Source organism: Notechis scutatus, chromosome 3 (assembly GCF_049901735.1).
Source record: "Notechis scutatus isolate UNSWTSFEM ecotype Mainland chromosome 3, rNotScu1.2, whole genome shotgun sequence".
Lineage (NCBI taxonomy): Eukaryota > Metazoa > Chordata > Lepidosauria > Squamata > Elapidae > Notechis > Notechis scutatus.
Genome location: NC_142011.1, coordinates 181,783,645 through 181,837,803, shown reverse-complemented (window position 1 = coordinate 181,837,803; position 54,159 = coordinate 181,783,645). Strand labels below are relative to the sequence as shown.

At 37.2% G+C, this 54,159-nt stretch overlaps 2 protein-coding genes across 7 annotated transcripts; both read right to left on the bottom strand.

Moving 5' to 3' along the window:
• Positions 1–2,814: 2,814 nt before the first annotated feature.
• On the bottom strand, positions 2,815–13,192 carry OSGIN2 (oxidative stress induced growth inhibitor family member 2). The gene is made up of 6 exons (XM_026691084.2): positions 13,037–13,192; positions 11,976–12,130; positions 8,683–8,819; positions 6,105–6,296; positions 5,267–5,358; positions 2,815–5,000 (listed from the first exon to the last, which is right to left on the bottom strand). Exons 1-6 carry the CDS (start codon positions 13,078–13,080, stop codon positions 3,986–3,988), a joined length of 1,635 nt encoding a protein of 544 aa, XP_026546869.2. The 5' UTR covers positions 13,081–13,192; the 3' UTR covers positions 2,815–3,985.
• Positions 13,193–21,518: 8,326 nt separating this feature from the next.
• Positions 21,519–45,180, bottom strand: LOC113428537 (Y+L amino acid transporter 2-like). Of its 6 annotated transcripts, none has more exons than XM_026691117.2 (10): positions 45,056–45,180; positions 33,700–34,221; positions 31,878–32,003; positions 30,766–30,910; positions 30,421–30,544; positions 27,294–27,397; positions 25,212–25,308; positions 24,294–24,443; positions 23,584–23,767; positions 21,519–22,543 (listed from the first exon to the last, which is right to left on the bottom strand). In XM_026691117.2, exons 2-10 carry the CDS (start codon positions 34,202–34,204, stop codon positions 22,452–22,454), a joined length of 1,527 nt encoding a protein of 508 aa, XP_026546902.2. In that variant the 5' UTR covers positions 34,205–34,221; positions 45,056–45,180; the 3' UTR covers positions 21,519–22,451. The 6 variants fall into 6 exon arrangements, with proteins under 6 accessions (XP_026546902.2, XP_026546881.2, XP_026546895.2 ...); XM_026691096.2 differs by lacking the exon at positions 45,056–45,180 and adding an exon at positions 39,351–39,619; XM_026691110.2 differs by lacking the exon at positions 45,056–45,180 and adding an exon at positions 39,397–39,562.
• Between the last annotated feature and the right edge of the window lie 8,979 nt (positions 45,181–54,159).

The following is a 54,159-nucleotide window of genomic DNA, read 5'->3' as shown; positions in this document are numbered from 1 at the left end:
ACTTTTCAAAATTCAGAAGCAGGCAACTTTGTCTGCAATACCAAAATATTGCTGTCATTGCTCTTTTTAGCACTATGAGTTTATGATCAGTAAAAAAAGTAGTATAGTGGTTTTGTACTCTGATGGTTTAGATGCATGGAAATCTGGATTATGAAGAAAGTCCACCACTGAACTGAGATGCAAATCTTGCACACACCTTTCTGAACACTTATTGTGTCAGAGGACACTTAGATATTGCACCTTGTTGTTAAGGTGATGATGGAAAACAATTTCTGTATCAGAAAGGGGAGGTGCCTGTCAAAAGTTATGGCTTCTAATTTTTCCACAAAGGGCATTCCTGGAAATTGAGTCAAAAGCATCTCTGGAGATTCTCAGTCATCCAGGTCATGGTTGTCCCAAAGAAGACCTGAAGAAGCTTCTTGGATGAGAAGCACAACATCTTCAAGGAGAGTCAAAGGCATGTTAAAATCCAGAAAGGCCGTGAAGAGGGAGGAGTGTATTTTTGTGCAAGATAGTGGAGCACCAAAATGCAATCCAGGTTAGGAGGGTTTGGAGGATGATAAGGCACTGCCTGAAAATCCAGTTCTTTTCAGTTGGATTGACCCCTCTAATTTTAACAGACAATTTTTCTTCTTCCTGAAAAAAGCTGAAGAGCAGACTTTGGCGTTATAAGGCTTTCTATACGATTCCTAATTTCTTTAGGATATGACCAAGGCAAACAACTGCTGAGAATAAGGAATGTGAAGTTTCAGACTAAGTTAATAGGATGTTCCAACATTGCAGAAGTTGGGTTGGATTAATAAGGGCATTTGGGAACCAGTAAGCTATTTCCAAAATCTAACTTCCTGAGCTGTGAATAGCATTTTTCAAAGTTATCAACAAAAACGTCTTACCAAGGCAGATATTCCCAAACTCCATTAACTGAGCAAACCTACCCGTTGACCATGCGACAAGGGATCAAAATAATTTCACATGCATTGTTATAAATTCTACAGGGAAATCAGATCTGCTTATATTCTGCTTCTGGTACATAAATTTCCAGGAAGGCCAGACAATTTCTAAACCCTTTATCACTTGTTCAGTAGATATGCTAGCTGTTTTAGGTGTGTGTATGTGTGTGTGTGTATACACATACACTTCATGGATTGTAGTATCTTAGATTTACACATGCACATGCAATCAATACACCATTGTAGTAACGTACAGTATGTTACGTATTTATCTGTTTTATCTTTGTTATCCTAGTATTTTATCAAATTTGGCTAGTCATTTACCAAATAAACAGCATTGCTTTCTTTGATTTGCTAGTATATATGATTGTGAGAGGAGGGTTTATATATCTTTCAGATTCATGTAACTGGCTCTCTCAATAATGTGACCATGGGCAGTGTACAACAAAACAAAACAATTATATCAATAATTAAATAATCATTAAAAAAATTAAACCAATAAAAAATAATTGCATGTAAATACCATATAAAAAAGATCATTGGAGAATGCTCCAAAGTCTCACATACAATACAGCCATTTCGCAGCTTCCGTTTCCATGGGATCCCTAAGCCTATCATAAATATAACACCTAATATTGCAGTATATGATTTTGATACTTTGGCTCTAAGTTTCCAGTTAACAATATGACTTCCAATAGTACCAAACCCCATGGGGGAAAAAGCCACAAATACTGTGATTCTTTTTCTGATTTTACTGGAAGAAAATCATAGATTTTCTGCATTAATCTTAATGTTATTATAAGAGTATTAAGAAATAAACTTAGATCCCTTGCATGGCTAGTTTTTAATTCTTCCATATCCTTGAATTCTATTCTGGCTTTTCCAGTATACCAAGTTGGCATAGTCTGTAAATACAAAAAATAATTTGAACTCCCCCACCCCTTTATCTAGGGATAATACTAGATTAATTGATAACCTCAAGGTAAGTGAATTGGAAATTAATTCCAATGCTTTCCATTAAATATCAGATTTGCTTCTGTTGATCCCAAGTTTTTTTGTAGTAAGTTGAGGACAGTACACTAAAAGGCATGAAATAGATGTCTTAAGTACCTGCAAGGATTAAGACACACACACAAATAAATAAATAAATATAGGACCAAAAAATCTTATCCCCCCATCTTGGGCATGGGGAGGATTTGCATAAAAAGGATATTTCCCTTATATGTCAAATTGCATGAAAACATTGGAAAAAGAGTTTTGGCATGCAAGCGTTTCTATGAGTTAAGTGCTATTCTGGTTTATGATCATTTCATAATAATCCAGTAACAACCATTAATTTAGGGAGGGCCTTCATAATGAAAATACCAAAAATGGTTTGTAAATGGTATTCCAACGAAGCAACCCAACCACATTCAAATTCATTTGTTGCTTCCAACCAAATTGATTTTCTATTATATTGAAAGGTTCTCCACTAAAATATTTAGGAAAGATAATAATTAGAAAACTACAAGAATGTAGTGATTTAGAGTCAAATTTGGACAGGTAGTATTCTTTAAGTCTTTGTAGGAATTGGGTTGCTAAAAGATTAGTTTGTTACCCTGATTTGCTATGTAAATGATACAGACTTAAAAAGTCAACAACTGATTTGAAGGGACCCTCTTTAAAAATATTAATAGTTTAACAAATCTAGACACAGTGTCTTTATTGGGTGTTTTACAATGAATTTAAGTTGTCCGTCTCCAACACTGAGGCTATTAATCTGAGTTTACAACAGTTCTGATTCAAATTGACAGAGACAAAGTGTAAAAGACAGAGGATGAGTTTTTAAAAAGTTTATGTAAGAGAGAGAAAAGACAAATATTTTGAATGCCATGCTTTTATTTAAAATTATTGGCAACCCTGAACTTTATCCCTACAATGAAAAATAGGCAGTCTTTAAATATTGGACATTCATTTAATCCTATACGCAATTTAATTCAGAATTACTGTTACATACTCCATAATATACACAAGGATAAAGTCAATTAAAAGTAAATGCCTTTTATTCTTGCTAATTTTTATATTTAGATATAATTGGTTACCAATTCCAGTTCCACATATTTTATATATTAGCATAAATTACATTTCATTTTTCCTCTTTATCTTACCAAATAGTAAAAATACCCCAGGTTTAAATGGGCAGGAGCATAACTGACAAAAAAATTGGAGATTAAGAGACTAATTTGCTACACATGCATTTTGATGTCTATAGGGATTGCTGCCAATGAACATAATCAAAGTTTAGGAGTCTAAAAAATAAAACAGTCATAATTTATAAAAAATGAAATATAAATAGAACCACTAGTTACCCTTGTGGTTTCTATAGCAATAATTCCCATAATTAACAGGCTATTTTGCCTCAGATATATTGTGGATGTATTATAATGGAAACTACATAAAATATGGGCAAATTCTCCCATCTCCACATGCTTTTCTAGAACATGACTTCTGTGTAAATGTCAGATTTAGCTGGATTGTACTGCATGTTTTAGATTAATGATTGGTGCCTTCATCAGACTCAAGCCCTAAATCTGATTTAGATGTAAGAGATTAGGCACATCTCAAATTTGTAGCTCATTTGAGATTCAGAATATGCAACATTCTCAGGTTGCCTTTATAAAATCTTTGCTGCAAGTAACTGGCTGAAAATTTGCCTTAATCTGTGTTAAGGAGAAAATTCTATTCTTGAATACTCATCTAGTTTTGTATAGCAAAACAATTAGCTTATGAGTAAAAACTTTTTATTGTATATATCTTTCTAAGCTTTGAAACCAAAGCAAATTAGCATGCATTGTTATCCATTACAGAAAAACTGCCAATTTTTTTTTGCATTTTGCAAGGCTGCAATACTGTTGTAGCATCTTCCTCTATGAGGCAATGCAAGCACAAAAAACTGGTATGTATAACAAAACCAAGACTAATCACTTAGTTATTAATGGTCAGATCAGTTATTACCATGTCTGCAGCTCCTCAGGGTATGTCTTTGTCTATTTGCTTTAGGGGACTCCATCTGCACCTCTTTCAACTATAAATTGATGTTTCTTCTGTTTTGCAACTAAATGCCGTGTAATTCCCAATGCTCCTCCTTTTAAAAAGCGTACAAAATTGTCTCCAACCAATGGACCAAGTGCAAAAAGATTGGGTTCTTTTATACACTCATACGTATATGGATCAATTTCAATAGGGTTGCCCTTGCAAGTAACTGGTTCATTTGGATTATGGCATATGCTCTGGCCTTGATCCTTTAGGAAACATAAGTTAGGATGTGAACCTATTAAGACTACTGCTAAAGAGAATTTTAAGATCTTCTTTAATCCCGAAGAACTCTGTAAGATACACTTCATATCGGGCTGAAAAGAAAGAACTTGGTGTTCAGGTAAACTGGTATAAGCAGGATGCACATTGTAATCCAGAATAACTGACTGAGTACACATCATATGGTAGACTTTATGATATTCTGGATAAAGTTTTTTTGGTAGCTGTTTGAAAATTAAACTTGGGTCAGTGACCCTCCTACGGAATGCATGAATAATAGGCACACTGTTATTATAAGCGTATAGAACTGCATCTGCTGCTGTGAGTCCACCACCTATAATTAAAACTGGATCTGTTTTCCCATGCAATATTCCTTTATCTATGGCAGCTCCAAAATCAGATATGGTATGGAGCACAAAAGGAAAGTCTTCTCCTTCAACTTGCAATCGGCCAGGAGCGTCAAAAGTTCCAGTGGCAAGAGCCACATTTTCAGCAAACAAACAGAACGGCATATGAGAGCCATCTGCTGATCTCTGATAACCTCTAATTTCCCAGTTTCTTTTGATCAGTGTAGTCTGCCCATCTTCTTCTATCTGCAAAGGGCTTTCGCTTTCACAATCCTGATCACGATAAAACTTTGACACAGATGTTATGTATGCATTTTCTCTGAAGTTTTTCTGTAAGCCCATGATTTTAACATAGTGCTTGTAATAATTTGCAACTTCCTCTGGCAGAACTCTGTCACACTTCATATTTCTGAAAGAAGATCAGATCAGAAAATTATTTATTTTTAATTGATATATTTGAAGCATACAATCACAACAGAAACACTTCTCAACTCTAAATATGATTGTACTATTCCTTTAAAAAAAAAGAGGGGGGAAATTGTTTTATTTTAAGTACATTTATTTTTTACTATCTTAAAATTTTCCACTAGGTGGAAACCTACAATATAATCTCTACATCCAAGCGTCAGTTCTTTCTTTCTACAACAATCAGTATAAAAATGTTACCAAGCTCACCTTCGTTTAGTAGCAGCCCAATCTTTAAATGCATATCCAGGTAATTCCATCCAGTTTCCGAAACTGATAGTGAGCATAGAACCTTCCATTGACTATGGAAAAATAAAATAATCTTTATCCAAAATATAATATTACCTTTCTATAAAAATAGCATTACATTTTGAAGATTAATTTTAAAAAACACTGAAATATATTACGTACCAAGACCAATTAATTTATTATATTATTTGTTTGGTACTTTTCCACAGTGACTCTTACTGAAAGCATACTAATTGAGTCAAATAACAAAAATTAGGATTAGGATAAAAAAAATAAACAACCTTCCACATTCTAAACCTGTGAAAATGAGAACAGAAAATCTGCTTAACAAACTGCTAAGCGATCAGATTTAATGTTATTTTTATGGATCATTAAAAATATTGGGTTATTCATGGGATGCTGGGAGCACAATGGTTAGAACAATCTGCCAACCCACGTTCGGGACCTGAGTGCTGTTATTTGGCAGGGTGAACTCTCATAATTTGCTCCATCTCCTGCTGATCTAGCAGTTTGAAAGTGTGCAAACGTGAGTAGATAAATAGCTACCACTTTGGTGGGCTCATTAATTGAGACATGAAAGAAGCCTCCAATGGATGTCTCCTGGGCAACAGTGATATCACCAGTTAATCCTTTCAACCCAGAAGTGTCTCAGGGCTTCCAACATGAATACGATGATAGGATACTATATATGACAGAACTCAAAAAATATAAATGAGCATTTGCTATAGAAGCCACAACCAATCAGAAGTTTTATATGGTAAGTGCACTTAGCTGTTAAGGAAGTAAAAGTTCTTCTTACATGCCAAGCACCACCAGGTGGTCCTTTGCCAAGTACTATATGAGGAATGTATTGATGTGGTTCAAATTTCCATTGAAGAACCGGTGGGTACTTAAATCCAAAATCAGCTTCAGGATGAAGCAAAGTGTCAAACAGAATTGCAACGGGATTTGAAGAGCGTCCTTCCAGGCCTTCAGCCAAGTACTCTAATTCCTGATTTGAAAAAATAAGATTTAAATGGTCATTCAACTTTTCCTCAGAGTACAACATAATAGGTAGTGAAAAAACCCTTTTGCTTTCCTTACACATCAGTTATATGCATCTTACAAATTATATTTAATTTGTAAATATAATTTATTTCCTGCCTGCAAATTTTTATCAAGACTGATTTATCCTTTGTTTTTAATTAACTTGGGAGGTTTTTGGGGGGTGGGTGGGGGGGAGAGAATAACCCCAGAATATCTAGAGGGCATGACATTGGAAAAGTCTCTCCTAAATGGTATAGAATTGACTAATTTGCATTGGGAGTACATTAGAGTCAAGATTTAGCTGTATATATAGCTAAATATGGAGAATGTCATTTTAATGACATTGTGATGTCTATGACACACCACAAAATAGTTTGCTGAGTCCTACTATTTAGTTCACATTACATTAATGGGTCACAGGTTTATTAATAGACACTAGTCATGATATCTAAAATGTACCACCTTTTAGAAATAAGTATTTAGGAAGCTTCCAAAAGCCATAGATATACTAGTGTGGTAATACAGCGAAAACCTAGTTTGATCTTTGGGAAATATTTATGTATTTATTGCATGATACATGTCTGGTATCTTGTATTTCAAGTGTACTTTATATTAACAGCAATAGTAAGAAAGAATAAAAACTATTAGCAGCTTACAACACAAATAGAATCAGTATTTTTGAGGCTGGATATATAATATGCAATTAAATATGACATAAAATTAAATGCATGTTTCATAGTTAAAATACATTGCTCAAAAAAATAAATGGAAAATAAGACATCCTAGATCTGAATGAATGAAATATTCTTATATACTTTGTTCATTACATAGTTGAATGTGCTGACAACAAAATCACACAAAAATTATCAATGGAAATCAAATTTAGCAACCCATGGAAGTCTGGATTTGGAGTTACACTCAAAAGTAAAGTGGAAAAAAACACTACAGGCTGATCCAACTTTGATGTAATGTCCTTAAAACAAGTCAAAATGAGGCTCAGTAGTGTGTGTGGCCTCCACGAGCCTGTATGACCTCCCTACAACACCTGGGCATGCTCCTGATGAGGTGGCGAATGGTCTCCTGAGGGATCCCCTCCCACACCTGGACTAAAGCATCCCCCAACTCCTGGACAGTCTGTGGTGCAATGTGGCATTGGTGAATGGAGCAAGACATGATGTCCCAGATGTGCTCAATTGGACTCAATTGGAATGGGTGGGCCAGTCGATAGCATCAATGCCTTCGTCTTGCAGGAACTGCTGACACACTCCAGCCACATGAGGTCTAGCACTGTCTTGCATTAGGAGGAACCCAGGGCCAACCACACCAGCATATGGTCTCACAAGGGGTCTGAGGATCTCATCCCGGTACCTAATGGCAGTCAGGCTACCTCTGGCGAGCACATGGAGGGCTGTGCAGCCCCCTAAAGAAATGCCACCCCACACCATTACTGACCCACTGCCAAACCGGTCATGCTGGATGTTGCAGGCAGGAGAACGTTCTCCACGGTGTCTTCAGACCCTGTCACGTCTGTCACATGTGCTCAGTGTGAACCTGCTTTCATCTGTGAAGAGTATCGGGCGCCAGTGGTGAATTTGTCAATCTTGGTGTTCTCTGGCAAATGCCGAACGTCCTGCACGGTGTTGGGCTGTAAGCACAACCCCCACCTGTGGACGTCGGGCCCTCATACCACTCTCATGGAGTCCGTTTCTGACCGTTTGAGCAGCCACATGCACATTTGTGGCCCGCTGGAGGTCATTTTGCAGGGCTCTGGCAGTGCTCCTTGCACAAAGGTGGAGGTAGCAGTCCTGATGCTGGGTTGTTCCCTCCTACGGCCTCCTCCACGTCTCCTGATGTACTGGTCTGTCTCCTGGTAGCGCCTCCATGCTGTGGACACTACGCTGACAGACACAGCAAACCTTCTTGCCACAGCTCGCATTGATGTGCCATCCTGGATGAGCTGCACTACCTGAGCCGCTTGTGTGGGTTGTAGACTCTGTCTCATGCTACCACTGGAGCGACAGTACCACCAGCATTCAAAAGTGACCAAACCATCAGCCAGAAAGCATAGGAACTGAGAAGTGGTCTGTGGTCACCACCTGCAGAACCACTCCTTTATTGGGGATGTCTTGCTAACTTCCTATGCTTTCCACCTGTTGTCTATTCCATTTGCACAACAGCATGTGAAATTGATTGTCAATCAGTGTTGCTACCTATGTGGACAGTTTGATTTCACAGAAGTGTGATTGACTTGGAGTTACATTGTGTTGTTTAAGTGTTTCCTTTATTTTTTTGAGCAGTGTATATGTTTTTGATTAATAAGCATATAAACATAAGATTAGTATTTACTGTACCTGATCAACAATAGAAAGATGAATAGCTTCTTTTAACTTATTGTACAAAATAAGATTTGGATGTTCAGCTTCGGGGGATAAATATGGTCTATATCCAGATAACATGTAAGAGAGGCATATTCCGGAAGGTCCATTGCCTGTTTGTTTTTGAAAAAAAGTAAAAATAGATTTATTAAATTAAAAGAAAGTCCATATTACATCAAAATTAAACATTTTTAAATCTACTGATTTAGAAGTAAATGCTTTTCATTTACAATTCCTTCCATAGAAATTTGGATAAAAACCTGGAATTTTCAAAATCTTAGACTTATCACTAGACTGATATTCAACTTTCACATTTTAGACATTGTTTTAATAATTTTTAAATTATGAAAATATGTAAGTGAAGTGCCATTTTATAACAAATTATGTTTATTATTTTGTACTAAACAATAATTGGAACTAATTAGTAATCCAACTAGATTTCATTTTATAGATGATCTTGAAAAGCTAAGAAAGAGCACATCAGCTTAATTCAAATCAGCAAGAAATACAGAAAGTGTAAAGATTGAAAATTGAAAAATCAAAACAAAAGAGATGTAATGAAAAACAGCTTCCACGAAAATTACATTGTGTCACCAGGAATCAAATTTTATCTGTATTTTATTAGTATTCTAGACAAATGTAATTACTCCTTATCCCTTAGGGGTATTTTTTGACTTATGACCATAATGAAGCCTGCCCATCATTGTCCTAAGTTATGACAGTTGTAAAACAGGGTCATTCATTTGATCCACCCAATTTTACAACTTTTCGATGATCGTTAAGTGAATGTGTTAAGGAAACCAATGGTTCACTATACTGCGTTTTTTCTGGAAAAAAAAGTAAATGCTGGTTTTCTGCAAAGCTGTCATATGGCCACATGACTAAGGACACTGCAAACAACCATAAATGCTGAGTGCCTGAAGCTCAGTTACATGACCATGGAGGGGAGAGAACTTCGAGTGTGGGTCGAAATTACCCAGATAAGTTTGTCATAACTTTGACCAACCACTAAATGTCAAGAGCTACCTATATAACTATACAAAGAGGTATTTCAAACTATTTCAAACTTGTCATTCTGAAGGTCTCTTTAAGATGGGTTAACAAACAATTTCAAAAAGTGATTAGAAAGTGAGGCTTATGAATTTAGTATCCTTTAAAAAGCTCTACCATGATTGCAAGCAAGATGGCTAATCTCCTATTCTTTTGGTGCCTCAGCCCACAGGATATCTCTACCATTATTCTCTTCACAAGAAACAACTATTAATAGCACATGTGGACAATCTTCTGTCTTCTTCTTAATCAGAGAGGTTCTGAAGAACGCGTTTACTTACCAGTACTTTGGTCTTTGTCACAATTATCAGCTCTGCTTTCATGGAGATGTCTTCAGTTCACTATACCTTCCCCAGAAGTCCCACCCGGTATCAAGTTTTATGACCTCAACTTCACTAATCAATAATGGTATTTGACATTCCTCAAATTATTGACAATTCAAATAACTTTTGCTTCCATATTAATGGAGATATACTAAATTTTCTTAAGCATCATTTGCAAGAAGGATCTTGGAAGTATTGTTCAGATATACAACTTCTCATGAAAGAAGGCAACTAAAAACAAATACAAAAACCCAAAGAGTTGACCATTACAATCAATTAGTACATGTCCTGTGTCTGACCCATTTCTTTTTAAAAAATTTCTCCTCTCACAGAGTGAAGAGATTGTTTAAATAAGCAATCCCTTCTGTATCTGACCCTTTTTCTCCTCCTCTCCTTGTAGAATGGAGAGATTGGAGAGGAAGAAATCACAAGAGACCAATGAGGCACATAGCTGGCACTAGTACATTCCTTTGTGTATTCTTCATTGCTTGCCTACTTACTCTCTAGTAATCCCTTCTTCTTGAATGTAAATGCAAACATTAATTCCCTTTCTGCTAATTACCCCAAGGATGAGGTGAACATTCCAAAGGGCAGGGGAATGGGAGGGAAAAGGAAGCAGAAATAAATTGTAAACCCAGTTACAATCATGTGACTTTCCCCTTAGCAACTGTGTCATTTAAAAATAAATAACTGGTCCCAACACTGGTCACTAAATGAGGATTACTAGTATCTAAAGCCAGGAGGGCAGAAAGTGGGTATGGAGGGATGATCTGAAATGAAGAAGTATTGAACAGAGAAAATACTTCTTACATCCATTCCAAATTCTGCACTATAAAGCAATTTTTAAAATCTAAAAAGGGAATTAATTGGCTGAGTTCAACTACATGGATAAAAATGTTTTTGTGGTTAATTCTTAAAATCTGCTCTGGAATCCTTGAAGATGTTTAAAAAAGTATTACATATCAACACTACCCATAATCTTAGTATCTTGCAGATACAGTTCAAAAGGAAATGGGGCTAAGGGGTAGAATATAGAATAATAGGCTGGAAGGGACCTCAAAAGTCTTCTAGCCCAACTCCTTGCTCAAGGCAAAATAATTTATATCATCCCAGTTAAATAGTTGTCCAGTCTCTTTTAAAAATCTCTTTTAAAACCAATGCTGGAACATCCACAACTCAAGCTATTCCACTGATTAATTATTCTCATTATCAGAAAAATTCTCATTTTTTCTAGTTTGAATGTCGATGGAGATTCTTAATCATGCAGGACATGATTTCCCCAAAGGTGTTTCTCAAAGGGACTTTCTTTGTTTTTCCTTGAAGAAGTTCCAAGAAGCCTTTTCAGTTCTTCAACAGTTCTTGCCTTTGGAAAAAACAGCTCTAAATTCTAGGTTGAATCTCTCCGTAACAAGCTTCCATCCATTACTTCTTATCCTGGCCGCTGGTGCTTTGGAAAAGAAGTCAATCCCCTCTTCTCTGTGACAGAAAATAATCATCATATTCCCCCAATCCTTTTCTTTGAAAGTTCCCTCAAAGGCAAAGGCAATGTTGGGTCCACAGGTAGTGTACTTTCATCATAAGATTTAGCTTTCAGATCCTTTATCATCTTTGTTGCTCTTCTCTGCACACTTTCCAGGGCCTCAGTATCTTTTCTGTATTATGATCACAAGAACTATTTGTGGTATACTTTGTATACGAAGTATATATGCTGGCAAAAAATTATTTCAGCTACAAAATCTTTTTCAATATCATCTGATAATTATATGTCAGATTAGGTTTATGAGCTAACAAGGATACACATAAGTCAAATTGATTAAGGCAGCAATTGTTTCTATATAATTTAATAATGGAAATCCATTATGAGCTAAGCATGAAACGTATTTGAGAATAACTCACCGATTATTACTATAGGCAAAGTCAATGTTGGGTCCACAGGTAGCGTACTTTCTTGTAGTAGTGGCATAGTTTTAGTGTTGGTCCCAAGATTGTCACCAAAATACTGCACTAAGGAATCCAAAAAACATCCTTCAGTTTCTGGACTACTGTAATTTCTATTTAAAAGGAAATGAAACAAATCATTATTATAAAACATCCTTCACTGTAAATACTTATTTAACTCAAGCTGTTTGTAAATATAGTATTTTAGCCACATGTAAGTTATTTTTTTCTTCAAGAAAACATATGAACAGTAAGGGTGACAGATTGTTGAGATTTTAACCTTGAACAGGTTGGTGAATGGTCATTTTTAAAATTAGTGAATACCAAACTATACATCTAAATATCTATCAACGTAAACCTTGCTTAAAGGATTCTTTCGGTTTTTTAAATAAATAACATACCTTCAGCCTAGATCCACAAACAAAGAGAAGGGAGGGGAGTGGGGGCGATTTCACCAATTCAATCTGGACCTGTTTCTTCCCTCTCCCTTCCCATTTGAGGGGCAAGTATAATAGAAATGTCATTTTAAAAAAAAAAAAGGGCACTTGAATGTATAGCTTCGAAGCATAAATTTTTAAACGGATATGTTACACACATGCGCGTGCCGAAAAGAGGGAAGTGACAGAATGAAATACGATTTATACGATTTGTCTTATGCCTTTTCAACCGATAGACAAAACGCAAACACAACACAACGCAACACACAACACACGTTTCCGAGCGCGTGCAGCCGAGGCCGCCGCTTCTCTGCCTCAGCCCCCCATCCCCACCACCTCGTGTGCGGCCGGCCTCCGCCAGGATGCTCCGGGGCGCCTCGCCTCCTCTCGCCTCCCATCTCTCGGCGGCACATCTCTCGGCTTATTATCGCCGGCCAGCTTCGCCGGGTCTCCTAACGCCGGCCTAACGGGCCGGATCCTGGATGCCCCTCGGTTGCCAGGGCGGGAAGAGTGGGAAGCCGGTGTGTAGCCGGGGCGCCACGCTCGGTAGCCGAGAACCCGACTGCGGCTCGAATCGCTTACCTGAAGCGGCTGGTTAAGGAGCAGCGGCAGCACCACACTGTCATGAGGGACTGAGGAAAAAGGACGTCGAGAGATGGAGATGCGGCGGCGGCCGCTGCGGTGCCCGCCGCCTCCGCCTCCTTCCTTTCTTCTGCCGCTGCGCTGGGGGCCTCTGTCGGTTGTGGCTGCCTCCTCCCACTCGCATCTCGCCTCGCGAGCGGCGCTGTGCCAGAGGAGCTGGGGGGAGGGAGGGGGCGGAGCTTCGTTTGGACCAGGCCCGGCGGGAGTGGGGGTGGAAAGCTGTGCCGGATGGAGTGGGGGGCACGTAAGACGACGCTTATGGGGAACAGCCTGGCGTCGCTCTTCCCGCGAGCATCTATCTGCGAAAGGCGGTGGAAAGCAGTGAGGCCACACAGCGAGGGTTGGCAGGGCAGCGAGCGGTCGGGCTTCTCTAAGCCAAGTGCCTCAGCGGTACTGCCCGGGTTCTTCTTGGGGGCGAGCTACAGGTCTGGGTGTCCCAGTTCTGTACCAAATGTGCCTTTAAAGATATCATCAGCCTCAGCATCCTCTCTCGGGATGTTCTTTCTACTACAGTGCGCCCAGTGACGAAAGAAAAAGAAATGGAAGGAGAGAAACGAAGTTGCCCCAGGATGCCTGTTTCCTCTACTCAGCCCTCCCCAAAACAAAAACAAAAAAACGTGGGCTTGATCAGACAGCCGCTGCAACGGTGGAGCTTCCTTTCTCTCTTTGCAGCGCAGTTTTTGAATCAGAATTTAGAATTACCAAAGCTGTTGATAAAGCAGTTAGGAAAATACCATACTATATTTTGGGCTTTTTGATTAGGTTCAAGTGTTGATCTATTTAAAAAGGACATTTAGTAAAGTTGTTTCGATTAAAACAAGGTATTCCATCTTCTTATTCCACTTTCCTGTCTCCATAATATTTTTCAGCTGTCTCTCAAAGGATTCAAAACTTTTTCCAATAATAATTTAAGAATCTTACATACTAATGAAAAATAGCATGATATAATAAATATTAGCCTTTAACTGCAACAAAGTTCAGATTTGATATTTCTGCTCCAAATTGCATAGTTTAAAAAATGTTTTTTCTGCATTTCTCAAAATAGTGATATCTCAAGTATATAATTTTTTTAAGGAAATGGGGGATAAAATTTCCTTTCTATCCAAACATGAATGGCAGATTTTACTGCAGGAAATACAATTGCCTTGAGGGCAAATCAAAGTCTAGACAATTCCAAAATGCTGGAATCAACCCACATTACAGTACACTTCAATTTCATGCTTATGGCAGGGCATTGTTTCAAATTATACACTTGAAATGGTTCCAGACTGAATGTTTTGCATACCCTATACAAGATTATATACACTGCTCAAAAAAATAGAGGGAACATAAAAATAAGACATCCTAGATATGAATGAATGAAATATTCTTATTAAATACTTTGTTCATTACATAGCTGAATGTGCTGACAACAAAATCACACAAAAATTATCAATGGAAATCAAATTTAGCAACCCATGGAGGTCTGGATTTGGAGTTACACTCAAAAGTAAAGTGGAAAAAAAGACTACAGGCTGATCCAACTTTGATGTAATGTCCTTAAAATAAGTCAAAATGAGGCTCAGTAGTGTGTGTGGCCTCCACGAGCCTGTATGACCTCCCTACAACGCCTGGGCATGCTCCTGATGAGGTGACGGATGGTCTGAGGGATCTCCCACACCTGGACTAAAGCATCCCCCAACTCCTGGACAGTCTCTGGTGCAACGTGGCATTGGTGAATGGAGCGAGACATGATGTCCCAGATGGGCTCAATTGGATTCAGGTCTGGGGAACGGGCGGGCCAGTCCATAGCATCAATGCCTTCGTCTTGCAGGAACTGCTGACACACTCCAGCCACATGAGGTCTAGCATTGTCTTGCATTAGGAGGAACCCAGGGCCAACCGCACCAGCATATGGTCTCACAAGGGGTCTGAGGATCTCATCTCGGTACCTAATGGCAGTCAGGCTACCTCTGGCGAGCACATGGAGGGCTGTGCGGCACTCCACACCATTATTGACCCACTGCCAAACCGGTCATGCTGGAGGATGTTGCAAGCAGCAGAAAGTTCTCCATGGCATCTCCAGACCCTGTCACGTCTGTCACATGTGCTCAGTGTGAACCTGCTTTCATCTGTGAAGAGCACAGGACACCAGTAGCGAATTTGCCAATCTTGGTGTTCTCTGGCAAATGCCAAACATCCTGCACGGTGTTGGGCTGTAAGCACAACCCCCACCTGTGGACATCGGGCCTTCCTACCACCCTCATGGAGTCTGTTTCTGACCATTTGAGCAGCCACATGCACATTTGTGGCCCGTTGGAGGTCATTTTGCAGGGCTCTGGCAGTGTTCCTCCTGTCCCTCCTTGTACAAAGGCGGAGGTAGCGGTCCTGATGCTGGGTTGTTGCCCTCCTACGGCCTCCTCCATGTCTCCTGATGTACTGGTCTGTCTCCTGGTAGCGCCTCCATGCTGTGGACATTACGCTAACAGACACAGCAAACCTTCTTGCCACAGCTCGCATTGATGTGCCATCCTGGATGAGCTGCACTACCTGAGCCGCTTGTGTGGGTTGTAGACTCTGTCTCATGCTACCACTAGAGCGACAGTACCGCCAGCATTCAAAAGTGACCAAACCATCAGCCAGAAAGCATAAGAACTGAGAAGTGGTCTGTGGTCACCACCTGCAGAACCACTCCTTTATTGGGGATGTCTTGCTAACTTCCTATGCTTTCCACCTGTTGTCTATTCCATTTGCACAACAGCATGTGAAATTGATTGTCAATCAGTGTTGCTACCTATGTGGACAGTTTGATTTCACAGAAGTGTGATTGACTTGGAGTTACATTGTGTTGTTTAAGTGTTCCCTTTAATTTTTTGAGCAGTGTATTATATTTCATTGAATGTAAGCTAATTGTTTTAAATACTGAAACTTTGGATGGTGTTAGTTTTGACATTGTTTATGTTAGCACAAAATAGGCTGTGCTTACTGCAAGAATTATTCAACGTTTCATTAACAAAGATGGTTGGGTTGTAGGTTTATTTAATCCAATATAAGAAATGATTGAGCTTTTAGCTGTCCTTGAGGTTGTGGCCCTTCCATATGTTGTTAAATCGTAATTCAATTTAACACATGCATTATGAATATAGTAGTTTGGATCTGTTGATATATTTTTCCATTCTAGATGGATTTTGCCTTAAAGTATTGTATTCTTGAGAAGTGTCAGAGTTAAAATTTTAAATTGTTAAGTTTTGTTTACTGAGTTTGGACATTTGAAAATTTTCATCTTGTATGTGATGATTTTGGGAAATTAAGTATCCAATAGCTAATACGTTGTGCCTATATGTCTACTTTTATCAGACTATATTTAGAATGATAACATAAAATAATATTTATATATAAATAAAATAATATTTATATATATTTAGAATGATAAAATAAAATAAGTCATGCGAATTTAAGTCCTCGTCTAGTGACAAAATGTTCCACTATACATTATAATATGGCTTATCTTTTCTTCTAAAAATCTCTTCTGTATTTAATTTCCTGGCACATGTGCAAAAGGATTATTAGCTTTAGAATCTGATTGTGTCTTTCCTAATGCTTTAAACAAACAGCAACATTTTAGTTTGCCATGCAAATTCCTGTCAGTTATGCTGTGTTCAGTAAATTCCTCTGTGTTAATGTTTATATCTCAATGAATGTAAAAGACAAAGCAATAGGAGTTTTATTAATTAAGTATTAATGTTTATGGAAACATTTCAAAAGTATATAAAAAACTTGAAACTGATCTACTGTTAGTGTTCAATTAAATATACAATCCATTCTTACTAGCGTAATGTTCTTTAAAAACTAAATCTATTAACTGTAAGCAGCCCAGAATCATGGTCTTGTAAAATGGGAGCCATACAAATACAATAGCTTAAAAAAATAAAAACACAAAAAACTATTGTTCTTGAAATTATTATTTTTTAAAAAAATTAAAGAGATTTATTTTAATTCACAACATGCACTATTTGTTTGAAAAGAGCAGAATTTCAATGAAAGCACCATAAAAATTGCTTATTTTCCTGTTGTTTTCTATTGCAATATAAAGTGAATTGGATTTCTTTTAAGTTTCATATATCACTTGCTGCATCTTCTGCAACAGAAAACTACATTATAGAATACTCATATACAGCTGGCAAAGCTCCATTTCAAAATACTCTCCTGATTATTATGTTACTTTCAAGGTCATGAACCAAAGTTTTTTTGTCTGTGAATGCCATCGTGATGGTGGTGATGATGATGATGATGATTTTAAAAACTTTTTTCCTTGCAAATCTACTAGAAATACCCTTCATATATGTGGATGGGATTCTTTTGGCATTTGGAGAATAAGTTCTCTCTTAACAGAGAGGTGTCCAAGAAGGAATGTTTTAATAACATCACTGCATCTATGAGATTCATCAAATGAATATCTGAATAACCTAAAAAAGCTTTGTTTTTATTTAGGTGTTTGTGATAGTGTGGCCATTTCTTTTTTTTACAGCCTTGCCCCTTACTTGGAGGCTGTCAAGGGACATTTCTCTGTTAGAAAGTGTCTTCTCAAGAAGCATCTTCTCTTTTCCACTCTACATGTTATTGAAGGACTGTAAAGGAGAAGAAAAGAGGGTGAAGTTGCTTATCAGTAGTGAACCCCTGAACAGCAAGCACATTGATTTATCTTCCCTATTTTGATGAGATCTATTGAATATCTATATTATACAATATTTGTTCCTACATATCGTGCCCTCTTTTGTGGCCAGGCATCTCTGCTTTTTGGGGCGCTTCCATGTATATCCTGCACTAATTCATGGGTTGGAATGGGAATTGTTAATAGACTTAGGGAACTGGGATCAATGGTCAGAAAATGTCCAATCTTCCTTATTAACTATACAGCTGGGACATTAGAATAATTACTATATAATGATATTTTGACAGACTTTTCTAATTTACCATTTTGAATTGAAGATCAGCCTTCAGGCTAAAGATTACATTTGGACTATTTTGTCAATGATAAAAGCTCAGTAAGACAAATGCTATCAAAGGGAAGGTGGGTCATGTCCCATAAGATATGGCATATTTATGTCTTATGGCAAAATTGTTTCATTGAAGGGTTATTATTGTTTAAAAAGCAGCTGAACAAATCACCCTTTACATGAAACAGTCTGAGCTGATGTAGAATTGAGCACCCTCATTCTATAAACAAATTCCTTCCACCACAGATGAGACATTTTCTAGCTTCATCCATGGCTGCCTTCATTCAATAACTGTAGAAAGATCAAACAATTGTTGGGATTATTTGGATTGGAGCAGTTGGGGAAGGAGGTTTTAACACTTTGTCATTGTTCCAGTTCCCTGACAATTGATCTCTGATTAACTGTTCACTCTACATAACTGTGCAAAGCTCTTTTTGTCCTGTTGAGAAGCAAAATTATGGATATAGCTAAACTACCAATCTTGCAACCCAGCTGGTTCCTGCACACCACAGTTGAAATCTAGGTGCTAATTTTGCGCTTTCTGTCTCTTTCTTTACACACACAAACACACACTTACAGAATAAAAGATAAAATAAAAATTGAAAATAATAATAATAATTAATAATAATAATAATAATAATAATAATAATAATAATAATAATAATAATAATAATAATAATAATAATAGAGTAGTTATTTGAGCCTCTTGTTTCTCTGCAAAACCTGAAAGTCTTTAGTGTAGTCAGAAGACAAATCAAAATCTGTAAGCAAGGTAAAATATACTTACACATTTTGGAGGTCCTTGATGCTCTCTGAGCTTGGCTATTTTCTTGCAGACATTTCATTACAACTAGGTAACATAATCAGTGCTAAAAGGGAGTGGGGTTTGCTCTCATATACTAGGGAATCTGCCCCACTGAGTTGGATGTGGACATGCTCCCGATTCTTTCCCTTAAACATCCCTATCTAATGGGACCTAGGAAGTGCATCTTCTCTACAGCTGCCCCTGCCCTGGGGAAAGACAACATTCAAGCTATTCTTAATTTTACCCTTCTGGCAATATTCCTCTGGGGTTGACATAGCCCAACATTACCAAATATAAATTTTAATCTGGATCTTCTTAGTCATATCCAACACTAGCACAAAACAACCCCAAGGGGATACATTTCCATTTTTGAATATAATACATGAATCACTATTACTGCTAAAGAGGAATCAGGAATCAGATTTATACAGATATACCTATGCACAAAAACAATGATCTATCAAAGTAGAAATATACAATCGGAGTTATATTACTGTGCAAATACATATAGACATTTGTACATAATCATTTTCTGAAATTCCTTTCTTGCAGTAAAATAACTTTTCTGTTCCATCATATAATGTGTGACAAATTTGTTATCATAGGACCATTCTGTATATGCTTTTATCTGCCAATTTTGGTCTTTCATTTCTTTCCAGAAGGCTACTTTTCCTTTATTACAAAGAAAACATTACACCCATTTCTCAAAAGTTACTCAGTGTTCTCATAACCTTAATAGGAATCTGGCAACAAATGAACTTTTCAACAGTATTATTAATGATAAGACTTCTCCCACTGTATAATATTTTGTGTTTGATAAAGAACTCATTATTTATCTAGATACAACATATAGTATTCTATGTTTGAGGATTTAGAACCAATGATTCTGGGTCAATTTCACTCTTCCTTTCTTCCTTTCTCTTTCAGTCCAACTGTGCAGCTGAGTGAACAAAGAACACCTTCAAGGACTAAAAACAGACAGGATGGACTAAAAGATATTCCATAGTTAAGTACAATACTGATATATAGTTTGGCTATAATAGGGGTGTCAAACATCATATGATGTATCACAACTTTTTCCCCTTCGCTTAAACTGGGCATGGGCGTGGCCAGCGCATGACAGCCCTGGGCTATAAGATCATTTAACTACTTTGCAATAAGACTGGTTGCACATCTTACCTATTTAAAAAAGAAATACTAATCCATAGAAGAGAAAAGAATAGATCAGAAAAAAGAGGAATGTCAGAAATATACTTTCAAGAGTGAAAATGAATGCCTTTAAGTTTGGTTGAATGACTAGATTGTTTTAGCATTACCTACCATTGTTCATTTCTGTCCCAATCACTGTGAGAAACATCCTTTAAAACATTTTTTAAAAGCCCAATCAAATTGTGAGATTAGTAGGAAGAAATATTTAGTATTTAGTATTTATTTGATTTGTCAATGGCTTACAAGATACAGGCATAAGAATAAACATAGTTTTGAATACATGAGATAGATAGTTATAAGAAGAAGAAAAAGAAACAATAGGACAGGGACAGTAGGCACGATTGTTGCACTTATGCACACCCCTTACAGGCCTCTTAGGAAGGGGGTGAGGTCAATAGTACACAGTCTAAGGTTAAAGTTTTTGGGGTTTGGAGAAGAAACCACAGTCAGGTAGAGTATTCCAAACATTGACCACTCTGTTGCTGAAGTCGTATTTTCTGCAGTCAAGTTTGGTGCAGTTAACCTTGAGTTTGTATCTATTGTTTGCTCTTGTGTTGTTATGGTTGAAGCTGAAGTATTCATTGACAGCTAGGACATTACAATGTATGATTTTACATACTATATTTAGATCAGACCAGAGGCGGCGTAGTTCTAGGTTTTCTAGGCCTAGAGTTTCAAGTCTGGTGGCATAAGCTATTCTGCAATGAGTAGAGGAGCGGAGAACTCTTCTTGTGAAATATTTCTGGACTTTTTCAATTGTGTTAATATCAGATACATGATATGGGCTCCAGACTGATGAGCTGTATTCAAGTATAGGTCTAGCAAATGTTTTGTATGCTTCAGTTACTAGTGTGATATTACCAGAGAAGAAGCTACGTAGGATTAGATTAACAACTTTTAATGCCTTTTTGGCTATGTAGTTACAGTGGGCTCTAGCACTTACATCATCAGAGATGAGTACTCCAAGGTCCTTGACAGAGTTTGGATCCTCAGCAAGGTCATGACTATTTAGCTTGTATTTTATTTTCTGATTTTTTAATACCTAAATACCTAAATGGAACTCCACAGATTCTTTTATTCTCCAGAAAAAGATTTTGCATTGAAGTATAGCATTTTACAAATTGGTGTAAAACTATCATAGTATCATTTTTTTTTCATGAGTTTATCTAAAAAGTGAATTAAGGTAACATCACTCTATTTTAGTGGTCTAGAGGAAATAAGAATAAAGCATATTTTAAGTCCAGCAGAATGTGATATTTTATAAATTTGCATATGTTGAACAAACATCCCTGTATAAATTTCAGATACAGAATTTTATAGGGAATCTTTTGAATTAAATTCATTTTAGTTCTGTTCCAGAAAAAGCTTTACACACTCACAAATTCTGGGAATTTTGATTCTTCAGTTATGTGTACAATGGCACATAAAGCAGTTATTTAAAACTCAGGTTTATTCAAAACTGAAGTAAGTTTGACAGTCATCTATCAATAGAGCATGCATTTTTTAAAAATATATAAAACATTTGGACTGAATGAAAATAAAAATGTTGATTGAGGCGTGCACATACAGTATTTTACAATATTGCAGAAAATTGAAGATTTAGAAGAAAATATGATAGTGTGGCATACATAGTTCTCACTGATAGCCTGGTACTGGTGTCATAACTGTTATTTACAGAATCACTACTAGAACTCCTGATATGTCAACAGCTCTCATTCCTCTTCTGAAGATGCTGCTAACAGCAAGGTTCTTTACTAATTATATTTTTTTCATAATATATTAATCTTGCAGGGGAAAAGGCACACTGTGGTATAACAGTGACAGTAACACTTGATGTTTCAATATTGTGTCTAAACATTAGGCACCAGTACAAAGACATACAGTGTCTCCACTGGTACCCTTCATGGATTTGACTCAGTGGCACAAGATGAACTCCACTGATGCAGACTAATTATATTCATCCACCAAATAAATTGGACACCTTCCATCTGTAAAAGAGAATGCCTTAGAATTTTCAAGGATGAACCTGAAAGTTGATGTCTTTAAGTTTGACTTCCTGCCATTATTTTAACTTTTCCTTTCTATTTTGTTGCTATCTATGTCATTTTTCTGGGAAACTCTAAATCCCTAGCATTTGCTTTGATACAATGGACTGCTTATTTTAAAAACAATCCATAGGGATATAAAAAAAATCTCTTAAATTGATAACAACATAGAAAAGGTGGATAAAGTAAAATAGTCTGGGGGGAAAAAATCCAGCAAAATGTTGCACAGTACAGCCATACATTTCTTGGTTTGTTCTACAGCACAAAGGAGTATTTCCAGCTGTCTGGATGTGTAAAGTCTAGGGATTGTCCAAATTAGTCTACTTTGCTTTGCTTTCCAGTGTCTCTGTTTCAGGGTCCATGTCTGTCAGACAGCAACAGAATAACTTCTGAACATACTGTGTAGTGGTAGCTGCAAGATAAAATAAAGTCACCATATTATAAAAATAGGAATTACGTCAGCATTATTGGAATTTCTTATGATGTAAAAGTGTTCATTAACATGACAAGCCTGCTTTTTATAACAAACTGGTTACTGATATTTGATATGAGATAGGGATACAATTTTTTTTGGAAGTTAAAGGAGAGAGAGAATGAGGAGGACTGCATTATTAAAACAAAAAACAAAACAGGGCAAAGTGAAAACAAAAGATAAAGACCAAAATTTAATTTTATTCAATCTAACTTACATTAAATTTTAACTACAGTTAAATTAACCAAATATGGTTTAAAAAAAATATTCCCAGCTTTCATTTTTTCCCTTCATTAAAAGTTATGATTTAATGGAACTATTCTGAGGAACTGTGTGCAAAGTTTTGTTAGGAAGGATGTATATGTGTTCTAGGACCTTGGACGGTTGATTCCCTCATGGAGGGGTATCTGGCTGGAGGTGTCAAAAAGTAAAGCTATTGGAAAAGAGTAATGTACTTAAATGAGATGTTTTATTTGTTTTGTTAAGCAGTTTTTAGAAAAGATGTTTTATGTTCTTATGTTTTATGTTTTTTTTGTCTGTGTATTGTCTTTGAAAATTAATAAAATTTGTTATTAAAAAAAAAAAAAAAGTAAAGCTATTGTGTTCAAAACTGAAGTAGATTCTTGGATGAGAAATGAAATCTTTTCAATGAAAAGACTAAGAAGTTCAGTTGCCTTTTGAAAAGCACTTTTGGGAGAACCACGACCTGGATGATTGAGAATCTCCATAGACATAAGTTATTGTGATAGACAGTCAAAGCATGTGGATTTCAACTGCATGTTGAGGTTGCCATTCTGTCTATTTTGCTCTCTAAAGGAGATACCAATATCATTATATGGATAAGAGTTAAAGTAAATACAAATTAATAGCTCGTGATTTCATCCATGTTAAGATTACTCCATCCATCCCTTTTAATCTTTAATATAACATATGGACAATATACATTTGCAAAATTGTAAATAAATGATGTAGTTTCTTACCAGAAAGCCAATGAAGATACCGAGGTCTCTTTTCTATTGGTAAATAAACTCCCAAAAAGTAAGCAGGAATTCCAGAGAGTGCAATGCCAATTCCAATAACAGAATTGATTGTATCACTATACAGAGGTACTATAACAAGGAAAACTGTGCATATGCAATATACAATGGGAAAGAAGAGACTGAGCTAAAAATAAAAAAGAGAATTCTAAGTTAAAGTGCTTCTGAAAAATGTTCTGATTACTATAACTCTCACAATTTCAAGTAAGCTTTTCTATAATTGTGTTTCATATCCCAGAAAAAATATTTATACCCACGGCAAAGAATATTTCTTAGTGCATGATTTGAAACAACAGTAACAAGAACAACCTGATCTCCACTTTGATCCAGAAGCCAATTTAACAGATAAAAAGTAGATATCAGAAATATTTTGTTTGCGTCTCAAATAATGGGCTCCTAAACGGGTTACCACATCAGAATTGCAAAGATCTAGGCATGACTACCTAACACTGAAAACATTTAGAAAATGCTAGTTCTTTGTTGCCACCCAGTGAATATATACATTTTTGCAGCCTGGTTGTTTTTTTTTTTTTGCCCTATAAGCAAAACGTTTGTGGTTTCATAAATGGAATTGTTCACAGAGGCTTAATATAAAAACTAGAACTATATAATAATGGTTACAATTTTAAGCTTTAATTCCCTTATGCACTTACTTTAATGGGCCTTGGTCTATCTGGCTGGATATGCCTTAAATATATTAATCCTGCAATGGATAGTCCGACAAAGAACCAATAGCTGAAACAGTAGTAATTTATCAGGAGAAAGACATCTTCCACAAGGAGATAAACCAAAGTCATTAAACCCTATCAGGAGATAAAAGAGAAAGAATGAAGTGTAAAGATAGGAGGGGGGGAATAAATATGCTCTGAATCAGTGTTTTCAACTTTCAACAACCAAGTTCACAACTTTAAGATATATGGACTTCAACTTCCAGAATTCCCCAGCCTGCTCTAAATGATACTTAATCACTGATTTGTCTCAACTGATGCCTTACAGTTTCCCAATTTAGTCTCTCCATTGCTAGCAACTTTGACTAGATAAAGTGCATCAATTCAAGGCTTCTTTTTGTGCTAGTTGCCCTTGAACTTGACAATGAAAGAAAATATGTGGTCCCAATCCCCAGCCAGATGCTATAGAGCAGGGCTGTCAAACTTGCAGCCCATGGGCCAGATGGGTCACGTGCTGGCCACGCCCACACCCAGTTTAGCGAAGGGGAAAAAAGTCCCAATTTGTCATGTGATGCTGCCATGCTGACACAAGTTTGACACCCCTGCTATAGAGTTACATTTGGGAAGTTTCTTTATGTATGTTGTTGCTGACGGTTCTTGCTCTTATTTTTTTTATAAAATGGCCTGAGAATAATTTGACTAGAAGTCTTATACACAACTTCAAAGACATACCACTAAATCCAACCAGTCTTCAAAACAGACATGAACTGGGTACTATTGTGACTGCATGAATAATGCCTATATATTAAGTTTGTGAAAATAAGTTGCTTGGCTCAGTTATAAATATATGAATCTAGATTTGAAAATAAGCACTTTCTTCTCGTATGCTTTATCATTACTTACATTAAAAACAAGAGCAGGAACAGGGGTGAAACATTTAATATGAATTAAGCTCAGGCTATCAGGGAGATGTCCTTCTCTAGCTCCAACATAAAAAAGTCTATCAAAAGTGAGAAAAAAGTATGAGTATATAATTCTATACATTCACAATAATATTTATGTAAATCATAGCGTAACAGATACTTCCTCTTCCTCCTCCCCATTTAAAATAATTTATAATTTTAATTTTGTTCTTCTTCAGAGAATTCAGAATCGAACATCATTACTGTTAAGTATGGTCGGTGGGTCCCATAAGAACGAGGCGCGAGTAGTGAACAACAGCTCTTTATTTAACAGGAAATATACTCAGACGAAAACCCTAGCGCGCGGCAGCTCTTTTTATAGAGCTGGCCGTGGCTAGGCAGCCAATGACAGTTCTTTGAGTTTGCCGTGCTTGGTTTTAACCAATCGCGGCAAACCCTATACGAGCCAATTGGGAGTGTTTACAACGTCCAATCCCAGTCCGGCTTTTCTGGGCCAATAGGAATGCAGGTCTTCAATCCTGCTAATATGGAACAATTACAATATTCTTTGTTTAAATAAAATATGAAATCGCCACTATCAAAACTAGTAGATTGGAACTTCTTTGGGAAGCTGACATGCCATTGCTTTAAAAATCTCTATCTTGTAACCCCCTATTGAATCTCAGGGTAAATATAAATGACTATAAGAAATGCATTCTTATAGTCAAGATAGTTATACAGTACGTAGAAGAGTGAGATTCTTCTTGAAACATTACTTCCTTTTCTAATCATTTTCAGAAATTGCTTGTTAATTGCTTTTCAGCTATTAGGAACAATTCGATGACAAGCTTTATAGCACCAGGCAAATTTCATTCAATTCTTAGCAAAATACATGTTAAATTCAAATTTAAAAACTATTTTTTTCTTTTGGAATAAATAGCAAAAGGATTATTAGAACCTTGAAAGTTACAAATTGACTAAGGGTCTGGTGGAGTTAAAATAAGATTTTGGAATTAATTATAGGTATCCTTGTTATTTATCCTTTTAAAGGCAGGATTTCAAAACAACTTTAAAAGTTGGACACTAGAGGGAACCAGAAGGAAGAAAAAACAATTTCAGCTTCATAGCAATATTAATAAAAGAAACAGCTTTTAGCTGTCTAGTTCAAAGAAAACACATGGTTGCTTCTTGAGCCATTTCCAGGAATTAATGAATGAGCAGAAAGCACTATGGTGGGAATATTAAAAGCACACATTACCATAAATTTCTGGGCTGATAGTACAATAAATTTCTGTGGTATCCTGAAATTAAGTCTCTTTAACCCAGTGTCCCCCCAACAAATATATTGGTTTTCAACTTCCACAAGTCTCAGCTAGCATGGCTGTTGCATACAAAGTTGGCCATGCTGGTTGGGGATGATGGAATTATCAAAGATATAGCACCTGATCCTTGTAACAGGCCTTTCCTAAAATGAAATTTAATTTTGCTATCATATTGATATCTGATAGTTTGAGGGAAAGGAACAAGGAAGAGAGTATCTTAAGAGAAAAAGAGTGATAACAAAATAAATTTCACTAAATAGGAGTATTCTGTGCCATTTATTTATTTGTTTGTTTGTTTACTTATTTATCATTACACAGACAATTTAATAAAATAGCACCCCACCCCCCGAAAAGATAGAGAATGTTGGTAACATTCTCATGGGTAGAATGTGGTGCTTTTTCACTTATTCAGTAGGCTGCAGGGTACATAAGAATAAGAATTGCTTAATTTTCACAGTAATTTCTCCAGTAATTTTCAACTTATGGTGGCTTCAATTAAATTCCAAGAGAGGATATAAACTTGCCTCCTCTTGGTCTTTTGACTAGTAGTGCCTCCTACCCTTCATAGGTTGCTGGAAAACTCTTTCCCCTGGGGAAAATTCAAGAAATGATCCATCCAGTTTCTTTTCCTAAAAAGTCTGATGGAGACTTTTTAGGAAAAGCTGTTTATGCTCAGCATTACATTGCACAACAGAAACATTTATTAAGAATTGGCTACTGAGTTATCAGTCCATTAGTACCCATTTTCTAGTGTCTCATACCTTGAAGCTGCAATAATTGATGAGTTTAATCCTCCATAACAAGACATTGCCACTGCAATAGGGATGATCCATTTAGCATGGCTAAGAGCTTCATTACCAAATGTCTGCAACAGAAAAACACAGAAGAAAAGATTCATTCATCTAGTTTCCCTGTGTCTGGTTAATTGACTGCATGAAATTTAAGTTCTAGCATAAAATTATAGCCAGTGAGTTCTGACAATACCAACATCTTGGCAGAGCTTTTGAATTTAGGTATCTAACATGGACAACTAGATTTCTAGTGATTAAGTAATAAAAGACAATAAAGCTAGAAAAGAATTATCATGATCTGGTAAGATTTTTTTATAATCATACGAGAATTTTGTAAAGTCCCAAACTTCTTCTAGGTAGCAAAAGAAATAATCACATACCTTGTTTGCTCCTGCCCACCTAGCAGTTTGAAAGCATGCAAATGTGAGTAGGTTAATAGGTACCATTTTGGTGGGAAAGTAAAGCATTCCATGTACCTTTGACATATAGCCATGCTGGCCACATGACTATGGAAAATGCCTTTGGACAACACTGGCTTTGTTGGCCAAGAAACAGAGATGAGCACCTTGCTCTAGAGTCATCCACAACTGGATGATCTTTACCCTTATTTGTTTTACAGCAAACTTTCCTAACATGGTGCTTTCCTGAAGTGTTGGAACTACATGGTCAAGAATTCCCAACTATGTTGCAAATAATGTCTTATCTTTATATTGCCTGGGAATTGTAGTCCAAACTGTATCAAGAGGTGACCAGGTTAAAGATGCATTTCTAACAGTTCCATAAGATATGTATATATTGTATATGATACAGGGAAGAATAATCAACATAAAGGAGAATATTTGTTGCTCAGGGTTGAAATGGGGGGTTCTTGGTGATCTCAGAGCTTGGTTGTTTTCTTGCAGACATTTCATTACCTAAAGTAGGTAATGTAAGCAGTGCATTGATGATGTTACTTAGTTTGGGTATTGATACATCTGCAAGAAAACAACCGAAGTCTAAGAGCACCAAGGATCCCTCAATAATCAACGTAATGTGAGTGAAAATAAGGAGAAAATCAACAATACTGAGTACTTATATGCATTAGGTATGTTGTAGAAAATATAATTTGGTTCTACCACTTTAAATAAAAGCTTTCCCTGAGCGATAATGAGGTATTCTTATGAGCTAGTTATACCTATGAAATAGAAAGTTGTTTTTCAGTGTGGTTGTGACCAATAATAAAGCATCCATTGGCCAAAACACAAACCAGAGATTGTGCGTATCAGTTCCTCCAGCCCTGGATTCCTATCATTCTGTTGTTGTTATGGTTGTCCTAGACAGATGGATAGCCGAACTTCTATACAGCACACCAATCATTTTATAATACTTATGGGTCTCATGTGGAACCCAGAACCATTCTTAGGATGACAATAATACATACTAAATTTTTGTTTTGCAAAAAGTCAGCTGTAAATTTTAATTATTTTGTAAAGAAGATAATAATTTATTATTTAATATCACTGTAATAATGTACATAAAAATGAAAAAAATAAACCAAGCTTAAGGAACCTAGTGGGAACCTATTGGCAACATAATGCTGACGGGTCTTGATATGAAGTTGATATTTCTGTTCTGCTTTCTAGCAGTATTCCACTTCAGTGTTCGAAGGTCAGATTGACCATGCTGTAATTCGAAAGAGATGTTTTTGAATCAACATTGGATTTGAGTGTTGGATGAGAAGCAACAATTCATGGGAAAGGAGTCCTGTGTCTCCTTCTATTTATGTCCTCTGTTTAAGGTCCATGGAACTTACTGCTCTAACCCAAGGGTCAAAGTATTCCCAAAGAAGATCATTTGATAGCTTCCAAAATATGGGTTGCTCCTTCAGAATAATAACTCACTTTAAAAGTAAGACTCAGCCTTGCTAATTCAGAATCAAGAGGTTATATTTGCAACGTGGTGATAATGTTGCTTAGTGATAATTTCTAACAGCTTCCTTTCTAATTCCCAGATCCTTAGTTCTTAACTATTGCTCTTCTACATGTTCTGACTAATTTCTCTATCTCTATTTTTGTCCCTTAATCACTGATAAAAGTATCTAATTTTGTTTCAAAATACTCAAGCTTCAAAGATTGCAAAATATATGCAAATATATCTCATTTCCATATTTACTATCTACAATTTTAGTTCAGAATTATACTCATAATAAATTCTATCACTTGAAAACAAGGAGGCCTTGCTATATCCATAAATTGGCATTTCATAAATCTTTAAAAAGCGGGTAACCAATGAATTGTGTGCAGCTCTGAGCATCTAGCAAAACCTAAGATTCATTAGCAAATGATTGCATTTTGCTATATTTGAGACCATGGGGGAAGCGGATGTTCAGTTTACATGAAAATAATGGTTTGTTTATCAGGTGATTTTTGCTTGCATTTGCACCCTTAAACAATTGCAATACCTCTCCTACCTCCAATGGGCCAAAAAAGATTCAATCATCTAGTTCTAGAGATACTGAAAAATTACTAAATTATCTGGCTTTCCTGCAGCTCGAGGTTTTCTACTGCAAATACTGATTCTTGTGTCAAAGCATCTAAGAAAATGAGCTAATACTAAGCCTGATGTATACTTCTATGGCTAAAAATCTAAAAGATTACTAAGATTTAAAATCAGCAAAGAGTGTAATTGATTTAGTCACATGCTGTCCCTACCCAATATAGATTTCCCATTGCAGTAGGAAATTCTTCAAGGGGATTTGAAAACATGAGAAGTTTGGTTCAGCAGCCCCTATAACATATGGGTCTGATGAAAACAATGCTGTGCCATTTCATCCTGTGCTTTTGTATGTGCTTCATGACATCATACACAGGTCCCAAAGAGATAGTGTTGCAGCACAATATCACAGTTTTTGTTATTTTGATGAAAGAAGCACTGTATTTGGACTGCATGAAAGGCAAGTGGTAAGAAAAATTTGTTTATTACTCAGGTCAGCCTTCTTCAACCTCCGTTCTCCAGATGCACTGAAATTCTTGGAGTTGCAATTCAATACATGTAGATTTCCTGAGATTGGGGAGGCTGCCCATCAGATGCACCCAACAATCTATAATGCACAACATACCACAGCCACGGCATCACTTGCTAAGAGAGCAGACATGTCCAACACGACATAGTAGGCCACATTGGTCAGCAAGTAAATAATAGTCACTATAGGCATTGATATTGCAATGGAAAGTGGAAGGTTTCTGAAAAAAGAAAGAAAGAAAGAAAAACAGCAGAATATATTAAATGCACCTGAATTAAGAATAAATTCAAAGGAATAAAGCAAATATTAATACAGTGGTTTATATAGGAATGTATCTTTCTATATTACTGACCTTACTCATATATATGTACATTAAAAAACCCATGACAGATGCAAAAAGAGGAGGAGGAGGAGATATATTTATCCAGCATAAACATATACCTTTCTGGGTTTTTCATTTCTTCAGTAACAAAATTCAATGTATCCCATCCAGAGTAAGAAAAGAGGGCAGAATAAAGAGCAAGTGCAACAAATCCTGCATTTGTTGTGGAACCTTCAAATGGTTCCTTGAGATTGTCAGTTTTTCCTGTGGAAACATCAGAAGTTTCAGGTTTTGTTTAAATTTAGGCATATAGGTATTTTGTATGTATTCAGGTAAAAATGGAGCAGAACTGAAATTATTCACTGTACAAAAATCATGGTAACATTTTCCCTTTCCATAACTGAATTCATAGTTGGTTATATTGCTTGTATATATTTTTTATCCTCCTGGGAAGCAAGTCTGTTCATACCAGCTTTCTGGCATCAGAGGAGAAAAGTCACAAAAGAACATTATTTAGTTATGTGAGCAAAGATACGCCACTTGGAAGCAAGTTCTATACGATGACACGTCTTTCCAATAATTTTCTTTAGTGGAGTTATTTTGTCCCCATTAGATTTAAAAAGAAAAATGAACTAAAATCAGCTCCCTGTTTGAAATATAAAATAAAAACTTGCATCTGGATTGCTCAATAATTATCTGCTCTAGTAATTATCTCCTGGCAGTATATGGTTAAAGGTATATTTGGAAATAATGATGGCTAAGATTTTGAACATAACAAAAAAATGGATTTCAAGAAGGATGGGATGCTGATGAAGGTTGTCTTATCCGGCCTTAAAAACTGAATTGTTTTGGTGTTTCCTGGTCTACAGCCTTAGGAATAATTATATAATATAATTTATTCAGTTGCAACCACAGATCTGCATGTATACACACACACACACACACACACACACACACACACACACACACATATACACACACACACATATCTATCTATCTATCTATCTATCTATCTATCTATCTATATCTATCTATCTATCTATCTATCTATCTATCCATCCATTCATCCATCCATCCATCCATCCATCCATCCATCTCTCATTGTGTGTGTGCATACACACACATGCACTTTCATACCGTAGAGCCAAAAAGTAAAGTCTGATTTAAAATCAATGTTTGCTTCTATCTACTATTTACTTTGCCATATTTATAACAGTAAGTTCATTCTTACCTTGACTAACTTTATAAAGGCCCACAGCTATGACCATGATAAGAGCCATCACTTTTGCATACGTGAAAAGATCCTGTACTCGGGTTCCCCACTTCACATTGACACAATTAATAAAAGTTAGGGAGCCTTACACAGGCAAAAAAAAAAAAAAAGGAAACAAAGATCATGAACTTTGTTAGAATACAAAATTTTAACAAATTTGCTAGAATTTAATTAGGATACAGAAGCTATTTGAAATATCTCTTTTTAACAGCCTGGCTGTTTTGTTTTTTGAAAGTGTAGGTGAATGTATTAAAGAACTACGGGTAATCCTTGTTTAGTGACCATATTTGGGACTTGGTTCATATATGCTATGAATCTTCCAAAATCCTCCAACAGTATTTAGCTGTTGCTAAATAAAATTACAATTGTCCTGTGACTGTACTTCAGCTTGCTTTTTTTAAAATAGACCCTTGAAGATCGTAAATGCAGGGATTAGTCATAAAGTTACTTTCGCATCAGCATCATAACTATGCACAGTCACTTAAAGAGGCAGTTGCTAAACAAGGACTAGCTATAAAGGTGAGCGCGCAATGCAGACCAAAAACAAATTTGCCAGCAGCATACAGATAAAAATGAGTCATCTCTCTTTCCTCCATATCCCTTCAGTGGGAGGCAGAAAGCAAAACAATTGGAACAACGTAAGCTATTCTTTAAAGAAAATATGATTTATATTTGATGTTTAATGGTATAATTTCTGAGCATGTTTAACCAGATTTGCCAGTTTTAGAATGGAAAGAATCTATCAATCAGATCACATGATGGCATGAAGAAATGCCATCCTAAACATCCTATTATTTCGCCATCAGGCTGATTAAGACAAATTGTAAGAATTTGTTACATTACTGCACATACTTTCAGAGAAATAAATCACAACGTGCTACACTTTTCAGTAAACATTGAAATGATTGCACATTTTTTTTTTGAATTCTTTCCTCAGGTATTTAACTTATATGGGCTTGGCAAACCTTTCTATTTCGTTTCAGTTTCCCATTTTTAAAGAGCAGAAATGCAAATGATATTATAGGGGTGTTGGGAAGGTGAAAAGAAGTTCAGTTTCAGTTATGTGCTGAATAAATATAATAATATAAAAATATGACCATTTTTAGATGCAAGGCCAATAACAGTGAATTGTCAATTTCTTGCTCAAAATAGCTGGAAGCCACCAGATTGCCTTCATCATGTAGATCACATGTACAAGTTATAATGCTGAGTTAAAAGACAAAGGGGGTAGACTCAAATTATTTTTAGATATAGTTAGTCCATTATTATACTACTTGATAATTTCTAACATGAAATATTGGTTCATATTCCAGGACAGCACATTTAACTCTAGCATATGGAGCTAAATAGTTGGCCTATGTATTTTAGATCTTGGCCATTCTAAATAATAACTTACTAGATTAGCCAATGCCTTTATATTCCAGTTTTCGGTCCTGTTTGGTTTGTCACATTTTATCACATTTGAAATCAATAATCAAGATCTAAAAAGGACATTCCCAATGAAAACCAAAATCTAAAATCCACTGCGTACACACTATTCCCTCTCTGACAGTTAACAGGAAACTATACCAAAAAAACGAAAAGTTTCATATTTAACTGCTTTCATCTTCAAATCAAATCTACTGAGCTAATAAGAATTTAGATTTTTTTTTCTGATAAAAAAGCAGATTCTATAATTTATTTGGCTCACTGTTTTTCCAGAAAATGAATAAAACATATTGAAATCTAAAACTGTACTATATAATAAATTATTGCATTGACCAAGTAAAATTTTACTTACAGATGCAGGCTGCTGCAATCAACCTAACTGCTCCATAGGGTGGCTCACAAAATGGAAATATTGGCTGAACAATATAATTAGCAAAAGTAATCGCTATGACTGCCTGAGTGGTAGGTTCAATGATTAACAAGGAAGACCATAGTCTGATAAATGCTATAAATCCTCCAAAAGCTTCAAGGATATAGGCATAGCTTGCTCCTGATTTAAGGATGGATGTCCCCAGTTCAGCATAACACAATGCTCCAAACAAAGAGAAGATCCCACCAATGGCCCAAAGGAAAAGTGCAAGTCCATACGAGCCGCTATACATCAATACACCCTTGGGTGATACAAATATTCCGGATCCAATCATGTTCCCTACAATTAAAGAAATGCCATTAAGCAAGCTGATTTCTTGTTTCATTTGCATTTTTTCCTTCTTGTTCTCTGCCACTGAGTCCAACTCCTGTAATTCATTCTTGGGTTTATGTTTTTTATTGCAACATGTTGTCCAAGGACCCGTCATCTTCAGTTAATCATTACCTGGAAATAAGAAGGAGAGAATGTTTTGTCTGGGGGGAAAAATGCAGAAACAAGGAATAGTTATACTGTAACACTTTAATTCCATGAAGGTTCATTTCTGATGTCTGTAGGCCAGGGGCTTTCAAATATGTTCAAGCCATTGAATATGTTAGGTCGGTAATAATAGTCACCACCACCATCATCTGGAACCCTAATCAAAACTCTTGTAATTAAAAAGTAGTTGCATTCAAGTGAATTCTTTGTTTATGTCCTTAATCTTTCACAGAACCCCATCAAGTTTTCATCCAAGTCTAAGGCTACAACCTCTGGTACTCCAGGATTTTTCCTATACATAATTACAACACATACCTGCAATGCATTTGTTTTATAAAATAAGAGTGCTTTGCTTGGACTGAGGACAGGAGAAGGAAGAAAACATTAAGTCTAAAATTCATGATTAGAAGAGCAGAAAAGTCTCCATAATAAAATTATTATTTTATAGTTCATGAAAAGCAGACTTTGAAACACAGATTCCAGACCTCTCTTAGGTTAAAAACAAAAGTTTAATGGCTTTGAAATACTAGTAAATACATAGTACATAGTATTACTGTGATTAATTATCACTGGAAGCCTAAGCAGTGATAGGCACCACATAAAGTTTAGCTATCACAGGTAGCCCTCGACTTACAACAACAATTGAGCCCAGAATTTATGTTGCTAAGTGAGAAATTTGTTAAGTGAGTTTTGCCCCATTGTACGACTTTTCTTGCCACATTTGCTAAGGCTGTAGTTAATTAACGCTGTAGTTCTTAATTTAATAACATGATTGTTAAGTGAATCTGGATTCCCCATTGACTTTGCTTGTCAGATGGTCGCAAAAGGTGATCACATGACCCGGGACACTGCAGTCATAAAAACGTCCCAGTTGTCAAGCATCCAAATATAAATAATGTGACCATGAGGATGCTGCAACAGTCATAAGTGTGAAAAATTGTCAGAAGTAACTTTTTTCAATGCAGTTGTAACAGTAACTAAATGAACTGTGATAAGTTGAGGACTACCTGTATTTTGTATAATACACATGGAAATTTAATTTGGAGAACTTTCTATTGAGATCACTGTGTACACTATACTTCTGCTGGCTGCTGGCTGCCTGCAATTTGGCAGTTCAAATCTCACCAGGCTCAACGTTGACTCAGCCTTCCATCCTTCCGAGGTTGGTAAAATGAAGACCCAGATTGTTGGGGGCAATATGCTGACTCTATAAAACCTCTTAGAGAGGGTTGTAAAGCACTGTAAAGCAGTATATAAGTTTAAGTGCTATTTGTATCCAAGATTTGACTCAATATTTTTTGAAGGCTATTAAAGTATTCCTTGCATTTCTACATGCGGAATATTACTGGTGGGATAATTGATTTGTTTTAGTGCTGCTAAAGTGGATCAGGGACAGCCCCTGGAAAATGTTGACCAGTCATTGTCTTTCAGGCAACCCACATGATTGGGATTAGGAGATATGAGCCATAGAAAGCACTTTAAGATCTCAAACAAAAGGTAGAATCTCAGTGCAATTGACAGTCATTTTTGCTTTGGTCATAATGCCAGGCTTGAGTAATAGATCCATCAGTTAGTCGATTCCTGTTGCAACCAATGGATCAACACTTGGTTGATCTGGAAAAAAGGCATTCCCTGCACTTGTAGGAAAACACTAAAAAGAAAAAAGTGAGGGATTTTTTTGTTACATCTGAGGAAACTCTATCAGATTCTGGAACATCAAAAATTATCTCCTCATCTGTCTTCCAACTTCCCAGTTTCAATCACTTGAGATAGCCATCTAACATTATTTTATTCTTGTTATTAATTATTTTTATTATAATGTATATAACTTTTGTGTGTTTATGTCTGTTTGTACACTGTCTAGAGTTGTTCTGTGAGGGAGAGGGGTGGTTTCTAAATGAGATAAATAAATGAAATAACAACTAATAAGCATGGCCTTGGAGTTAATCTCCACTTCCTCAATTTCTCTTCCTATTACACAACATAAAGTATCTTCTTTCAGCCAATGAAAACACTGAATAACCTCAGCTATCACAGCTTTTTTTTTTTCATATTGAGCATGAATATTGCTGGCCCGTAGACATTTTCTAATTCATGCATTTTGTATTTTATGCATTCCAGCTTTCCTTTTACCCAAGAGATTATAATTGGATTCTTATTATAACCCACAATGTAATTTGGTTCAGCATTTTTGGTGAATAAAGTCACTGAAGCTTGTTGCAGAAATCTTGATTAAAATAAGTGTGACTAACCTGATTTAAAATATAAGCCCAGCTATATTATCTCAAATTGATAGCCAGAATTACTTCTGTGGAGTTAGCCTGCCACAAGTAACCCGTGGTATGAAACTGTAGTTTCTTGATTTATTTTGATATTAGTGTATTACAACAAACAAGCCCCACAATACAGAGATTAACTCTGAGTTTACCAACTGGCAGCAATAACTCTACTCCTGAATGTTCACATTTGCCTTAATGACAAAAAGGAATAGCTAATAATCAATATAGGCCTTCACAGATTTTCTGTGCTAAAATGAAGAAATCAACATATTAAACATCCTGAAGAATGCAGCTAAAGCTATGTATAAAGAAGTTATTCCAGGTTAACTGTCAGCAGTTAACTGTCAGGGATTGGCGATAAATTTGTTCAGTTCATATTTGAATATGAACGCATCACATTTTTAAACTAATAAAATTCTAATTATTCTCCACATTTCTCCTGACTCCAAATTTTGCAATATATCCATCATTTTTTTAAAAAAATGCAATTAGGGTAAATCAATAGTAGGGTATATATGTAGCTCAGGGTTGAACTGAAGCTTGCAGACATTTAATTAACCAACTAGGTAACATCATCAATGTGTGTGAGTGTAGGATTTGCTCTCTGTTTAGGGAAAGTATATATTAGAAGGAAGTCTGCACAAAACTATTTTCAATCTTGTTTTTCTTGTTTGTGTGCCATCCTTCATACATTTGATTCAAAGAAAATTCAGATAATTCTTTAAAATCTAGTATAAAAAAATGTGGTGGGATATTTTCTTTCAAGTCAGAATAATTATTTATTATTATTTATCAGAATAATTACCTTGTTATTACAAAAACAGCCAAAGAAAGCCTACTGAAATGCATAAAATGATCTTTTGTAGGGCCCAATATTTTGCTCATTTTTCTTGAAACCCCCCCTGAAGAATTAAGCAGCAGAGTAAAAATCAGATGTATAGTATTTGAACCCATTAGATGATATTCTTCAGCCTGGCCTGGTGGGGGGGATGTACAGGTAGCATGTACAGGTATGGAGGGCATGTACAGGTAGGAGAAAATTAAGAAAATCAAATTATTTAGTGATAGTGATGATGTACTGTGTTTATTTGATGTGTGGTTTGATGAAATGATGAGAATAAACTGGGGCAGAATGACTTGTCCAAAAATGTGAAGAGCCTTTGCTAAATGAACATTAAAAGATTAAGATTAAACTAAAAACAACTTTTTTTTTTCATTCACAAAAAGTTTATAATGTGAACTAGCAATATCATTTGGTGTAGTTATATCACAGTTAAACCTCCCTTTAGTATTACTTTGCATTTTGTAATTACTACTTCAGTAAATATACAGAATGATTCCAGATTGCAAAAGAAATTATTTTAAAAATAATTGTGGTAGAGGAAAAATAAAAAAGTAAGACCAAAAGAAATGGATTTATGTTGTGGATGAAGATACATGCTATTAATAATAAATTAATAAATGGGATCCTTTTCTTCATAACAGCATCTATATAGATTTTTGTTGAATGAAGAAGTACCCTTTCTTATGAAAGGGACTGTAGTCCACAAAATTATATAATAATTTAGTTCATATTTAGGGTATCACAGGTCTGTGACCTGTGATCTTCCACTTTTCACTATCTTTACTACTTCAGTTGATGTCTGAGCCAGAACTCAGATTAAATTCTGTCTTCTCTTATCTCTTTGGTTCTTTGCTTCTTTCATTCCCCTGGGCAGAAACTTCTTTCTCTTCTCTGCTCTGATTCCTGGTCTGGTGAAGTTGATATTGCTTACTGTTGGTGCACAGAAAGAGAATATGTAGACTAGAAGTAGATCTCTATTTGTTTTGGAGTTCAACTCCTATAAGCCTTGGACAGTTTGTCCAATGGCAACGAACTGTGAGAATTACATCAGAGGAACATTTGTTTATCTGCTTTTACAGTACTGGGTGAGCTCATGGGACAGTTAAATAGATTTACAATACTAAACCGCCTGGCTGTTATGGTTTTCATCAAAACATTACGTAATCTTAGAAAACTTTCCTCAGAGATAGCATAAATTGCCCCAAGATTTTTCATCTAAAGCAAAGCACTTGTTCGAAATTCACAGCAGTGTATCTATAAATATTTGCTAGCTTGCTCATTGTGTTTGTTATGAATTGGCAATGAAACCTATGCAAAGTTCATTTGAGTTTACCACCTCTTGCCTACTTAAAGCAATATCTTCAGAAATAAATGGAGGTGAATCATCAGTTAGGGGTTTGCTACTTTTGACATTCACTTTAGGTGAGATGCCTATATATACAAATGAAATAAAACACTCTTAAAGAATGTATCATTAATGGAAATTCCTTTGCTACCATAGTTGGTGAATAATTAAAGGGTAGAAAAAATAGCTATACTAAACCATGTATGAGATCAAATATAGTACTGGAAAATAAGCTGAAGCAGACCTCAGTACACAATATAGCTATTGAGTTTGATGAAAAATAAGCTGTAAGAGAAGCGTTTGAATGGATGATGCAATTTCATATGCAGCGTCCTCTACCTCCTAATATTTCCTAGTGTCACACACCATGTTTCTGCTTATCTACAATATTGAAAAAGTTCCTCTGTTTCACTTTCTTGGTATTTACTCCATAGGATTACAACACACACTGACAGGGAATGATGGAAGCTGCAGACCAAAGAATCTGGGAAGGGCTAGTTGAGAAAGTATATTTCCCAATGAACATTTTTTAAAAAAAAAAATGTAATTTGAACAAGGTCCTCCCCTTGCTTTACCCTCTCATCCCTTCCTAACAACTAAAAATATCAAAAGGAAAAGTCTTTCCTACCTGAAATTAGTTGTTAAGGGTAAAAAGGAGTAATACGAAGGCTCACCCATGAACGATATCTTCCTTACTTTAGAGGGAAAGCGGCTGTAACTTCAGAAACGGAATAGTGATCTCACTCTAAGTAAGCAACAGAGCAAACAGCTGCTTGATGCAGAGTGGAAACTGATATGAATATGAATAGCCTCTTTGCTCTTTCTCTTCCCCCTTCTCTGAGCAGAGAATCCACAACGAGCCGCTGCTGCTGCTGCAACAACAACCAATAAAATAAACTCTCTTCCACTAAACTGCTCAAGTGTACTAATGAGCTGTAACTGTTGATGTTACACCATGCTTTAGTGTGTTATATACATTGCAGGAAAACTGTGTCAGTCTGTGGTAGCCAAAAAAAAAAAAAAAGAATTATAGGAATGTAGATCACAACAAAAGGAGTCTGGGTTTTTTTTTTTTGTAGCCCTTTCAGACTACTAAATTTCATTAAAAATAATAAGGCTTGTGAAAAAGAGCTGAAAGGGGGCTACCAGACTCTTGTTGTGTTCAGAATATCTCACAAAGGTACTGTACTTGCTAAAAATAAAAGAATTCAACAGGATCTGAGCTCATTTAAGGGAGGCTTTGCTTTATGTAGTCAGGGATCGGCTCCACATTCCTAGAATTATTAGTTGTTCCATTGATTTCAGTGTAAAATGGGTAATTTTGAATATTTTATACAACAGTGCTTCCTAAACCTTTTCCTTCATACCCCTAAACCTTTTCCTTCATTAACTGTTTATCAGAAAGTTGTTTTTAATCACTTATCAGAAAGTCCTTATGGCTGATGGGTTCATGGGTTCATGATGGGTTCACCCAAGACAAATCACTTTTATCCAATTTTGGGTAATCTACCCAGGTTTGAGAATAAATGTTAAGGAGGGTGTAAACATAAACCAACTTGTTTTAAGAGCAAGGAGTAGAACTAAGGCTAGATGGAAGAATGAGCAGAAAGGAATTCAATCATGAGTCACTAATTCAGAGTCAAAACCAGCCAAGCCAGAAGAAAAGATCAACAGTAAACCAACCTTATGACATAATAAGTCAGGGATCACAATGTAAGATATTATAATGGATGTATAATATTCTGATTCCAAAAAATCATCTGGGATTAGCTCCATGACTAACTGATCATTAGGCAAAACAAATGAAACCAGACTACTTTAGACAAATGTTCTATGTGCTTTTCTGAGACACAGGTGTCTACTCTAGCAAATAGGAATTAAATTTACTAAAAACATTCCTGAGCATAACAATTACCCAGACAGGACAAAATAGCCTAAAATGAGTCCCAGACTCATTGCTTAAGCTTAATAGCAGGTACTGGAAACAGTTACAGGAGAATGCAAGACCACAGAAGCAGAAACACACAGAAAATAGGGATAAAATTCAGGCAAGTAAGTAATAATGAAACAGATTGAAAGCATGGGTGTTTAAGAGTTTAATTAAGATGAAAATCTTATGCATTCACTGGTTTCACACAATAGCTAAATTTGTTTCTAGTTACATAGTTTGTAGTTTGACATGTTAATTCATTAATTTATTAATTACACTTGTTGACTGTACACTCAAAATGACTTTGGATGGCAACAGATTTAAAAACATAAAAAGTCAAACACATCAAAACCTTAACAAAGAAAATATGGTCAAACAGGTAAACAAGCATAATAATCATAAACCAACGCACAATGAGGCTTAGTTCAACACATGGAAAAATGCCAGATATTTAATGCTTGTCTAAAAGACAGCATCATAGTGGTAATCTAGCAAAAACTGAACATGATTAGGCCATATAAATTAAAACCATATAATCCTGCATAAATTGCCTCTGCAACCATGTGGGACAGACTGGGAAGAAGCTAATCACCAGTCTGCAAGATCATGAGCAAGCGAACTTATTGGTAGTCTCACACTGTAATGAACAAGGACATGCATTCAAGGTCCAATTTGGGTTAGTCACCAGGTCACCCAGGTTTGAGACCAGAAGACCATTTGATGAAGTGAGCTACCATCCTCGTCCCAGTTCTTGCCAAACTAGCAGTTTGAAAGTGTACAAATGCGAGTAGATAAATGGGTATCACTTCAGGGGGAAAATAACAGCTCTCCCTGACATCTGGCCACACGACCATGGAAATAATGAAACAGAGATGAGCATCACCCGCTACAGTTGGCAATGTTTAGCAGAGTAAAATCAGCATGGACTCCTTTACCTTTTTAATTTTTACCTTGTTCTGACTGTTTGCTTGTATTCAGTTTTGCAGATACTATAATTGTTGGCCGACAAAAATAGTCAGAGAAATGATTGAAGCCTGGGAAATGGGCCCCTTGTCAATCAATAGGAATACTGATTTACCACCAGTCTATCAGGTATTTAGGAGCCAAGGATGTAGTGGCACAAGGAAAAAACAATTAATGACTTAATAGTCAGCTACCAACATCCTAATCAACAACTAAAAGCTACATACAACCAGGAACTATATTCAGTAAACATAACGCATCTAATGTGCATATTCTGGAGAGAGAGACATTTCCTGATGATGGGCCAGAGCCAGAAAGCTTAGAATGGAGCCTGAACCATATAATGTTTAATATTTTTGGACGCACATAGCAATTATACTTGGTCAATTGAGATTTGGGATCTAGCATGTTATGTGAACTGAACTGTCTGAAAAACATGCAAGAGAATACTTCAACAATACACCAAGGGCTGGGTTATTTGAGTGACTGCCTCTCCTCAGTGACATCTACCTATCCCATCAAGACTGGGAGAAGAGTTTTGTTGTGGGTTCCATCCATCTGATGGGATCCAGGACGAAGGCCTTTTTCTGCTGCTGCACTTGTCCTATGGAACCTAATTCCCCCTGAGGTCAGGCTAGCCCTGACCTTGATGGCTTTCTGGAAGGTCTTGAAGTTTTGGCTTTGTTATTTGGCCTGGGGAATCAGTGAGTGTTGTGGAGCCCATAAAATGGTAGTACTGTTCTTGCAGTACAGTGCACTCCTGCTGACTGAACTGCATAGTTTTTAATGGCTTTAATGTTTTAAATCAGTGGCCCCCAACCTTTTGGGCACCAGGGACCAGTTTCATGGAGAGAGGTTTTTCCACAGACTGGAGGGTGTCATGTGCTGCCTACATCCCATGGATGGGGCTTCGCTTGTTTACGTGGCCTGGTTTCTGGCATGTTTGTGAGCCTATACCAGTCCACAGACCGGGGTTGGACACCCATGTTTTAAATTGTTTGTATGATTGCTTCAAGTTTTGATTTTTTGATGTTGTTTTAAATGTCAGCCACCCATAGTTGTGAATTTTAGGTGGGAAGCTTTAGAAATTGAATAAATAAAATAAATAAGATGCATAATAGGAAGATTATACTCTCAGTATAATGCCACAAGCAAAGTGAGTACTTCCCAGGGCAGTTGGAATTATCTTTGTTGATTTCAGCGAGAATCCACAAGGATGTAATTTACAGCATTATTAACTCGGAAGAATGGCTATTTTTTGTCAGCTATATCTCTGTATTTGTATAGATAACCCCATTTAAAATAGAAGTGGAATTGGCAATGAGTAAAGGTTCTATTTGCCTTCTTCATATCTGTGCTAATTTCAGGGAAACATACCTGTGTAAAACAATCTTCAAATACTTCAAAGAGTCTACTTGAATGCCTAACTTTTTGAATCCAAAGATAAAAATAAAAGTTCATCCTGAGGTGGTTTCAACAGGTTGCTGGCAGCTTTACAGATTGAGGTTGTGGTTGAGACATCTGGTTTGTGATCTCTACATATTATCCCTGTTAAGAAAGCTGTTGAAAACTGTTATGTACCCATACTTGATTTTACTGCTCTGTTCAGCTATACTTATTTGTATGATTGATTTTTATAACAATCTATTAACTCTGTCTTGAACTCTGTTAATAAGACCAAATCTTCTTTGTTTAGATAGTTCAAAAATGATATCATGTCCTTCCTCTTTTCTCAGGGTTAAACATCTAATTTCATCATTGCTGCTTGTAAAACTTAGTTTCCAGTTCCTAGATTCATGATCCTCATTGTTTTTCTTTGAATCTTTCTTAAATATATTTACAGAACAAATGTGCAGTTTATTCCAAACAAGCACAGAATATAATGGAATGTTAATTCTTTTTAATACCAACAGGTAAAGCTACCTGTTGACAATTAAGGTACTGAAGTGGTGATGTGGTTAATAGCATTTACTTTTTAGGACTGACAATCAACAATAAAACCCAATAGTCAAGAAATATATCATAACTAGCTTTTGATAAAACAGAAATGAAGCCTTGGAAAAGATATCTAGATGCTCCAATTTTAGAATTACGCAGGTAATGTTTTTCCATGTATTACTCTATGGAAATGAAAGTTGAATTTTAGAGAAGCAGATAGAAAGGTTTCTGACTAGCATTGATAGTATGGATAATGAAGGTATTTAGATTTATTAGTACTGAATATAATGAAAAGGCACAGAGAATTGGTGGGTTAGGGTGATTCTTGGGATGCTATGGCTGCGTTCCTTTATACAGTGAGGATCTGAAACAGCATTTTTGTAGAGTTATTAGAGTTTTTCTTCTCATGCTCCTAACTATGGTGCAAAGATACTGCACAATGTCCTTATAATGATTCTATTTCAACTCCAGTTAACAGTGGACACAAGTTAAATTTAACTTTAGCTGACCCATTTTAGCTGATTCCTTCTTTTGGCTATGGATATGACATGGAATGTTTTGTCAATAATATGGTGGATTATATGGTCAGTGACTGGGATCTGCCCAGCACCATTGGCAAATTTGGATCATTGTGACCATATCCTTTTCCATTTAGTCCTTTGGCACCATTTCCCAGGACTATTTATTTGAGCAGCAGGAGACTAACTGAAAAAGCACTGAAGTGGCTAATCAAAATGACTAACATATGGACCTGTATTCTCATTCACAATGCCACTGAAGCATTTGGTATCAAAGATTATTTGCCAGGTTTTCTTCATCCCATTCCATAATTCTCTCATAACAAGAATGGGTTTGATAACATTGACTGTAATTACTGGTTATTTTCCCTCTCCTGCTTGTTAACTTTTGTTTCATTTCTACCATCCACTTCATGTATCTCAATAGTGCTGAGTCAAAACAAGGGAGAAGGGAAAATTAGGAACACATTAAATTGCTTCAACCTTACTAGGATTTGAAAGTCAGAAAGATTCTAACTGTTGTAGTGATGACGGAGCAGTCACTGTTTTATCTTCCCAATGAACATGTCTTATTGGAGAGGAAGCAGCCTGGTGTCTCTGAGTTTTTGGGACTGAAGTACCTCCAGGTACTGTACCCAGTGAAAAGGAACTGTGAGAGCTGCAATCCAGAATACCTTGAGCATACCATATTATCCATTCCTGCCTTTTGGGGTGAAAAATGCAGTCAGCAATTTTATGTAAGGTTAGGAGGAGTAATGTGCAAGAATAGGGAATGGGTGTCCTTTTATATCTGATTACCCATAGCTGATTAACATTAGTCTTGCTGATATCCAGATTGATGACTTGTCTTCATTTCTTACAGAATTAATTCTTCCTAGCTTCATCCCAATGTCCCCAGGTGTCCAGAGATCACCCTTTGGACGCTATTTGAAGGTGCTTTCAAATTAATTCAAAACAACCCCAACATGTAAGGAAAAGACTTACGGCACATCGACTGACTAGATGTTCCTCGCAGTCATATAGTCCTTTATTTAGAGCGTGCTTGTTGGCATCCAGAGGCCAGAATGAAGCAAAGTACACAACAGCCAAAGAAGCGGAGTAGAAAAACAGCCCCTGTGGAGTGTCTTGTGAGCTGCAGTTTAAGAAGTTAATGAATGCTGGAAAACTGTGAGGCAGTCAAAACAAACCAGCCAGAGTCAAGGAATGCATTTGTATCCCTAAAGTCAAAGAGCAACTGGAAGCAGAGTAGCCATGGGGATATGACCTAAGTCAGTGAGGCCCTCCCTTGTTTTTATTCCCAGCATCTGCTAGTTATATTCCTAGCTCTTGCTTTCTCCAGTTCTTCCTCCTCCCTTCCCACTCCTTCCACATACCCTAATTGCTTGGGATTTTTTTTAAATAGTAACTAGCCCTAGAAGAATGCATTTGAAGAGTAAATATTTGGATGTAAGGAGCTTTGGTGCTTCTGTTTCCCACCAAGGTTCAAGGTTCAAAAGGCTTTTCAGAGACTGAATTATTGGCCTCTATTCAACAATATGCACAGCTAAATGACAAGAAATGTAAGATTATGTTTCTAGATAGGAAAAACCAGCCAAAACACAGATGCACAGGTACATGATAGGAAGTCTGTGATTTAGGACTAATACTGGTGAGAAGGATGTCCTGGTAGATTACAGATTAGGCATAAGGCAACAGTGTGCTGCAGCTGCCAAAAGAGCCAATGTGATCTTGAGCAGGATCAGCAGAGATATAATGCCAAGAACATTGTTCCATTGCACTGGTTACACGGCACCTAGAATATAGCACACCCAGTTTGGGTCAGCACAAAAGCAATAGCAACAGCACTTAGACTTATACAGTATGATGCTCCATAGTGCTTTTACAGCACTCTCTGAGCAGTTTGCGATGACAGCATATTGGCCTCAACAATCTGGGTCCCATCAGGATCGAACTGGAGACTGTGGGAAGAGTTAGCCTGCAATACGTTCTAATCACTGCATCATCAGGATTCCTATAATTTAAGAAGGATGCTGAAGAAATGGAAAGAGTACAGAGAACAGTGTCAAAGGTAGTGAGCAACTTGACAGCTAAGTCTTATGAAGAAATTATCGCTGGTCCTCAACTTATGATGATTCATTTAGCAACTATTCCGAAGTATGACAGCCCTGGAAAAAAAAAAGACATGTCTGATCCTTGTATTTACAACTACCACAACATCCCCACAGTGACATGATCACAATCTGTGTGCTTGACAACCAGCTCATATTTATGATGGTTGTAGTATTCTGGGTTAGCGTGATTGCCATTTGCAATTTTCCCAGCCAGCTTCCAACAAGCAAAGTCAATACAGAAGCTGGCAAGGAAGGTCACAAGTTGAGATTGCTTGATATCTCATTTAACAACCGCATCACTTAACTATGAATTTTTCAGTCGCTATTGTGGTTTTTTAAGTTGAACTGCAAAAGAACCGGGCATGCCTAGCCTGAAGCTGAGAAGGCTAGGAGCAGACAGGGTAGCTATCTTTCAATACTGAAACAGCCATCATAGGAAGAGAGTATATCTACAGGTGGACACTTTAAAGAGGTAGATCTAAGCTTGAAATAAGGCGGAATCTTTTTTTTTTTTTTTAACAATGAGAGCTATATAAGCAGTGGAACATCTACCTCCTGGTAGCACAGAAGGTTTCAAGAAACCACTTTTTGGGATGGCCTGAAGATTCCTGCTCAGGGAAGAGGGTTGGACTAGAAGATCTCCAAGGTCCCTTCCAATCATATAATTCTATAATACACTAATCAGAGTGGTGAATTTTGAATAGCACTGAAACCCAGAATTCCCAAGGTTTATCGAATGCTTGCCATAATTTTGTTCTCTACTGTCTTCAGCTTTTTATACTAAATATTCAGGTCAAATCCTAATTTTGCTTGGCTACAAAAAATTCTGTCAGGGAAATTACAAGTCATGACAAAATATTTACATTCACGAAAAATAAATCTGTGAGTTGGGTTTGTTTGTTTGTTTTTTGTTTTGCCACCAATTGCAAAATTATAATTCGAGAGGGCTTACTACTGCGAAGCTATTTCCAGTTCTGAGAAATTCTATTCCTTCTATAATGGTTGTGCTATTTTAAGACAGCAATAAATAAGAAAGAGGGAATGAAAAGCCAGATGATATTAGGCATTGCTTCTTCTTCTTTTCCTGCAGGATAATAATTTCCAAGATTCTTTCAATTCTGTTATTCAATAACACATCCTAGAATTTGCAGAACTTTTCACTCTGAAAGTAGGGAGGCCCTAACTTAAGAGGACAAAATCCCCAGTTCCTGGTGAATGCAGGATTAGGTAGAGCTATGCACAGACACTTTTCTATCCACACTCTGGTACACTTAATTTCCCATGCTGCAGAAATCTTTATCTTCCCTCTCTCCATTTTAGAGCAGGGCAAGAGGAGAAAGAATGACTTTCCCAGAGAAACAAAACATCTACTTTCTGTTTAGGCCACAAAAGTCTGCAGATGTCAGACTGTTAGTCCTCTAAATCTTGCTGTATTACAGTATAGTCATAGTGCATATTATAATGTGCATACATATGTGCACACCATCCCATGTGCAATGTTTTGAGTAATCAAGAGTACAAAAGTAACCAGGAGTGGAAAACATAGCATAGACATGCTTTCTTTTCTTATACATTTTAATGTGGATAAAAATTAAAATGAGGAAAGAAGTGATATGCTGGATCGAAATACAGGAACAAAAATAACAAAGGCAGTGTTTGGTTTTGGCTAGTTCCTCTGGTGGAGGTGTTCCCTTCCCAATTGTTTCAGTCCAGATTAAGACTTTCTCCTTCTGGAACACTTCAGCTATGCAAGTCATGCAACAAGAGTAACAAGCCAGAGAATATCATCGCTGTGACTGGTGGTTCAAAGTGTAACCTTATTCTTCCTTTGATAAATACCATACAGGGTACAGGTTTCAAAGCTTGATCCTTCTGATCCCATTAAACAGCTGTCATTCTCTGCTTCAAACAATGGTTCAGTCCCAGCTTGTAACTTTCGTCTTCTCCTCTTTACCCAATCAGATGATGACTTTCCCTTATGACATAAAACAGACAATAAAGCTTCCACACCATCAAGACTGTTCCGTTTAGTGCATTACAGGCAATCCTTGATTTATGACCACAATTGAGCCCAAAATTTATGTTGCTAAGTGAGACATGGGTTAAGTGAGTTTTGTTTCATTTTATGATTTTTCTTGCAGTTGTTAAGTTAGTGAATCTGGCTTCCCCATTGACGTTGCTTGTTAGGAGGTTGCAAAAGCTGATCACATGATCCTGGGGCACTGCAACCTTCATAAATATAATCTAGTTTGTCAAGCGTCTGAATTTGCATCATATGGATTTAAAGTCTCGGTCAAGTGGAGTCTCCATCAAGTGGAGACTAAAACATATGAAGAACGGTTACAGGAACTGGGCATGGCTAGTCTAGTGAAGGAAAGGACCAGGGGACACATGATAACAGTCTTCCACAGAGAGGAGGGGGATCAAGCTATTTTCTAAAGTGCCTGTAGGCCAGACAAGGAATAATGGATAGAAACTGAACAAGGAGAGATTTAACCTGGAAATAAGGAGAAACTTTCTGACAGTGAGAACAATCAACCAATGGAACAGCTTGCCCTCGGAATTTGTGGGAGCGCCATCACTTGAGACTTTCAAGAAGAGATTGGACTGCCATTTGTCAGAAATGGTGTAGGGTCTCCCGCTTGGGTGGGGGGTTGGATTAGATGACCTACAAGATCCCTTCCAACTCTGATTATCTGTTATCTGTGATCATGGGGACACTGCAATAAGTGTCATAAATGGTCATAAATCACTTTTTTCAGTGCCATCATAACTTTGAACGGTCACTAAATAAACTATTGTAAGTCAAGGACTGCCTGTACTTGAACCAGCGTCTGCCTCCCAGGACAGGTAGTCCTTGATTTACAACCACAATTGAGCCCAACATTTCTGTTGTTAAGTGACACATTTGTTAAGTGAGTTTTGCCCCATTTTACGACTTTCCTTGCCACATTTGTTTAAGTGAATCATTGTGGTTGATAAGGTAGTAACCCGGTTGCGAAGTAAATCTGGCTTTGCCGTTGACATTGCTTGTCAAAAGATTGCAAAAGGGGATCGCATGTCTCTGGGGCACAGTAAAGGTCATAAATACAAACCTGTTGCCAAGCCTCTGAATTTTGATCACGTGATCATAGGGGGTGCTACAAAGACTGTGACTGTGAAAAACGGTCATGAGTCACTTTTTCTCAGTGTCATTGTAACTTTGAACGGTCACTAAATGAACTGCTGTAAGGCAAGGACTACCTGTAGTTGGCTGGTCCTCTGCTTGTAAAGATTATTCTACTCTCCTAAACCAAGTTAAAAATATACTTCAGAAATAATTGCTGTCTTCTTTCTTCCAAAATAGGCCAATAGCTAGAAGACCCCAGTGGCCATTATTTTTAAAACTGAAAACTTTGACAAGCCACGAATATGTCAAACTGTAAATATATTTGTATCAGACGTCTTCTTGGCACTTAACACGAAGTATTTGACATTACATCTATTACCATTACCTTATTTGACTCCTCTCTGTGCTCCGATTCTGTAACAAAATACTAGTAGTGCTAAAGTTCATATCGGAAGACCTGCCTGGTTGGGGTATTTGGGGGTGTTCTTCAGCCTGGTTTGGTCCACCCTTGTTTCAAGGAATTTGATGAAATGTTTGTAACAGAACCGAGTAAGAGAGTTGGAAGGGATTTTGGAGGTCTTCTTGTCCATTGCCTACTCAAGCAGGAAACCTTACACCATTTCAGACAAATGGTTGTCCAATCTCTTCTTAAAAACCTCCACAACTTCTGAAGTCCAGTTGTTCCACTGATTATTCTGTCAGGAAATTTATCTTTAGGTCTAGGTTGGTTCTTTCCTTGATTAGTTTCCATCCTGTTCAGTGGTAGGATTCAAAAAAATTTACTACTGGTTCTGTGGTGTGGCTTGGTGGGCATGACTTGGCTTGGTGGGTGTGGTAGGGGAAGGATACTGCAAAATCTCCATACCTTCCCCATTCATGGGAGGTTACTGCAAAATCCCCATTCCCTCCCCACCCCACTAACCTGCTTTCCAGCTCCGTTCTCCTGTGCAGGGCAACAAAAGAAGACCCAGCCAATCAGCTGGGACTTGAGAGGCAGAGAATAGATGGGGGCGGGGCCAGTCAGAGGTGGTATTTCTGATTCTCTGAACTACTCAAAATTTCTGCTACCGGTTCTTCAGAACTGGTCAGAACCTGCTGAATACCCCCTCTGATCCTGTTACATGAAACTAGGGAGCTCCATTGGTAGTAATGACTTATTGGATCAGATCTTTTATCTCTAGTGTTTTTCAGAGGGCAGGGGCTTAGATTTCACTGGCAGGCAAACAACATATGCTCTACTCATGTTCGCCAATGTCAGCTGATCTACTTTGTGAATAACAGGGGAAAGTGATTGGCAAAGAAAGTACCAGAAATAAGTGTGCCCCACTTTATCTAGAATGATAACAGTATTCAAGGGAGGAGTATCTCAGCAATCCAGCATATGGTTGACATGCAGACAATACCAGGCTCCATCAAATAGCATTGCCTTGAGCAGCCATACCCAATCCATTGAAGAGCTTTTCCCAATTCAGGGGGAAATGAATAGATTAGTTAAACCAAGGGTGTAACAAAGTTAGGTGACAGTCTTATCTTCATAAGCAGCAAACAGGCATTAGCTGAACATTAAATGTGGAATACAAATACAACACATCAAAAGTCAACATTTGTAAGGGTAAAAAGGCTGTAAATGAAAATTTGTTAGGAAAAAAACAAATTTATTTTAATACAATAAAATTAAATTAAATACTGGTTATCACTCCATGTATATTAATTTTGAAGGGATGCTGGGAGCTGCATTTTAGACTTTAGTGGAGTGCATGAAACCCTGGAGCCTCAATTGTACATCAATGCATTTATGAAAACACCCCATATGCGTGCTCAAGGATTCTTATAACATTCTTGTCAAGTGGATCAGGATTGCCTCCCATTTTGTAGATAATAAGGGAAGAACTTTGAAGGAACAAGTACCGATTGATTCTTTTGAACTCTGATGTAGGAAAAGACTCCTGGAGAATACAATGGATGGCCAAGGCAGAGTGATGGTTGGGAGGATCATCAAACAAAACAGAATTGACACTCAAGGCACAGATGACCTGGCTAAAATGATCCTATCTTTACTAAGTAAAGATCTGACACTCTAGAGAAGGCTCCTAAAGCAGGAAAAGGTGGAAGGAAAGAAGAGGACAACCAGCAGTAAGATGGATGGACTCAATTACAGTGGAGATAATTACAGTGGAGATAAGCATACCCATTGGAAGGCCTAAAGGACCAGGTTAGAGAAAGTTTGAAAAAAAAATTACCCATATGGTCACCAAAAATCAGTACTAACTTGATGGTGCATAATCAATCAATCAGATGAAATGGAGAGATTTTTGGCTTTCTAACACTGTTTAATAATCTGTAACTTTAGCAATATTTGAACCAAGACCTTCTAGATCAGGGGTCTCAAACTCAATTTACCTGGGAGCCGCTGGAGGCAGAGTCTGGGTGAGGCTGGGCCGCATAAGGGATTCCACAAAAAACGTTAAAAAATATCCTCAAATGTCATCAACAGTTAATGATTTCTCCAATACATGAACTGTCCTGAACACATGAATGGAACATTGAATGAAGATCATGAACAGTTCCTCAGAACATGGCTTCTCCAGCTTACTCCTTGCTGCCAGAGACTTGACAACACTTCCTCTCACATATCTGAACCACATTTGGCTTGACAGAGGAAGCACTTGAGACCCTCAGTATGGCTTGAAGATGATCATCAGTAAGTCTGGACCTGTACTTGGACTTGTTAAAGTTCAGGGTGGAGAAGAACTTTTCGCACAAATATGTGCTCCTAAAAAGGCACATGGTCCACTTGAACATTCGGGAAAGCTCAGGGAAGCTGGGGGGCAATTCTCTCAAAAATTGCCCATGCTTGTCTGCTTTTCCATTCACCTCCCTAAATTTGTCCTTGAGGTCAGAATTGCATTGCAGGTCAATAAGCTCCATTTGAAGCACAGGAGGGGCATCTTGCACATCAAAGGTGAAGGGGTCTGCAAAAATTTGAAAAGTGGCTCTGTGCGTCTTGAAGTCTGCAAATCTGTGATCAAATTCCTTCTGTAGCTTCAAAATAGCATCACCATACTTCTCACCACTGAATGGTGTGCCTGCATCCACAAGTGCCTTGCATGCTGGGAAATGGCAAAGGTTTGTCTGAGAGAGCTGGGCTTTCCATAACACAAGTTTTGTGGAGAATGCTCTCACGTTGTCATAGGCAGCACTGACAAGCTGCCCCTGGCCTTGTAACTTCTTGTTCAGTACATTCAGCTCATGTGTGATGTCGACAAGAAAAGCCAAGTCCATGAGCCATTTCTGATCATTCAACTTGGGAACAGCCTTCCCATCCTTCTCCATGAAGGCTTTTACTTCTCTCAGTTCAAAAAATCTTTTCAAGACATTTCCCCTGCTGAGCCAACGTACCTCGGTGAAATAGAGCACATCTTCATATTCTGACTCCATTTCCTCTAAAAAAGCACGGAACCTCCTGTGCTTTAAGCCCCTGGATCTGATGTGGTTGATGCATTTCACAACAACAGACATCACGTTGTCACACTTCAGGCATTTGCTGCAATGGGCCTGCTGATGGATAATGCAGTGCAGAGCAATAGCCTCTTCTACACCCTCCTCCTCAAGTTTTCTCTGAACAAGTGCCACCAGTCCATTTATCCTCCCCGTCATTGATGGCGCTCCGTCGGTTGTTATTCCAACAAACCTATTCCATGGCAAACCTGCATTCTCAATGGCATCACACAGCTGGCGAAATATCTCATGAGCAGTGGTCTGGCCATGCATTGGAATTACTCTGAGCAACTCCTCTGTCATTTCAAAATTGCGATCAACACCACGGACATAAATTGTGAGCTGAGCAGTGTCAGTTATGTCTGTGTTCTCATCAAGAGCAACTGAATATGCATCAAAACATCTGGCTTTCTCACAGTTGATGATAAATGTCACTTGACAGGTCAGAAATGCGCTCTGCCACTGTGTTGGCAGAAAGGCTGATGTTGCTGAACTGACTTTTCTTTTCCGGACAAACTATACTTGCAGCCTGTAATATGCATTTTTTTACAAACTCGCCCTCTGTGAATGGTTTTCCCGCCTTAGCAATCATCTCACTAACCATATAGCTAGCTTCGACTGCTGCAGCATTCTTTGGTTGCTTTCTTGAAGAAATCTTGTTGCCACACTAGACATGTTTTAAGGCTGGCAACCCGGTTGGCTTTCTCACCCCCCTGATATTTTGCACATTCCTTAGCATGCTTAGTTGAATAATGACGTTTCAGGTTGTATTCCTTGTGCACTGCAACTTTTTCAGTGCAAATAAGGCATGTCAGGATGCCCCTGTGCTCAACAAAGAAATACTGCGTCTCCCACCTTTGCTGAAATTGTCTGTGCTCGTCACCTATCTTTCTCTTCACTGCAGGCTTTGACAAAGACATGACGAGGGTGTGACAAAATTTAGTTTATTCCACTTGGCGTCACTCTTGTTCCATGTTTCATAGAAGTGTTTAGCCAGCTAGCGACGCATGGAGAATGTCTCAACGTGTGACGTCATTTCCGCTTCTACTTGTCACAACAGCGCGGCGGATGACGAACAGCCTGGTAGCAGTCACCTTTCTCTGCGTTTGATCGTGGCATTTGTTGATGGTAGAAAGTACCGGAATGGCGACCGCAAAAAAAGGCGACTGCTACCGGACTGTTCGTCATCCGCCACACTGTTGTTACAAGCCTAGTGTGCATGAAGTCGGTGTAGCTTAGCCTAGCACCGAATGTCAGCCACGACGAGGAACGGCGGGCGGGACTTCCTTCAGAGGTCCATTCCCCCTGCGGGCCGCACTAATATTATACTTTCATATCACGGTGGGGGCCACAGGATATCGTCCTGCGGA

Bases quoted from the DNA above. Each gene is read 5' to 3' on its own strand.
- LOC113428537 (XM_026691117.2), bottom strand. From the start codon at position 34,204: ATGACGGGTCCTTGGACAACATGTTGCAATAAAAAACATAAACCCAAG. The intron at 27,398-30,420 runs GTATGTTGTGCA...TTTCTGTTGCAG, and splicing joins CAAGTGATGCCGTGGCTGTG to ACATTTGGTAATGAAGCTCT. The intron at 24,444-25,211 runs GTAAGTAATGAT...ATCTCCTGATAG, and splicing joins TTCCTGCTCTTGTTTTTAAT to GGTTTAATGACTTTGGTTTA.
- OSGIN2 (XM_026691084.2), bottom strand. From the start codon at position 13,080: ATGACAGTGTGGTGCTGCCGCTGCTCCTTAACCAGCCGCTTCAG. The intron at 8,820-11,975 runs GTGAGTTATTCT...AAAAACAAACAG, and splicing joins TTTGCCTATAGTAATAATCG to GCAATGGACCTTCCGGAATA. The intron at 5,001-5,266 runs GTGAGCTTGGTA...ATCTTCTTTCAG, and splicing joins TGGGCTGCTACTAAACGAAG to AAATATGAAGTGTGACAGAG.